The sequence below is a fragment of the Rhipicephalus microplus genome, chromosome X, assembly GCF_043290135.1.
Source record: "Rhipicephalus microplus isolate Deutch F79 chromosome X, USDA_Rmic, whole genome shotgun sequence".
Lineage (NCBI taxonomy): Eukaryota > Metazoa > Arthropoda > Arachnida > Ixodida > Ixodidae > Rhipicephalus > Rhipicephalus microplus.
In genome coordinates, this window is record NC_134710.1 from 46,128,800 (window position 1) to 46,200,888 (window position 72,089).

The following is a 72,089-nucleotide window of genomic DNA, read 5'->3' on the forward strand; positions in this document are numbered from 1 at the left end:
AATTAATTTTTTTAGTTTTGCGTTATTTCATATATGCGGTCTTTTCTGTACCATAATCAGTCGTTTGTTTGTCTTGGTGGGTTTTTTTTTATTATAAAAATGACATTTCAAAACTTTTGCGGTGATCTGCCGCACCCCCATTCTTATGTAGCAAGGGATTCCTTGAAATTGAAGTGTCATAGTCATATGGAGAGCTTATGGTTTGCAAGGTGGAGGGAATTTGGCACATTCAGAGAAGAATGGGCCTAGAACTGCGAAAACAAAAGAAAGCAGAGGCATCAAGCTTTCTGTAAGGAAATCTATATCTGGCTGGGGACATCTTAGTAGTGCCATCATTGGAAAGCACCAAACTAGTATCGTTGGGCCATTAAAAGAAATAGAGCGAGCTTGGGGGACACGCAAAAACCTGTCCCATATTTTCACACGGCATCACAGGATACCAATCCATCCTACAGTCTTCTGTGTAAATTCAACGAAGCCCAGTTGTGTAGTGAACCATTCATTTATAAAGAACAGCCCCGCCACGGTGGTCTAGTGGCCAAAGTACTTGGCTGCTGACCCGCAGGTTGCGGGATCAAATCCCGGCTGCGGCGGTTGCATTTCTGATAGAGGCAGAAATGCTGTAGGCCCATGTGCTCAGATTTGAGTGCACGTTAATGAACTCCAGGTGGTCCGAATTTCTGGAGCCCTCCACTACGGCATCTCTCGTAATCATATGGTGGCTATGGGGCATTGACCCCACATATCAATCAATTTATAAAAAACACCTTCCAGCATTTCTCATTGAGGCTGTTAAGCCAAATTATCCTGACCTAGCTCATCCAGAATTACTTGTCCAATGTCTCTATGGGAAAACAAAACCCTAACAACTCGAATGGTCATGTGGGTGTGCACTCGATTGATTGATATGTAGGGTTTAACGTCTCAAAACCATCGTACGATTATGAGAGACGCCATAGTGGAGGGCTCCGGAAATTTCGGCCTCCTAAGGTTCTTTAACGTGCACCCAAATCTGAGCACACTGGGGTGTGCACTCCAGAAAACGTTTTATTGTGATAGCAATTATATGGACACTCTTGACTGGATTTTCCACCGGCGTTGGTGACCACCGTCATTCACCATATATGTGTATGTATGTATGTATATATATATATATATATATATATAATGAGATATAACAGACAGTAATGCCAAGGAATGTACAGGGGAAGTATTAACAAAAGTCCACTTTTCTTTCCACTTTTCTTTCTTCTTATTTACATTCCATTAATGTTAATAACTTCCCCTGTACATTCCTTGGCATTACTGTCTGTTATATCTCATTATTATTGTGTTAAAAACACGGAAAAACGAGCCCTTAGGTATACACTTCTTTCCCTTATTTCATTGAACGAGGGTCTCGTACTGGCAGACTTGGTGTGTTTAGGTTGTATAAGAGGGACAATTAATCAGCTGCCCGCTCATAATAAGTTCACGTGCTACGTGACGCCAAACATGCGCATAAGAGTGTTTTCACACTCGTTGTTTGGCTTATAGATGGCGCTGACTGTCGCTCCTACTTCTAAATTCACAGATAAACCCAAAAAAGTGGATGGAGGGAGGGCCGCTGTAATAGCTCAGTGGTTAGAGCATCGAACGCGTAATTCGAAGGTCATAGGTTCGATTCCTGCTTACAGTTGGTAATTTTTTCATCCACTTTTCTTTCTTCTTATTTACATTCCATTAATGTTAATAACTTCCCCTGTACATTCCTTGGCATTACTGTCTGTTATATCTCATTATTATTGTGTTAAAAACACGGAAAAACGAGCCCTTAGGTATACACTTCTTTCCCTTATATATATATATATATATATATATATATATATATATATATATATATATATATATATATATATATATGAAGACGCAAGGAAGAAAATAACCCAGAGAAAGACTCCGGCACGCGGAATCGAATATCTGACCTCTCTTGGTTGTGTAGTAACGTTGGTTGCGAGTGCGTGGCGTTGACCACTCAGCCACAAAGGAGCACCTCCTTCAACGTTGAAATGGCAAGCTATTTATATCTACCACTTTCCGCTGGTGATCAAGATCTTGGGGGAGCTATCATGTTTTCAGCATTACCAGTGACATGGCACAATGAGCGCGCATCGCCAGATCGTCACGACGCGGCAATACACTGCACTCGCTGCTCAGTCACCGTTTGGGAAAAGGGTGCGCTTTTCAAACACACCGAAGTAAGAACTGAGACACTAATTCGTGTTCATCTGTACCTGTGAGTACGTTTCATGTGTCATTTGTGCGTGAGAAACACGTGGCACGTTTTGATCTGCTTATCATTCCTCTCGTGACCTTCCAATTTGTTGCCATCGCATTCTTTCGCCTTTGCGGCAAAGCTCTGACTTTTTTTTTTTTTTTTTTCAGACATCAAACGCTGAAAATATGCACTCATCATACTGTTCTCACGTAATGATGGCAATATAGCCTATGTGAATATACTGAACTCCTTTAGAATTTCGTCGGGGCACTGCCCAACGCGTACGCACCCTTGACCTGTGTCGACAGTATTTTGCTGACGGGGCTGCTCAGCAGGCAACAAAGGAGGCTCGCCAGGCTAGACGCTTCAACACAATAAGAACATTTTATTGGTGATAAGTATGTGCCTAGTGCCTACTGAACGAGCCTGTCAATTTGCTGTTATCTCATTGTGCCTTTCTAATTTACATTATTAAATTTCAATGCAATTATCTCAAAACATGCTTTTTTTTACTTATGTTCCTTTATCTTGCCAACCACAGTATCTAGAATCGTAGATTTTGGCCAGTATTTAGATAATGTAATAAGCAATATGCTGGAACAGAATTATTGATGCCTGGTTAAGTGCTCTTTTTCAACATGACATCTAAAAGCTATTACCAAGTGATAAGTAGCTGAAGTAAAACAAAAATTTAATTAGTGTTACAAGTTTCAGCGTTAAATCTGCTTCAATAAAAAGAGCAAAAGCTTATGAATACAATGATAGTAATAAAAAAATTTACTGTAACTCTGATGATTATCGAGAAAATGTACATAAACTTTGCCTAATATACATGGCATAATATAGGGCTTACTCTGTTCCTTTAAACTAATGAAATTCCTTTTTGGTATGTAAAACATGCTGTGTTACAAGATGTGCTTTCAATTGGTATTGAACTTGATTTCGAGTGAATTTTACAGGGGTGCAGCAGTAGCGCCAACTTGATACAATTACCCATTTTTACGCTAAGTTGCACGCCAAAAGCATGAAATTTGCTGAAATTGCGCCATGTTACTCCAAAACAGCCAACCAGTCTCAAAATTTTCTTAGTTGTAGTAAATTCAGCGAAAAATGGGGGCCACATTGCCCGTCTGTATTTCCGTTCCAAGCACGCAGACTCTAACCTTACAGCACGATAACCTAACCACGCAAACCTTAAAAACCTTAAACCACGCTAACCTTAATTCTATTAGGTCAGGGCACTTGTGAGGTGCAATGGACCAGATCAAGTAACAAAGCCGTGCGCCCATTGGTCCGCTGACCACAGCAGATACCTCTCGGTGGGCCAACGCAACTTCAACAAAAAAAATGCTTGCTGTAGCCATCAACGCTTCCCGGGAAATATTAACTCTCTGGGCAACAAAAGCAGCTATGGCATGTTAACAACTAAAGCTGGGAGTGCATATCGTGTTTTCCGTGCGCAAATAGAGTTGTGTTGCGAACGCCGCCATTGCCGGCAACCAGGTTGGTTGCCATAGCAACGGCACATAAACGTGTTTTCTGTCTTGCAGTTGCGTTATTTGCGTGGTCCCAGCGATCCGGCGCTGTTGCCGAACCATCGAGCGTGCGCCGTCCTTACTTTATCAGGTAGAACGCGCCTTGCAAGTGAGCCAAGATATTGTGCCCTAAACCTAACCCCCATCGTAAAAAAAAAGGGGGGGGGGGGGGTGGCATAGTGGTGTTCGAAAATTTCTTGGCCTCGTTTCTAACCCGTGCAGAACGCTGTTTAAGCTACCTTTGCCGCAGTACATTGGCGCCCTGTGGGAAAGCGTATTGAGATTTGGAAGAGCTGTTGCATTACTCACAGGACACAGCACATTTTGTTGAATTACTCATTCCTGTATACTATGGCATAATTGTGAGCGCTAGTATGATCGTTCACATCTAAAAAAGCTCTGGCAATAATGTGGAGCAGTGTACGACACTTATGCCGTCCTAAATAAAAAGAAAAGTGTGCGCCAGTTTTTTTTTTCGCCGCTCCTACTCTTCACTTTCACGAATACCTTGAATTTCAATGTCGCCGACTTGGCAGATCTACATTTGGATTGCAGTAGCACAGATCATTAGGCTAGTTCTAGTGCCCGTGTTTGTGTGCGCGCCCTTTTTCATTTAAAAGATACATTGGAATTCACGGGTTCTCTCAAAAAATTTTGACAGATGTGGCAAAAGCTAATGTGGACTTTATCATTATTTACTCAGTGGGATGGCTCAAAATACTAGTTTTATTAAATTAGCAGTGCTCATGTTTACTCTGCACAATTTAGGTGATGCTGAATGCACGGGTGGTCGAAATTTCCGGAGCCCTCCACTACGGAGTCTCTCATAATCATATGGTGGTTTTGGGACGTTAAACCCTACATATCTATTGAATGGATTGCACATACTTTTTTATTTTCTAAATGTAAGCCTTCTTTTTTTATACTGCTCCAATTTGCATTTTAGTGCTTCAAAAGTAAGATTTTGCTGCTTCGAAAATTGCTCCAAATTCTATTTTGCCTGTTGCACCCCTGATTTTAGAAAACTTTATTACGATGAGCAAGATTTGAATTCAAGCATGATTGAAAAATGTCCATGTGGCAGTACTTAGCATGCTTATGCAGCAAGAGTGTTGCACGCATTGCTTACTGGTTTAGTGCTTGTCAAGCTGTTGGTGAAATAACACTTGCATAAGTAACAGCTGTAATTTCCAAATAGTAGCATTTTTAGGCATTGGAACTTGCAAGGAAATAACATAGTTTCTTCTTTCCTCAGTGGGTGGTTCGGCAACAATGCGACCGTACTGGCCCAACTTTTTTCCTGGTACAAGTGTTCTTGTGTACATGGTGAACTCTGCTGATGGCCAGCGACTACGCTCTTCTGCTCATGAGTTCCACAAAATCTTGGAAGATGAGCGGCTGAAAAATGTGCCCATTCTTGTACTTGCCAATAAACAGGTCTGTATAATGCACCCCATTTGTGCGTTGATCCTGCGCGAATAGTGCTAGGGATTTCGACCAGCCTTTTTACATAAACCATTGAAGCAATGGCTTAAAAGTACAGCACATGATTGAAGGGCTTGAAATTGTTTCTGCTGAGGTGTCATTTTGGAAAATAGCTATGTTTGCATTACTCATGCAATGCATTAATCTTGATATTTTATTACAGTGGTTGTAAGTTGTTAGCGTTTGCAGACTTCCTAACCACTCGGAGGCATTTGAACTCCATAATTATGACATTCCAAAGAAAGAGCGTGCAAAGGAGCTTATTGTGGTGTGCTATGTGAATTACATAAGCATTGTATTAAGTTTTTAGCTTCAGTGATAAAAACAAAGCCAGAGAGTGTTTATTGATAAAAAATAATCAGAATAATTAGGTATATGTAATAAAAGGCCATTATTGCAGCCATCATGGATATATGTTCCCAAAAGTTCAGCAGTAATATGCATAAATCACTCTGCAATGGAATTTCCAAAATGCAGAACACATGATTTGACAAGATATTGCAGAAATGTTCTTTCCATCGCCAGTATAGTCGACTCCTGACAACTCGCACTTTTAGTTAGTTGCTATGTGTGTATTTAAAAGCCACCTAAATTAAACTGTTTCACTGCATGGTTTTGGTTAGTTCATACTTTTTGCTTGTCTGTGCTGAAAATATCTGGTGCTTTCATTGCTTCTAGCTCAATAATTTCTTTATGTTGCAGACAAGTGCAGGTAAAGCGAATTAGCTGCCCACAAAGTGGCCAAACTGCATGCACAATCTCATGTTGGCTAAGAAAGAAGAGAAAAAAAAAGTCTATCTGGCCGATCACATGCTGAATTCGTCTCAGGTTATTTTTTACTCAATACACTGTTCTCATGTTGAAAAGCATGCTATGATTGGGAAAGGGCTACTAACTGTCATGGGTAACAGCATATTCTTTCCCCTTAATTTCACACTGTGCATAACATGTACCATTATGATTGCTTATGTAAGAAAACTTTAGTGGCAATCATGCAGCATTGTATACAAGTTCGATTTGGCTATGAGAAACAAACATTGCAACACAAGTTGGTATGTTGCCCCCGAGTCGTATATGAGAGACCTGAAAATTCAAACTTGGAAAGAAAATCCTGAGGGTCACTCGAGCTTGAATGATTGAGGGCCTGCCATACAAAGTAGGTCTGCCCCTTCTGATTTCCTGCTTTTAACAGAACTATGACAGCTTAATGCATAAGCTAAAAGCATCATGTTAATTGAAACATGTTTATGAGAGGTCTTTTAAACTGAGCATTTCATTTGGTTTTCTTGTTTAAGGAGTTAAAATGGCCATTAGAGCTGTGCGAATAGCAAAATTTTTGGGTGCAAAGTAAACTCGAATATTAATGTGCGAGTGCAAATCAAATAAATATTTTCCCAGTATTTCTTGAATATTTCTAGAATACTTTTTAATAGTTTGAAGTGAAACTGCAGGGGAAAAAAATGTTGGAGAGTATTTCTAAGCATATTTTTATGAGATATAGCAACATGAAACTGTTTATTTTTGCAAGGTTGATGGAGCACTTTCGGGATGGTATTTCATAGTATGATCCAGAATGAAACATCAGGGACCAAATTGTATTACTCGATGATTTGGTTCAAAGTGTCGCCGACAACACTTTACAAGTGAAAGGCAAAGATACTATTTCCTCAGCCTCCCTTCCTCTTTCAACTTCTGTGGAAGCGCAACTGACATGGCGGACGAAGGTGTGCTCGCTTTTAGCAGAGTTCCAAATCTGACTCGTATACGTCAACATGCAAGAACATTTGATATTCCAGATGCTAAAGATCCACGGTGTCCGATTTTTTTGGACTTTCTATGGAAAATTCAGGTCCAAAACACCCTTAATTAGGCCCCTATCTTTGCCACATCTATCATCTCTATGTCGGAACCAGCGTTTTCTAGAGTCAATACATTTGTGAGCGTAGCGAAGCCTGAAAGGCAGCTTTGCTGCAATATGGGAGTGTGACGAGGTTAAGCATCGAAAAATACGAAAAGGCCACTTTCAATTTGGCGTTGACTGTGTTTGTCTTTGGGAAGTTCAAATAGTAAATATTTCGGTGCAAATCTAATCAAATAGCAAACACTATTCGAAAAATATTTGAAATTTGTAATCTAATATTCGCTTAGCTCTACTAGATGTGTTCTATCCTTATTGGGACAGGGGTCAGTTTATTTATATTGAGTTGTGTGCATAGTCAGTGAAGCTTACGACTACTTGTTTTGCAGTTCAGAACATCATCATTGTTCATATTTGTCCATTTAGCTTGCTTGTTTGTTTTTGCTATTAGTTATGTAGCGTCAAAAGGTCTTATGTGGAATGTTCACAGCATTAAAAAAGACTGCACTTGATGCACTACACTGAACTAAAAGACTGCACTTGATGAAATTACAAAATATTATAATCTGCAGAGGCATGTTTACCCACCACCTCACCCTAAATTCAATATGCACAGTCTATTCAATGGAGACAATTATAAACCAGGTCCGATAAGAATCCAGCACTACTACATGTCACGTATCCAGAGATCTGCACGACCAATCGATGCAATAACTGTCAGGCACTAGCTTCTTTTGAACATATCTTATGGGAATGCCAGGGATGAAAACATGGTAATGAGAAAATGGTTTTTACCGACAGCCTCCGTACACATTGTCGAGCTGCGCTGCTTAGTTCAGCCCTGGATGATCAGCTCTGGCAATCCAGCTGGCCGAGGAAGCCGCTAGGAGGCAAGACCTAGCGTACTCCAGGGCTACGTCTTGACTGGTGCAACATTTTCTAGCTCATTGCTGTGGTGAATTAGTAATTAAAGGCATCAACAAACATTACCACTTGCTCTTCTAAAACGGAATATTGAGGCTCTTTTTGCACTTGCAGTCATAATGCTCAACAGCTAAATTACAATAGGGCTGCTCCTATCATCATGGATAACTCTTGTGCAGGTGTAAACCCTTTGCTATACATCGATTGCATGAGACAGGTTTGATACCTTTAGATAGCATACAGGGGCATATAGGCCAGCTTGTCAGTTCGTAAAATATCACATGCTGCACAATGCAATCTGAAAAAAAGACGGTTTGACATCTGGCATAATGGGCGAGTGGCACTCACTAGCACTCCCTGGGTTACAAGTGTTAAAGTAACCAAAAAATTGGTCAGAGGAACGACCATAGCCGTAGCTCAGTTGCTAGAGCATTGCACTGGTATCATGAAGGTCCTGGGTCAATTCCCCACTGGCAGCAAGTTTTCTGTTCACTTTAATTTATTTCCTACTTACCTTGTACTTTTCAAACTTTGAATGAAAGCAAGTAACACCCACTATGCTTTCTTTGGCTTCATGTTTTTGTCTAAAAATATAAACGTGCCCCCGATCCATTTCCTTTGAGGAAAATGCAAAGCATCAAAAAACACCAGCATTAAGAGAGCTGGTGTGTCCAGATTTGACCATGCCGTAGTTTTTAAATTTGTTTCCCAATTTATCAATGACATTACTTTTTTTTCTTTATCAGCACACGTGACAAATAGTGCAGGCTAGGAAAAACTGTGCAGCTAGTTAGGCTTATGTCCATGTTAGAGTGAGGAAATACGAGCTCACACTAACATGTTCTAGACAGGCTGCACTCTAAAACACTTGCACCCTTGTGGAGTCTTTGTACTCATCACACTTGCTTTTGTTTTCTTGAAAACACTGTGCTCACCACTTTGTTATGAAAAATAAAATGTCACGCTGTTGGTGCACAGTTTGGTTGTGGCCTGAAAGTACTGGGCTTGCTGTGTTAAAGCATGGTAATACACTAGGTAGATCACAATTATAGTTGTTGTAAGACAAGACAACACTTCAAAGGGTGCAAGCTATTTTTACGGTGTGACATTACACTCTTCACAATTCTTTAATATCATTTGTAAACCAAAAATACACTGGTTTTCAATGTGAGCACAGAAACACCCACGCATATTTTTCTAATATAAATACGAGAAGCCTCGCAGCCTTATATGTAACTCGGCAGCACTTCATTTGTGAGAAGCCATGTTGCACGTCTAGAATGATAATGCTGATCTTGATTTTTGCTTGCATTGAAAACAGTTTGATTCAGCTTTAAACCCTTTTAAAATTGACCTGAATTGATCTATAGAACTTGACTTCAATGGAGTTCACTGTCTGCTTTGTTGGATGCCACGCAGTGGCAAGCCTCAAGACCTTTTTGGAAATAAACCTTTCGGGGAGAATTCCCATGTATGGTCTATGATTTGAGGAGAATTGGCTTGAATTCTAGTTGGAAAAGTGCTTGTACTTGACGTGGAGCTCACTGCGGTTTGTTGTGCATTTTTCAGGATCTACCGGGAGCTAAAAGTGTCGAAGATATATCCACTGCACTTGGGCTAGATGAATTGAAGCAGCTCAACTTCGATGTTCACATTATGCCTCTGCAGATGCCACCAGACTCAAGTTGCCGAAGCACTGCTGCTGAAGCAAAGCACAAAATTCTTCAGTTGTCACGAGGATGCAGTCGTACCTTGTCACTGTAAATCTTGGCACATGGTAGACAACATAGCCTAACTTATTCCCACTTAATGGTGGCAGAGTGCACAGTACAGCTAGATCTGAAGAGTTTGCAGTCGGCTCTGCTTTTGCCAGCTAAGGACGATACGGTGCAGTCAGGTCACTGGCCACAATGTGATGGTTTAATCTAGAGTACAAATGGTGCAGGCAGCTTCAGCTGAGTAGAGTACTGGTTATACAATCTACTTGCCAGCTGTTGTATGAAGCAGAGACCGTGACTTGCAAAAACATAGCCCCTCAATTTCCCATGTTTATAACCAAGTTCACTGCAATGGGCTTGTGATTAGAAATTCATGTAAGCACCAGCTATGTAGTTGAAATTATTTTTCTATCATTCCACTTTTTGTATGCAAGTAATGTTTGTTTGAACTTGTGTTTACAAATGGCAGCTTTGCAAAGAAACTGAAGGTGCCAGTTAACGTATATTTGGCCCAAGTTTACTTAACTGTGTTGAGTACTTTGTAATAAATATCTTGGGTCTGAAACGTATCCATTGTGTTCATGATTTGGTGCATGGGGTTATGAAACACCAGTATGTTTAGGCCATCAGGATGTCCATGCTGCATGAGCAATGTTAGTCTTCCTTTGTCCAGAGGTTATCTATCAGCTCTGTAAAGCTTGAAGACAATGCAACCAGCAATGTTTATTAAAAGATGGCACACAAGAGGCATTCCGTGTGTAAAGTTGCTACACATTCTATTTTGTATCTGCTACTGTGGCAACACAAACTGTCAGGATGCTAGGTTTCTGCAAGTATTCAGATTGAGAGGTATTGTCTTAGCAATGCCTCCTCTACAAAGGTACCTGCCAGGTGAGCCAAAAACTGCCTGCCCTTCCCTTCTCCTCCATCCTCGTTTCTAACAGAGGTGGTTGCTGGCAAATTTTGCAGTGGCTGCTTGCTACACCCATATGCGCATGCGCACACAACCCTTAACGTGATACTACCATCTTAACCCTATTGAAAAGAATGACTAGAATGTGACGCCATGCTTCGGCAACCGACAACAACTCAAGGCAGCACGACTACAATGGGATAGCAAGCGACACCACAGACATCTTTTTAGAGGATGCATTGGTCTTAGCTACCAACTACATAGTGCAGGGCCTCCAGTGTTTGCAACAAAGTATAATTGCTATGTACCCATTTAAAATGTGTAAATTAGTGCATGGCTTTATTGCACAGTATGTTGGGTGTATGCAGGCATAAAGTTTCCTAATATTAACTAGAGGGGACTCTGGTGCTGCAATCGTTCAGCGACCATGGGAATGATGGGTAGTACACATATTCGCCTAGTCTTCGTACTTGCGGGCGGCAAATCGTACTTGCACCTTCGTTTATTACTATGTTTCGGTTTCGTTTTGAAAAAAGATTCAACCCTTTTGAACCTCGTGACCTGATTTGAGAAGGTGAGTCTAAAAAAAATGAAATGGTGAAGCGCAATCGCTGAACATTTGCGAATATTTGTTTCGTAAAAAAACAGCTCCAAGCCACATGTACACACATGAAGCTAAAAAGAGGCCAAAATGACGAATATTAGACAAATCCATGTACTACCCATCATTCCCATGCTTGCTGAAGCGCCGTGCGTTGCACCTCCCATAGACACTAGCGCCAGAGTTCCCTCTAGTGTATACTGTATTAGGAAACTCTATGTATGCAGGAATTCAGAGTCTCGCCTCAGAACAGATACTCGGCTTTTATTGAGGAAACCAGCCTTAGCGTTGATGCAATGAATGATAATCAAGAACAGGTACTCCACTCTTATTAAAGAAACCGGCTTTGTCAGATTATCATTCATTGCATTAACGCTGAGTATCATTACGGAGTATGCAGTGGAACTGGGAGGTACGGTAGTTAGACAGGACACTAGCAAGCTGCCCCTTGAGACGAATAACCTCGTTAAAGAACGCCAAAGCACGAAAGCCTCAAACACAACATACAAAATGGAACTGGCAGAGATTTCAAAGTTGATTAATAAGCATAAGGTTTCTAATGTAAGAAGGTATAACATGAAGAGAGTTGAACATGTTCCAAAAAAACGGAACAAGTGTCAAAGTGACGAAGAGGAAATTTGGGATAGGCAAAAGCCAGATGTATGCACTAAGGGACAAGGAAGGCAAAGTAACTAACTACCAATATGGATAGAATAGTTAAAATAGCAGAGGAGTTTGTAAGAGATCTGTACAGTAGCCAGCACAACCATGACCATAATGTAAGAAATAGCAGTAACCCAGATGACATCCCACCAGTAATGACAGAAGTTGAGAAAGCCTTGGAAGGAATTTAAAGAGAGAAAGCTGCTGGTAAAGATCAGGCAACATCAGATCTGCTGAAAGCCAAAAGACAGATTGCGTTAGAAAAACTAGCCACCCTGCTCACGAAGTGTCTCCAGATGGGAGAGGCTGTACCAGAATTTCTGAACAATGCTAACACGATCTTAATCGATAAGAAAGGAGAGGACAAGGGCTTGAAGAATCACAGGCAGATCAGCTTGCTAGAAGCTATTTATAAAGGTAATTGCTAACAGAATTAAAACAACATTGGTATTAAATCATTCAAAGGAACAAGCAGGATTTTTAATGGCTACTCAACAATCAACCTCATTAATCATGTGATAGAGAAATGCTCAGAATACATCCAACCACTATGCACAGCCTTCATAGATTACGAGAATGCATTTGATTCGGTAGAGATATCAGTAGACACTGCAGAATCGGGGCGTCGACAAAACATTTGTAAACCTACTAGAAGAAATCTACAGAGGATCAACTGCCACTATAGTGCTCCATAAAGAAAGTGACAGAATACCAATAAAGAAGAGTGTAAGACAAGAGGATACAATCTCCCCAACGCTATTTACCATGTGTTTACAGAAAGTTTTCAAAGGCCTAAAATGGGAAGAGGTAGGGATAAGAGTTAATGAAGAGTACCTTGGCAACCTGTGCTTCGCGGATGACATTGCATTGCTGAGTAACTCTGGGGACGAAGTGCAATTCATGATTACTGAATTAGACAAGGAGAGCAGAAAAGTAGGCCTTAAAATTAATCCGTAGAAAACGAAAGTAATGTACAGCAACCTTGGAAAGGAACAGCACTTCAAGATAGGTAGCAGGGCACTTGAATTTGTAAAAGAGTACGTCTACTTAGAACAGGTAGTAACTGCAAAGCCGAACCGCGAGGCTGAAGTAACTAGAAGGATAACAATGGGGTCAAGCACATTTGGCAAGAATTCTCAAATCATGAATGGTAGATTGCCACTATCCCTCAAGAGGAAGGTATATAACAACTGCATTTTGCCAGTACTTATTAACGAAGGAGAAACGTGGAGGCTTACAGAGAGGGTTCAGCTTAAATTGAAGACGACGCACTGCATTGAGATGTCAGGCTCTAGCATCAGTTGTTTCCAATACTACACCATCGCTTTCTTCATAAAAGTCCTTCTCAACAAATTAAAAGCAGTGCCTCACTTGGTGCCCATTTTTTAGTTGGCGATTTATTGCTCGAGTAAACTGAGGGCTAGCTAATGTATATGTATGCTGCTAGCAAGAAAAGTGTGTGTGTGTGTGTGTGTGTGTGTGTGTGTGTGTGTGTGTGTGTGTGTGTGTGTGTGTGCGTGCGTGTGCATGTGTGTGTGTAAGGGCTCGTTTTTTGGTGTTTGACACAATATTAATGAGACCTAAGAGACAATCATGCCAAGAAAAGTATAGGGGAAAGGAAAGTATATCTCATAGCAGCTTTCAGTGTAAAATTACTAGTATAACTTGTTTCTGCAAACCAGTATTGGTTATGGTACCTAGGAATTCGATGTATCAAGAAGTTGGGACACATAGCTAGCTTTATTTCTGCGATTTCTTCCTCTGGTAGGCAAACAAAATGTGCACAGCACTTGGTTTGCTTTTTCAGTGTTTCCATTTATAGCCATATTGCTGCATGATTTATGCCAAACTTTCCTTTTGCCTGCTGTGATAGCTTAAAGAATAATGATGCAAGCAAGACCTTTATAATCATAATATTACAACATAAATATATGCATTGCAATAAGGTGTCAAGCTGCTAAGCTTGAAGATGTGGGTGCAATGTAAGAACACCCATGTACTTGATACAGGTATATCTTAAAGAACACCAGGTGGTAAAAATGCTTCATAATAGTGTGATTTCGGCATGTAAAACTCCAATATTACAAATGACACTCTTAGAACACCATGATTGAGTGAGGGATACAAGCAACAGCCTTTGTAATCATAATATTACAACATACATATATGCATTGGAATGATTAAGTGCAGCCTTTGAGTATTTCAAGGGGAAGCTGCATTTTGGAAATTAAAATTTAAAAAGAAGTAAGAAATGTTCTGTTTGGATTCTGCCACTGCTGAATCTAAGTGTTGCCAACCAATTTTGGGTAAATACGCTATGCCAAGGCCAGGATTACCCCTACTTTACCCTACACAACTTTTTTATTACCCCTAGTTTTACGCTACTCTTGAAAACAGTGTCATGTAATGATAACGTGCAGACTACACTGCACAACGTGCTGATGTATGGGGATGGTGAAGTCTGTAACTGCATCAGTGGTTTGAATATTAGCTTTGAAGAAAAATTAAGGAGCACGAAATACAGCAGGTGAGAGAAAAAATAGTTCCTGTATTTGTATGAGAAGAGTGTTGACTCAAAGTTGACAAAAAAATGAGAGACTAATGAGCAAGTATTTGGCTGGCAGTGTGACATGGTAACAAGGATCATTAGGCGAAATGTCCTAGATGCAGTAAAAAACAAAGAAGTTCTGTAGGGGTGGCAGCATTGGAAGGTAAACTGTCTGAGTAGGTACATTAAGGTTAAAGAGAAAAAAAATGCCAGGCCTGCGCGGAAGGCACAGTAGAGTCACAGCGAAAGCTAGAAGAGCAGCCTTTCAGAGCCTTTTCAAAACACTCAATGGGTAACTGCTGCAAGCACACTTGCTTGACACCCACTAGGGCAATAATAATAATAATAATAATAATAATAATAATAATAATAATAATAATAAATTTTTTGGGCTAGTAGAACACATTGTACGGTGACTGGTTGTTCTTCTGTTGTTTTAAAATGCTTTATAAGTTGTATTAACGCAATTGCTTTGGCGACATTAAGCCTACCTAAGGCAAGTTTGCCAACAAGCACCAGCATAGCTCAGTGGTAGAATACTGGGCTGGCACCCAGCGGACCTGGGTTGAAGCCCAACTGTGTCGTTGGTGCTTGTTTTTTTTTCTAATTTCGTGCGATGTGGTTACAGGTGGCGGCAATTTCGTGTGATGTGGTTACGGGCGGCGGCGGACAACTGCGCGTGACCAGAGTTGTGATCTCATAACAGCTTTCCCTGTAATAAGCAAGGATACATTTTATGGTAGGGGAAGCACTTTCGTGTTTGAAGGGAGGTTGTGTTGTTTTGGAACATTTAGTTAGAAATCGTGATAAGACGGAGAACAGAAATCTCTCTTCTTTGCTGAATATGTGATAGAAGGTAAGAAAACAACTGAGCATGTTTTAATTGAATGCGGAAATATGCACCCGGGTATATGTTAGGGCACTAGCCTACATGTAGCTTTGGGTTTCAGGGAACACATTGGAAAGGTAAACAGGCCAGCGATAAAAAAAGTAAAAGATTGCAGGATTTAAGGCGGAAAAGTTTGCAGAAATAAATAATGTAAAAACAGGAAAACTAAGGCTAATCTGAGATAAAGCGTAAAAAGTTGGGCTGTAGTTTTTAACATTGCTTTATAAGAAGAGAACATACTTCAGCTAGAAAAGACCAAGCCGTAATGTAATACTGCAACTAGTAGTAGTAATAGTAAAGTTGGCTCTTGTTAATTCCAACTTGAAGGGACCTCTGAATTTTGTGTGAATCATCAAGAAGTTTGAATTATCAGTTCTAAGATATACGACTTTGGGTGAGGTGATACCAAACATTATGATAAGGCATTGATTTTATCACATTTAAGAATTTTTTAAGCATTTTTAAACCATAACAGCACGCAATGAACAAGAAGGTAAGGCATAAGGTCCAGACGTTTATTGGCCGTTTACTGCTGATCAGACCTTTTAAAGAAATTGTGAATTGCCAACTGCTTCTTCACTATATGTGCCTTCAGCACAAAGCTCTCTATACCAATTGAGAAGCATCACAGTTTAACATCCGTGTGCTTAGATTTAAACATTTGTTTACTAGCAGAGCCTTTTTCCTAGAAAGTCTGGGGCACTTATTATTTATTTTTAGACTGTTAGGATTATATAAGCACGCAAATTTTTAAATAGTAGTGAGAAAGCAGCAGATATTCTCTGGTATAGAACCACAAAAAGTATGAATTAACCAAATGATGAAGTTTAATTAAGAGGCTTTTAAATGCATTTAAATAATAGAGGGCCAACCAAAAAAATCTAATTTTGTTTGAATTAACTGAAAGTATAAATTATCAGAGTTTGAATTATCGCGAGTCTACTGTCATAGTAGTAGTCATAGTAGTAGTAGTCGTAGTAGTAGCAGTTGTAGTAGTAGTAGTAGTAGTAGTAGTAGTAGTAGTAGTAATCATGAGCTTGGCACAGCACACACCACAGCCCATTTATAGACGCTATTTCACACATTCTTCTGTCATCAGAAAGCTCGCATGGTCTCTTATGCATTAGCTTAAGATGGCTGGAAAGTAAAAGCCATTTTCTTCTTATGCACCAGTTGACTACACCAACTGACTCAAAAGGTTTCTGCACCTAGTTTGGTTTTGAATTCGCTATGGGATCGGAATATTTTATTATTTAATTTGCATACATACATAAAGGACACAGAAGCGAGGAAAACAGCATGTTGGCACCTGCCACCTGTAGGGGCACACACTATCGGGGGATAGAAGAGATAAAGGAAAAGAACAGAGGAGAGAAGGAGAAACAAAGTGAGGAAAGTAAATAACAAGAAAATTATGAAAACTGACAAGCATAAGGCGTGACAGTTCGGGCTAGTTGGTATGACAGGACAATAGTTATAGCGCGAGAGCAGAACGACGACAAAGGGCGTCCCCTACTTGTCCCTTTGTCGTCATTCTGCTCTCACGCTACAACTATCGTAAAGCATAAGGCATTGCAAGCTTTCAATACCTCCTGTGCCTCCAGCATCTCCTCACCTATGTCCATTCAACGATGACATGTGATTACGTCATAATTTGATGCCAAGCTGTCGTGTCACAGTCAAATCACAATGACTTCATGACGACATCATAAGCACGGCATTGTCCTGAATATAAGGCTTTCTTTCGCCTTACAAACTGAAGTCGACCACTGACGAAGAATTTAGAAGCCTCTCCCCACAATAAACAAATGCGAGACAACAGAAAAGAAAAACCCATCCATGAGGGAAAAAAAACAATCCTAGCACAAAGGTGTGTAACGCATTATCTTTCATCTTTTAAGGGCGAAGCTCCTTAAGGCGTGTGTCTGCACATCCTCCGATGTTTGTAGTAGTAGTAGGTAGCCACCAGTGGCACATACTTGCTCTAGAGCGGGTATGTGCCACAGGGGATGCGAGATGGGAGATGGCGGTACTTGGAGTGTTTGCTAGATGGACGCACGACAGACAGATGGATGCCCGAACGGATGGACGGACTCACGGATGGTCGCATGGACGGGCTGACAGTTGCTTCACCCTACTCTCAGTCACTCCGCACATATGCTGCGATTTTTCCTAGTGCTGGTGACATGTAAATAAAGAAAATTCTAATTTTATACAAGGTAAGATTAAGTTTTTGGATTTCTTTAAAATTGTAACTATTTTACATGTTAACCGAATCTTATACATTTTTGACTGATCAGTGACAATCAAAATGTTATAATTATCCTATGTCTCACAGGAAAGTCGTATTATCACCCAAAAACCCCTTGCTGGCCGTAAAATTTTCATTAAAATTACCCTACGATTGGCAACCCTGTTGGTGATGCATAATCACACCAATTTTCATGCATGCTACATCCTTGACAGTACATGAGCCATGACAGCATTTTCTTAACTTATCAGCGACTGATGGAGTTTTCTTGCTATTTTTTTCAGTTCAATCTATTTGTAACATTACATTTTTCTGAGAAGCTTTTCCCCGCTTTGGCACACTCAGTTTATTTTGTTTTTATTGTGCTAAAAAACTGAATGTCCCACTGTGCGAAATCTCGTTGGCTATTGCTTTGGAAATGTATAAATGTTTAGAAAGGCTAAAATAAGAAAAGTGCCTTTTGCAGTTGTTTAAATGAGAACTAAGAACCTTCATGATGTTCTAGGAAAGCTAGAACCATGATTGATTGATATGTGGGGTTCAACGTCTTAAATCCAGCATACGATTATGAGAAACGCTGTAGTGGAGGCCTCCGGAAAGGAATAACCATAAAATTTCATTTGTTGCAGTCCTTATTTGACATATGATACGTGGAATCCAATGACATTTAAAAAGATTTCTGCAGCCAAAGAGCATGACATTAAATTTATAACTTTAGATGTAGCATTTACTAGACTGCTAGGTATGCGCGAGTTCTTTTAGTGAAATATGAATTGCGTCCATTACCTGAAAGTTATTCTATTTCAAGCACAGAGAGTGTCTAAGGCTCATTGGCACGTTCGCGGCCATGAGACATATCGACAGTATTTTGACATGTTCAGCAAGCTACTAGGTCATGCCTCAGACACCGAGCGACGATGAGCGAGCATCGATGAGGGTGAAAATTTTAGTGTTGTCATCATGGTGTCTCCATGTGGCACCATCTGGCAGTGACGCCTGGCTACCTAGCAACAGCTTCCCTTGCTTTGTTTTGCTTGGTTCATGCAGCACGTTCCTGTGAATCCAGCGTTTTCGTTGTGCCACTTCAGGTGATTTGTCGTGGAGTTGTGAGCATGAATGTAATTATTTGAAGCAACGGTCATCGCAAACAAGTAACACACATGCAGCGTTCATATGTCTCACCAGTCAGCGTGACCCAAGCGTGCGTCTCCAGCTGCCTCATCGCTACACGGCGTCCATTTAAGATTCACTGCTCAGAAGAGGATCACACCGAAGATGATTCGCCATGACACGATTCAATATTCCTCAGTGTTTTCACCATAGCTTGTGAATAGTGATCACAGCGGCGCCGACAATGAGGGTGGCGATGACATGCCTATACACGTGCACGCCGAGTAGACATTTTGAAATGTCAATTGAAACTCGCATCACCATTTCATGTGACCACATGATTAGATAGGGCGGGACTATGGTGGACAGAAACAACTTATTTCGCATTGTTACACATTTACCTCTGTTTATTATCACCTCGATGCATGATATTTAAAATAGAGAACTAACAAGAAGAACTTTGAACTGTGTGTTGCAAGTGCACTACCACTATTTTTACACAGCGAATTCAGTTGGCTTGTATTGCCCCCATAGCAAAGCAATGGAATGGGGGACCTGTAGCCCCACGGCAGACATGACAAAAGAAGAAGAGAGCCGTGTCGCTCGTGATGTGCGAGCCACGTAGAGATCAGAACGCTCTTCGCCTCGCTGGGTGCGTCAGCCACAACTGTTTGGTTTTTCTCTTCGCCCGTGTCCCAATAAAGAGCTGCGACCACAGCATGGCAATGCCACCGTCATTCCTCTACAAATGGTTCCATGGCCATGTACTAGCCAGCAGACAGTTGGAGGCCGCAAATTGACCCGCCACTGCCACCGTTCCGCGTTGCTTGTCTCGAAAGATGGTTCGTGAAATTCGAGGTTGGCCTGGAGCTCAAGAGCATCCAGCTCCAGGAATTTATGTTTGAGGTCCTCGAGTACGTACTCCCACCTGATTTCAAACACTGCCTCACCTACTTCTCGTGTAGCCCTCGCCCTTACGATGATCTGCGAGACGTCGTGCTCTGTTTTTGCGGCAGCAGACACCATGCTTTTCCCAGCACCGACATCGCGGCACCTGGCTCATCACCTTCCGGGACGCATCTCGCATCACAGCCAGTCCACACCACTTTTCTGCCAGCAACAACTGGTCATACAGGTGATAGAGACCACCCTTCCGCGCCCATTGATCGATAATTAGAAAGGCCCGCAGTCCCACGGCTCTTGCATCCAGAGTGCCGGTTTTGCCACCTCTTCCAATTATGAATTCGACGCTGGCCGCTACCCCATGCACCGTTGAATTCACTGCAGAAACCTGCTCCGCTGCACTCTCTGCCCTAGGCAATTCGGCGACTCCAGCCAAGCCAGCTCGTTTGCCTGCAGAATACATGCCTGTACTAACACCTGCGGAAGCCCGCGACACCACTAAGCAGACTCAACCTCACGGTGTCTCTTGAGCGCCTACCATACTACGCCTTGTTGGAAATGCACGTGCCTTTTTGCAGATAGTGAAGAAAAACGACGACGAGGCTGTGAGCCTCACATGTAGTTTGGCCCGTGTGGTGATTAGTAGCCTGTGTAGCATTTGAGTAATCCTGCGTGACATGTGTTTTTTTATGTGAGAGTAAATTATTTATTACGAGGTCTTGAGTACTGCAAGCATGCCCTGTGAAGACAACAGCCTGGTCAACATAATGAGGAAGCCCAAGTTCCTAGATTCAACGACCAGCCCACAAAGAAGCATGGTACTCTGGTGTTCACGCTGACCATTTATGCGTGTTTCCACTCAGCAATGAAAAATGGCAGCTGTGTCACTGCTCCAGACTCCACGGTGGCTACGATTCCACATGCAATGAAATCCCCTGTAGACCATGTCTCGCATGCTGCTCAGCCACCGATTTCGAAGACATCACTATCCAAGGCACCCGACCACCCGCCACATGAAGAGTGGTTGCAAATCTCACGTTCGGGACCTACCATCGGCCGTCAAGACACCAGACTTTTCCCCTGATGCAGCAGTTCAGTGCCGACCTGCCGACGAGGTCAAGGCGCGTCACATGACGCAGACGCAGCGCCTGGACTGTCTCAGAACAAGCCAAGACACTGGTCTCAACAATCGCCTTCATGAGTCGCTTATCAATAAGCTCCTGTCCACGGCCGGACCTGGACACCTGCATTCAACAACAGCAGTTAAAGCAAGCAGTAGTACCGGTTTCTCCGCACCAGCATCAGGGGGCTTCCGACAACTCCATCATTGTCATCTGTGCCGTTAGAGTCCACAGCACTTTCCGTCGACATGCTACAGGCTTGAGCTAGCGCGCCTACATCGAACCCTGTCGCAGAGTTCAGATGCACTGGATATATAAACGCAGGTACCACAGGGCATCGTCCTCAGCATTCTGACCGACATCACCTGCTTGCAAGGTTGCATCCCCAGCAGCCCATTCCTTGTCCTCACGTTGGAAGCGCGCGCCTCGCCTGTTGGGTGGTTCTACGCTGTCGACAGGTTCTGCCTTCCGATTGCCGAGCTTTTCCTGGGGCACCTCGAGCTTCTGGTCCACAACGAGACTCTCAGCCTTGACCCCCGGAGCATTCCACTTGCCCGTTCAGCTGCAATGGACTCTCTCCAGACCTCTCACCAGAAATTATATGGACTGCCGTACATGTATATAATTTTTATTCCTTTGGTGTCTTTCTGTGTCTACATTTTCTTTTCGATCGCACAATGCGCTAGGAGGGGGCCCTATGTAGCACCACGGCAGACGCGACGAAAAAAAAAAAAAAGAGCCACAAGGCTTGCGATGCACGAGCCACGTACAGATCAGAACGGTCTGGCTGTTGGCCCCGCTGGGTGCGTCAGCCGCAACAGCTTGGCGTTTCTCTTCACCCGCGTCCTAATAAAGAGCTGTGACCACGGCATGGCCTCAACTGCCGTCATCCTTTGTTTCTCTACAGTACTAGCTTCAAAAATGTTTTTCTTCACTAAAACAAAAATGACTTTGATTGAACTTTCTGTGAACAAAGTCACCATGATTCTCTATCGTATGCACTTTTTTCTTTATTTTTCTTTGTATCTTTGGACCACCTTCGGGTGCTACAGACGTCTCAACTTAGAACAAAGTGGCATTTTTGCCAAGTTCAGAATTTTATTTAAGAGCCTATGCATCACACTCTGGCAAAACAAAAATATTTGTAAATGGTACATTTTACGGAGAGTTTGATAAAAGTAATTTATGCATTATATTGATGTTTTGTAGAAAAATTCCCGAAAACACTATGCTCGGTTTTGTGTACGCTCTGAAGAGTGAAAATTTTGAAGCTTTGATGAGGAACTGTCTTATAATACGTGCATGTTGCTCTCAAAATGCAAAAAAGTATTAAAATAATGTGCAAAACGGTCAATTTATAGGGAATTTTTTTTCCTACCTCATTTTCCACCATTTCGCGAATTTCAAATGGTGGTAAAGGATGCAAAAAATTTTTGCCGCTCAAAACATTTTGGGAAAGTACTTTAGAACTGATGTCTATACGTGCGTGATTTTCTCAAACTATTTGACAAAAATTGATTTTTGGCGAGTTCCCTGGTTGGGACAGTTGGCGTGGAATGACCCAGCAACAAGGCTTCGTCTATTTATACAGTCATGGCATACTGTGTAAGATGCCACACAGTTTATTGCAATATAAAGCACTTTATAAAAACTTTTGATGTGAACTGTACAGTCTCTTGCACAAAAGTAACAACACTCCTAAAAGTGACACTGGTTCAGTCAAGTTTAAAGAACATAAAACCAGAACACAGTGGTGGCACAGTACCCTTTCATTTCTGTCCATTGGTTATGACAGCACTACTGTCGCTCTAGTCAAAGGGTTGAAACAGGAATGCAAAAATCCTAGTTATGTTCTGAAAAGTACATTGTACACAGTGACCTGAAGTACCCTACATCATGCATTGAAGGCATTAAACATTAGGCACCAGACAAGTTGGGCAAAGCCAGCCAGTCGACTTGCTAAGAAGATTATCTTTTCAGCAAATATGCTTCTCTCCACTACAGATGTGCTCTACACTATATACACTAGTATTATGGCTCAAACACCATTCATCAGACTTCTGCCTCATACACCAATATGCATACACTTGAAACACCTAGTGGCAGCACTCTGTACTTTCATGTTGAAGGGGCCATTGAATAACAGACAACAGCACTTATGCACCAATACAAACAGAAAAGTGGACAGCACTGCTTTATATGCAACAGAGCCTGATTTTTTTTACCACAATACTTCAGCTCAGACTGCAAAGATGATGCAGCTACTGCAAGTGGTTTCAAATGGTTTAGTGTGCATGCCGTCTCCACTCAAGAATACAAATCTGTTTGCACGTGCACACAGGTTCTGATCATGGTTCACTCCAATTGTGCACCTATTTTCATAGTGTGTTTGCACAGCACGCAGTCTCTTTCCATTGTACTGCCATCTTCATTTTCTTGAGCCTTATATGAGTAGTGCTCTTGGAATGAGACTCTTCAATTTAAGGTGAAGTAATGCAAATACTGTCATTTTCAACCTTCAGCTCATGTCTTGTTGGGATAATATTGGCTTGTACGCTTATATCAGAGCCAATGTCGCAGTCAGAGCCCGGATGCACAGCAACATGACGTCGTTTTCTTGACCAATTGTGCACACCAGGTGCTTAGATGTGTTTCAATCTGTGAGCACTGTACCTTGCAGGTAGCATGCTTGCAGAATAAGTATTGTTGGACCCTGAACTTGAAAACAGTTTAGTGCCTTTCACATAATGTTAAAGCTCATACTTGTCAGACTATAGGTCGAACACAGTTACCTAAAATCAGTTTCCTCTTTTTGAACTAAGGACAAGTTAAAACCTTTCTAAACACAAATTTGCCAATGTGACAAATGGTCAAACATAAACGCAAGTACAGGATGTGGAAAAGAATACATCCATGCACAAAAAAATTGAAAGAAAAAAAGGCAAATACAGTGTCTTCTTCTTGTGATTACTTCATTATCTTTCTGTGGTCCTTTAAGGGCTCAGCTGTCTGTAACTGTTATCACCGGGGTTCGACATTCAATGACAAGTAAAAAAAAAGAAAAACGAAACGTCTTCAAAAAGCAGCATAAATGTAATAGCAAACAAGATTGCCCATGGTAGTCTTAATTGGCTTGCTGCTACCACTGCTACATGTAGCCGTATTTCTGGTAGCCCAACAGTGCTTTACTGCAATTGGTTTTAAATGTGCAATAAAATTTGGGCTACAATGTCTACAAAAGTACTGGAATCATTATTCACTTATATTTGGTGAAGAACTGCTTTGTTAGGCTTATTGTTGTTACTGCGTTGTACAGTTTAAAAAAAAAGAGAGAAATTCCAGTAAATCACAAGTCATTTGCTAAAAAAAAAAACTTGAAGAATTACAACTGCAGATTGTTGGCCAGCCAACTTAGCAGATTTTGTGCAAATAATATGGAAATGCAAATAAGTGGGCAGGCTGCAAGCATATGGCTGATGTCAGGCCGGCTGAGCATAGCTGTTGTTGCGTGCACACACATACAACACGCACACACACACTTTATCAAAATGTAGAAAAAGTTTCTTTGGGGACACAGTAGATGTAGATTTGCATTCTAGCATATTTTCTCTCCCTATTGGCTAACCCTTAAACAGCCATGTTCCTTACTTCTTGCAAATAACTTGAGCACAAGACAATACCTCAATATGAAATCAAATCAAACTCGTTTATATTAAACATGAATGTTTATTGCTCAAGTAATAAACTCTATAGAATATTTCTTTAAAAAATATATTTTCTAATAGCCTTATGGTCATGCAGTTGGGGTCTCAATCTCAGTCTTTAAGTTCAATATAACCATGTCTGACTGTTACACAAGTTGTACCAAAGTTTGCTCTGAAAAACAAGCTTTCCTTAAGTTTAATTAGAGATAGCGAGGAGAAGGGGGACAACAAGTGGTGTACGAAGAGAGGGAGCATCGCTATGCCATGCTTGCTCTTGGAAACCAGTTTTAATTGCACGTTTTTTGTCTGTGCAATCTGTTGCTTGCATTTGAACTTCAACTTAGAAATAAGTATTGAGAAAATGTATAAGAAAACGTAATCAATTTGAAAATAAAAGCATTGGGGGTAGAGATTTTCAAAACAGACGTTCAATTTCGAACTGGGCTTGCGTTTTTAAGTGAACTTTATTGCTTTGCATTCCTAACACAATAGAAACGCTCATAGGTGTCTTCAATTCTTTTTTGTCTATAGTCTGATCATGGAAACTTTTTTTTGTCTATTTTACAGAAAAATCGGTAAATGTCATGTTACTATCACGGGAGAAAAGCAAGCAGACAGATTGGCATTTTCGAATCAACAGCTTTACACATGCAGTCATGGACGAAGGAAAAGGAAAGAAGGAAGTATTATGCTACGCAGCCACTGTTGGCAAGTCGACCCGTTTTGAAGCCAGCTGTATCAGCATAACACATGGGCTTTCGTGCCAAGATCACATAAGAAATGAGATTCACTGAGACACGATTGTATGGCGCCTGGTAGCTTTTAACCGAAGCATACTTGTTTGGCGCACACCGGCAGGCTCACCGAAGAGGTTCAAGAACGGAATGTCACACTGGGAATATTAAGAGCTAACGCACGCTCTTGGCGTTTTGATCATGTATAGGGCCAACCTGATGGGCTTTAATCGTGTGACTTAGTGTTTTCTCCTTTCTTCTTTTCTTCCTCCATGCATTCAGTAACCTTTTCCCAAATAGTTCTTTCCCACAGGTGCCAGCATACAGTGACTAAATTCCGTGCGAATGCTGGCTTTGATGCAGGTAGTTTTAGAGTGTAGCTCTCAGGTGCCCAATTCTTGTGTTGAGCATTGGCAAGCCTCATCCGTCATAACGAAGAAAAGGAACATGGCAAAAGGTTATCAGTGAAAGGGCGAAAAGAGAAAAAGTGCCGCATGAGACTGAGCTGGCCCCAGAGTAGCGCACGTCATCTGGGAGGTCTGTCTGTCAGTCGGCGCCAGCGGCTGTGAATGGTGTCCATGCACTAGCACTCGTGACCTCTGGATAGAAAAGGCAGTCATGCCACCATCATCATCGTCATCAGCCCGACTACGCCCACTACAGGACAAACGCCTCTGCCATGTTTCACCAATCAACGCAGTCCTGTGCTAGCTGCTGCCACATTACACCTGCAAACTTCCTAATCTCATCTCCCCACTTAACTTTCGGCCTCCACTACGCATGTTTGCCTTCTCTTAGAATCCAATCAGTTACCCTAAATGCCCAGCATTAATCTTGCCTATGCGCTACATGCCCTGTCCATGTCCATTTCTTCTCCCTCCTCATTTCAGCTAAACTGTTCCCTGGCCCACTCTGCTATCTTTTTGTCTCTTAAGGTTACACCTATCAACTTCAATTTAAGTTGAACCCACTGTGCCTCCAGCTTTCAGTCATTCTACACTTCTATTAGCAACATGCCACATGAGACAGATTATTCATACCAGCCAATAGTAAAATGAAAACATACATACAGCTGTGCTGAAATTTCACATTAGAAAGTGTCATAATTTCTTATAGGTGAATGCAAGTTCACATTTTTTTTGTTTTGAAAACTAGACAAATAAATGCCGAGTTTCACATTGAAATATAGCAACAATAAAATGTGTATGTGCTTTATGCACAATTCGAGCAAGAGCAAAGCAACAGTGAAATCTCTTTTGAGAAGATTTCAAAGCAAATGTGTATGGCTCTATACATGGATGTAGAAGCGGCAAAGTGTAATGCACAGCTTGATACTTCAACTGAACAGTGCAAAATTACAGGCCTTTCATGACGAAGTAAGATTAACACAAAATACTGGAGTTTCATAACAGCAAAGCCAGCATGCAGGCAGAAAGAAGTGTGAAGGAAGTATCAGTCTCCTGCAGAATAACAGTTTGCACTCCTTTCATGCATAATAAAGCTTTGCAAGATCTGTAAAAAAATGATGAATTAGAGTAAAAATGTTATTTCACTACAGTCGGCACTTTTCCTTAACCCTGTATTGCATGCATTAGGAAAAAATCATTTTAAAAATTTTCTTCAGCTTTTATTACTGATTGATTGAACCTAAATGTGTACAAAAAGTTTCAGAGTTATAATTGATTGATTGATTTGTGGGGTTTAACGTCCCAAAACCACTATATGATTATGAGAGATGCCGTAGTGGAGGGCTCCGAAAATTTTGACCACCTGGGGTTCTTTAACGTGCACCCAAATCTGAGCACACGGGCTTCAGAGTTATAATGGCTGTATTAATAAAGATATAGCAGGGTGCCAAATATGGCACACCATGAAGATGGCAGAGCGGTCTTGCTGCCATGGGCTAAAAATATAGCACCTTGGAAGGTCTTCGTTTTAGAGTGATGTGTGGAATCAAACAAAATGGTTGTTTGCAGTGTTCAGTCACAGATAATTATTGCACTTCTTGCATCTTATTAACGACTATTTAGTGCAAGATGGCCGCTTACATTACTGTCTCTTTTCATCAAATTCTGGCCAGTGGCCGGCTTGGCGAGATCGGGCGCCTTTGGCGGTAATTGGTGCAGCCGGTCACCGTGCTTTTTTGGCTTGAGCCTGGAATTCGATGTCTTCTCTAGAAGGCTTTTCTGGTTGCTTTTTAAGTAGGCACTCGTGACAAGTAAGGGATTCTGCAGTTTCTGCTTTGAATTGAGCCAGCGGTAGCACTTATTTTTTCCCCAAGCTGCTCCTGCACCCCCTGCACAGTAGTCATGCTGCTACAACGGATAAGTCTAGCATATGTGTGAAAACTCGAAAGTGCCACTTCTTCGACCTGATATGCATGCAGCAATGTCTAAGCAGTGAGTCGAGCTGGTCGACTCCACCTATGTGTCTGTTGTAGACCTTTACTACGCTGGGGCAATCATCCTAACAAAACTCCTTGGCTAAAGTAAACCAACGTGTAGCCTTTTGGACTGGATCCCTCCCAACAAAGCTTGACAAAAATGTCATGGCGCAGTTATCATACCATTGCACACACGATAACTCTACCAAATCCTGTGCTACATACCAGTTTATGATGTTAATAGCGTTATGACAGGATCATCTATAGTGGTTGTGAGTTCCTCTGAAGCACCACGTCCTTTACATTTCAGTTCCTTTTCCCTTTTCGGGCGGCAGCTTGGTAGAAGATTCTTTCTCACCATACTGAGCAACAAAATTTCATCTTATGATAGAGTGACCTGTGATAATGTGGACGCATTCATTGCCCAGCTGTGCACACCTTCACCACATAACACCTGTATCCCCTCCCGCGCAATTTCCTACTATCTGCAACATTCTAAATGCTAGCCGCAGTCGCGGAGGAAACTGAAAAACGGAAGCTCGAAGGCTACACATTACATACATTTGGTTTGCGTTTTACTGGACATGGCACCACGATACCAATTTTGTCTTTCAAGTTCATACTGTGCCGAATTTGGCACACAGCGATGTTGGGTTCTCTGGTGTAGTTAAAGAGCAACTTCTGAAAACTAATAATGTGCTTGGGTTTTAGGCACGCCACAATATTTTTTCTATGCTTGTGAGGTGAAAACGTTCGTAGAAAAAAAATATCAATTTCTTGTGTTTGCCTCCTCAGAGTTGCACGTCACATCTAAAAATGCACTTGCCTCTACTTTGCTTATTGTTCAAGAGATATGAAATTACTTGCCCGACTATGAGAATTACTCCGATGGTATAACATTCTCAAATGGGCTGCCCATACCCACAAAAAAAAAAGTAAATGGTATGTGCCAAATATGGAACGCCATGCAATAGAGGGTTCACCAACAAATGGCTCCCACAGCTCAAAGTGATGCACTGCTGTACACGTTTCATCGTGTGCCACTGACCATCTATGCACACCACAGAGTTTGGCATTATGTTACCAACAAGGCAAACTAAAGCTGCATTGCTGTTCAGTACATGAAAATGGCAGAATATGGTGGCATCGTACTGGCATTGTTCTCCAAGGGCCACGCCACCTTAAAAGCGTCCATGGCTCATGCAGTTCCATCTGCCACGATGGTTCCTTTCCTACAAAAACGACAGATAAAGACAGCTCCCCCCCCCGCATCCCTAAAGTTGCTACAGCTTAAGTTGTTAGGCTGCTGAAGTTGAATAGAACAAAAAAAGCTTGCATTTGCTAAATACAGTTTGTCAGCTATTCTTGCTTTTTATTGTTTATTAGGTACTGCAGGACAGTAAACGTTATTGAACTATCCAATACTAGCGAATGAAAATCTTCAATGAAAAAAAATTTGTTAGGCTTTTTGTTTCACTGGTTTCCATGAACAGCAAAAGGTGGGTATGTACCTAGCAGCTACTAGCAAGTATAGCCATGGATAGCATAGTAAAGCAAGGAGGTGGGAAAGGAAAGTGAGGGTGAAGATAAAAGAAAGGAGGAGGTCAGAGGGCATAACCAGGAGAAAGAAAAAAGAGACTGCAATATGAAAAAAAAATAGAGATGAAAGAAAAAAAAAACACTGAACAAGTGAGAAGATCAACAAAGTTTAAAAACAATCTGCATTGACCAGGTGGTGGCACTTATTTACCAGCTTCACTACAATTTTACACAAACAAATAATTGGCTTTTTTTTTAAGCAAGGGTGATTGGCACAGCCATATCCACAATTCTGGGTAAGCCTTGCTAAAAACAAGTCTTGCACACCCGCATGTACTATCAATGACACAGAACTGATTAGAATACTCACTTAAATGGTGGTGCAAGACTTCCCTATAAAACACATTAAAGGCAGCAACATTGCTACCATTTGTACCTTTGATTTAACAGCCAACACAAGTTCAAGCACTTAAATCAGTCAAACATAATGTTTTGTTTCTAGAAAGCAAATGAAATGCAACAGAGACAAGTGTGGCTCATCTTTGGCAAAACTTGTATAAACTGCATAGAAAGTACACATTTCAAACATGGGTGTTAAAGGGTTAACAAATGACCTTGCATGCACAGCTTGCAGCAGGGTTAATAGTTGTGGAGTGAATCACCGGTAAGACCAAATACGTTTAAAAGGCACAACTCTAAGGTGAGTAGTATGATTACGACAAAAAAAAAAAAAAAAATCTAGCCCACCAGACACCTTTACTGTACCTAAAAGACATGGCAATCTTATTTTCCAGGTGGCCTAAATAGTAATCACTTGTGTTCACAAAAATCGGTCTAGCAAAATATGCTACCACAGCTTCTTTAGCTAATAGAACAAGTTTCTTTGAAGGGCCAGTAAGCAGCCCCGAGGTCCAAAAATTTTTAAGAAGAGATGTATGTGCAGTTTTTCTGTGCGAACATGCTGCCGCAAGAATTTTGCGAATACATGCTATATTAAGGAAATTACAGGGGTTAGAATATCGGTCTAAGCTGGTTTCAAATTTTCGCGCGGCCTCGCCCCCCTTCTCTCTTACATGAAGGGGAAGGCGTAGCCCATCGTCGTGACTCCGCCCACTTCAGCAACGTGACACCACGTCAGCGATTGACGCCATCGGTGAACTTGATCAGTCGCAACGTACTTCTGCTTGCTGCGAACCATGGTTGTTTGTTTACCGTTTGCCACGCCAGCCGCGGGTCAACCGAGTAAGCATCAGGTGCGAAGTGTCAACTACAAATGATCAGGTCCCCGACGCACATCGCTGGATGGCCGATTCACTTCAGCCATGCAGCGCGCAGGGCCCCATCATAAGGCACTCAGTGCCGATGCTTCTTCGCTGCCCATTCGCTCGATTTGCAGCCGACGACAGAGCAATGCTTTTTAACCAGGCTGCTAATGTCAAGGGCAAAGTACGTTCGTACGTGCGCACATGCGCTGTAGTTGAGTGAGGAGTGTACACGTGCACGCGACAACTGCGAGGCTGGTCTTGGGCTGGTTCTCTCACTGCAGTGCCAAGAAACAAGGGGCAGTTTCGTAGCTGTGGGTGGGAACAGGAACCGACGTTGACTTCACTACTGTTTTCACACCTGATTTAGACCAATCAGCAAGCTGCTTCGGCGAGCTGCGCGCTATGTCCTCGCAGAGTTGACGTCACTGCGCGTGCAAGGGGGTCGTCGGTCAGGCGTAGGAAAGATGCGTGGGATTTGTTTTTCAAAATATAGGCTCTGCGCGGCACGCAGCGCTGTAATATTCAGAAAGCGTGATCGCTGCGGTCTAATCTACGAATTGCCGAGCTTGTATGGGGGGTGTAAAAAATAAGTCCGAGCGTGTTTACTGGCCCTTTAACAGCACTTACTACTAATGTGTGACTACTGGCCCAGCAAAATATGCTACCATAGCTTTGTTTACTGGTCTGACTTTGCCGCACAACTTTATTCAGGTGAGACATTTCATCACTGCATACACCAGACAGCCTTTCACACTTCGGGTTCAACACATAAGCGACTTCACAGCTCAAAAGACTGTCTCGCAAAGAACTGCACACAAAAGAATTTCAACACTGGCTTATTCAAAGCCTTGCCAGTCGCTGTGTTCTGAATCTTCATCCATTTCAATCCCAATGCAGTGGATTCCCGTTTTGAGAAATGGTGTGCCTTTTCCCTTTCCTGCAATGAATAATGATAATAAAGATGCAATAACAAATACAATAAGGATAATGTGAATAATAAAATAAGGATGAAGTCAATATGACTAATGAGACCAAAAAAGTAGAGCTATGTGAATGGGAGACCAGCTCTAGATAGGTGGCGTGCCAAAAAAGAGCACCTAGTGTAGAGTCGCCACACAACTCGGCCGCTTGCGCCCAGCCACCCGCCCGCATGTACCGCTGTGAAAGCATGTGCGTGCACCAGTGCTGTGCTGTGCTTCATTTTGAAACGAACAGCTCGAAAAGTCATTATGCCAGTAACACTGCACTGTGGTTTAGAAAAATAACTTTCTCCGAAGGCTACTCTTACATAAAAAGCACTAAAATACGAAGAGAAACCCTGCAAAGCAGACTGCACCAGCATATGGCATCGAAGGTAGAGTGCTGTGCTGTGATGGCAACTCCCTCGTCCTTATTTTTCTGGTTGCGTGCTGGGTTTGTGTGGAAAGGCCACTCACCAGGCCCCATAACAAATTTTAGTAAGACCATTAGAGTAGTTGTGTGTCCGATAAGAAGCATTTCGCCACAAATTTTTTTTCGATCAGTTCATTACGAGCTCAGAAAACTGTCTTCATGAAGCATGGCGAAACGAGGATGAGAGGAGGCGAGCTCGAAACCCTTGCCGCTCCTCCACGTAGCCTCCGCAAGCCAAACCTCTTCCCTACCCTCTCCGGCATCAGACCAAGAGGTCACGTGTGCATGGCTTGCCCTAACAAGCCCAACCATCGAGCACACGAGCATCATTTCTTTTTGTTTGTTGTTGACCAGCATTAATTTGCGGTCTACTACCTGTTTCTGCAGGATGGTTTGGAAACGCTGGCTTAGACAGGGTAGAATAGATTAGCACAATGAGTGAGCGAACCCGTAGAAGCGTTACTTTCGCCTCCACAGCTGTCGTCTGCTCGATGCACTGACCGCGGGGACACGACCGCATGCGAAACGCCGGCACATTAGCCCCGCATTTCGTTGCCATTTATGGAAAAAAATGAAAAAAAAAGATGCGCACATTCCCTTATTGCTTATCATTATTTATTTAGAGTTTTATTAATCTCTTCAAGCAACAAAATTACATAAACTACACATATCACGTTAAGAAATTTTCACCATGTCACGTGCCACTGTTTGCAACGTCGGAGCACAGTCGTCTACATAGAGGACCAACGTCACTGCACCGCTGTGTACATAGGGCCATTCATACAAGAACGTCATGCCCTCATTCCCTGGGTGCACGCCCGCAAATGGAAGGAGGAGCAGCATTCATCTTGAAAATTTGGCGCATTGTCGCGGCGCGCAGCGTTGCAAATTTTGGCAGACGTGATCGTGAATGCCCCATCTACGCATTGCGCTTGTCAGCTCAAAGCTGGTCAAATCTGGTGAGTGGCCTTCAAACTAGTGCAGGCTGATATGCCCCCATTGACAAGTTCGTGCTGTGACGATACCACGCTGCTCACATTTGTAGTAAAAAAAAAACAGAGGTAGCTGCATCAATTTCTTTATCTGGGCATCGTATGTACGCCCTTTCCGTGGTATGTATGCACGGGGATGTTGATCAAGCGCAAACCACCGTTGTAGCATAGCGCGTGTGGTATCCCGCTACTATGCAGGGTGTGGGATAGATTCCCGACCACAGTGGCCGCACTTCAATGGGGTTGAATTACAAAGAACACCAGAGAGCCAAGATACATATATGCACACTGGGGAACCCCAAGTTGTCACAATTAATCCTGATACCCACACTACGGCATGCCACAAAATGATATCTTGTTTGCCACATGAAAGCCTAGGAATTATCAATGTCAAACATTGATAATTGGCGACACAGGCAAATGGAAAAAGAGAAACTGTGCGTTAGGCAAACTAAACGTTGAGTAAAGTTAGAAGACATAGGATAATTTTCTAGCAAGGCATAAATTTCGATGTTACTAAGCCACGGCAGCCACTGAAAAAAAAGCTTACCACATCGGCTGACTCAGGAAAGCTAAGCTTCAAGTAGTCTGTTGCTTTGTCCATAACAAGAACCCCACCTTTAGCACAAATTAAGTTATACAGAGGCATTTTAGCATCGGGTATTTACCCTGAGAGTACCTTCTATAACAGCTCAGTGGCATAGGCAAACGTGTCCTCGCACAAATCTTGTGGGCATGGCAGCTTTCCTTTATATACGTAACTGTTTACAAATAATGTAGACTACTTGCCTTGTATAATTCATTTGACGCGGTGGCATCTGATGGAGTTTAGTGATGGTGCTAAAATGCATGTGTTTGTCCTGAGGTGCACGGCTCAACGCTCAGCAGGCCAGATAAAATATATTACATATGCCGTATGCTGCATAAGACGCTCGTTTTATTTCCAGCAGAATGACATTTAATTTAGACTGTTTGGCCCTTGTTTGCACAGGTGGCTTTCTTCACTATCGAAAAAACACCACTAAACAGAAAAATGAGAGCAGAACGTACTTTGCTCGCCTGACCGATTCTATGCAATGCCGCCTCCTCTTTTATTGATATGATTAAGAAGGAAAAACGTACAAAAGTATGTCCTCCCTCATTTTTTACATATTGTGGCACTTGAATATCAGCACTACCACCAGTGCACTTTGGTTTTGTTACAGCGATGCCCGCCCGCACAACCTTTGCCAGCCGCCACTCCTGTTTGTGGGAGCGGCTGAGAAGTGCGCACTTTGACCGCCAGGGTGGTCGTGGAAACTCCAGCGCTGGTTCCCTATAGCAAAATTTTCCTTGCAAAGTTAATTTGTATATTTTCTTATATTTCTCTAATGCCTAAAATTGTTTTGAACACTATGAAGTAAAATTACAGAAAAAAAAGTTGGAGAAAATTCCTAAGCATATTGTTATGTTATGAGACAACAACACGAAAGTGTTTATTCTGGCTAGGTTACTGAAGCGCTCGCGAGGTGGTGTTTCATAGTTGCCTTATCAAGAATGAGGCAACGCAGAGGCCAAATTGTATTTATGTATTTGCTTTGGTGCAACCGAAGTGTTGCCGACAACATTTTACATGTGAAGGGCAAATATACTATTTCCTAAGCCTCTCATCCTCTTTCAACTTCTGTGGAAGATGAACAAATGTGCCGGACAAGGGTGTGCTCGCTTACAGTCCAGAGTTCGAATTTGCTTCGTAGACGTTACCGTAATTACTCGAATCTAACGCGCACCTTTTTTCCGGTTAAGCGAGTTCATAAATCGCATGCGCGTTAGAATCGAGTACGAACAAAGAAATTACGGTCAATCTATTGCCATCGGCAAATCCAAAATGGCCGCCCCCTACATGCGTCGGCATGGCGCGTCCGCCGTTTCTGCCTATGTGTTTCCCATGTGCGGCACTTCGTACGTGTGCTGAGGAGTTCGTCATCTAGTAGTGCATTAGCATCGGCGTGGAAGGGCCGACTCCAAAAACTCGAGTGCACCACGATGCCGCTTTTAAAAGAAAAGTCATCGCGTGTGCAGAAACGGACGGAAATCGGGCCGCATCGCGGTCGTTCAGAGTTCTCGAAACGTGCGTGCGGGACCGGCAGAAACAAAAGCAGAAGATTGTCGACAGCAAAGCTTCACGCAAAGGCTTCAGTGGACCACAGCAGGGTCAGTTTCCGCAAATTAAAGAGCTGCTTGGCGAGTATGTGCTTGAGCAGCGAGCGGCACAGCGGCCCATGACGACAGAACTGCTCCAAGTGCGGGCTATGCAATTAGTCTTAGAAAAAGGTCTAATGTGGAGCCAGTTTAAAGCGAGCAGGTGCTGGCTAACGAACTTTATGAAAAGGAAAGGCTTTTCCCTCCGAAGAAGAACATGCATATGTGAAAAGTTTTGCGGAGGAGTACGATGAAAAGCTTCACAGTTTTCAGAGGTTCGTCCTAAACTTGCGGCGCAACAACGGCTACCTGCTTGGGCAAATCGGGAATGTCGAACAGACGCCTCTTTACTTCGACATGCCTGGCACCACAACCGTCGAGAAGAAGGGGGCGAAGCAAGTTTGCGTGCTGACATCGGTCCACGGTAAAACTACAGTGACGGCAATGCTCTGTTACACGTCAGATGGGCACAAGCTTCGCCCGTACCTTATATTTAAATGGAAGACGCTCCCGAAAGGAGTCGTTTTTTCGAGTGGCGTGATCGTGCGGGCAAGTGAGAAAAATGGGTGCGCGTTGCAATTAATGTCTTACTTTTTTTTTTTTTTTTCGCGGTGGAAATCAGGTGCGCGTTACAATCGAGGGCGCGGTAGAATCAAGTAAATACGGGAACATACAAAAAAATTTCAAACTTTGGATGCTAAATTTCTTGCCCTGTAACTTTTCGGACTTCCTGCTGAAATTTAAGGTCCAAAATAACATCAACTGGGCCTCAAATCTGCCACATCTATTACCTCCGTCTTGGAACTAGTGTTTTCTTGAGTCAGTACATTTGCGACCGTAGTGAGCCTGAAAAGCAGCTTTGCCGCAATACGAGAGTAATGAGGTGAAGCATATTAGAAATCTGAAAGAGCTATTGTCAATTTGACGACTGTTTTTTTTTTTTTATTTGGAAGTTCACCAGTAGAATAGCCTAAAAGGCAGCTTTGATGCAATACGGGATTGTAATGAGGTAAAGCATATTAAAAATTTAAAGAGATAACTTCTGATTAGACATTTACCGTATTTGTCATTGGGAAGTTCGAATAGTAAAATTCCAGTGTGGATTGAACCGAACAGCAAGAACTTTTAGAAAAATATTCAAAATTTCGAATATTCACATACCCCTAAAAAATTACTAATTCTTGCTTAAAGGTACACTAAAGGCAACTATTAAGTCGACAATGATTGTTGATATGGCGGTCAAGAAACCTGGAGTGTTACTTTTGTGCCAAGGAAGGGCCTATTTTGAAACAAAATCATGTTTTAGTGGTCCGCATTGGGTTAGCACACTTCAAATTACCCACCTCTAGAAGCGGACCGACCTGACCGGCTCACGTCACTGTTGCTGTGCACAGCCTTGCCCGGCTTTACTGTGCTAGTAGCAGCAGACCAAAAGCAGCGGGAGCCACAGCAGCAACAACGGCCATTGCCGCCATTAGCTTTGAAATTGCAGATGTTTTTGTTTCAACTGTGCCATGCTAGATAGCACCACCAGTTCCGTATAACCACGCGAAAATTGAATTTTTGAACCACTCGCGCCAATCCCTATAGTAACGTCCCGGCGATTCTTTTTTCCATGAATCAAACAAAAACGAACAAGCAGCATTTTATTGTGTCTTTTGATGCATGGAAGGTTCTTTATTTGTGCAGTTAGATAGATTACTAGTTATTAATTGTAGGCGGTCCGTCTGATGCCATCGGGATCATTTCGGAAATGTCCTACGGCGGTGCTTGTGCATTTACCTTACCGTATTTTCGCGCGTATAACCCGCACCAAAAACCCAAAAGTTTCAGTGGCAAAGTGGACGTGCGAATAATACGCAGGGTTTTCTCTATAGTGCTGCTTCACAGCAATGCGTGTTGTGCTGTGAAGCCCCTTAACAGTGTAGCGAAGGCTACGGAGGCGGTTTCCGCAAATTCGTGTTGCTCCGCAAGTAGCACGGCAGCTTGCGGCCAATTTTTGTTTCGCTTGCTTGCATCGTTGAAGCGTTTAGAAAAACATTTGGGGAGAGACAATCAGATTGTTCAGTGTAAAATCTTACTGTCACACTACAAGTATATCTTTTGAACGTTCGCGGCCGCTCAGTGACCCTCCACATGTCCCTACGTCACGGACGCCATGTTTACTTTTGGAAAGGGCTTGCCGAAAAGGTGTTGCTGTCTAAGAAAGTTCCATAATGAATAAAGTAAGTTCCATTATAAATAAATCAGCATTTATTTCAGCAAGGCAAATGAGATATTATAGTGCCCATAGAGATATTATCAGTACATTAATGTACTACTTTTTGACGTGGTAGCAGGCATGCATTTCTGTTCTGTTGTTTCCAGGGTGCTGTTACAGTGTACTAGAAGGGGTAGTGCTGTCAAGTTGTCGCCGAGTGTGACCGCTCTTTACCTCGCTGATATCGCTAGTTCTCCACATCCCGACCCGTTCACCAAGCCTAAGTCGATCTGTTCTGTCACCATGAGTAGCATACGGCGGCAGGCCTTCACGGCACAGTAAAAGCTTAAGATCAACGCCGTCGCCGAGAAATTCGGAAATCGCGAAGCGGGAAGACTGCACGATGTGTACGAGTCCTGCATGCGACTGCGGAGAAAAAAGAAAGAGAGCCTACAAGCCGTGCACCGCGACCGTAGGTCATTTCGTGGCCCCAAGACCGGTGCCTACCCTGAGAGATGTGAGAAGCAGGGGTCACACCGTATCGACCGAGATGGCCCAAGTGGAAGCGCGTCGATTTTCGAGGGAGCTAGGCCTACCTCATGAGTTCCGTGCGAGCCACGGATGGCTGCATCGCTTTATGAAGCGGCAAAGGCTCTCACAATCAGATGGCGGACTACAATATGTCAACGCTTGCCGGCTTCTTATGAGGAGAAGCTGCTCAAGTACCAGAGATATGTAATTGGCCTGCGAAAGCAGCAGAATTAAATTTTCTCGCAAATCGGCAATGCGGATAAAACTCCTGTTTATTTTGAAATGCCGTTGGACACAACGATTGAGAAGACGGGCAGCAGTTCGGTGAGTGTGCTGACCGGCGGGAACACAAAACTGCGCATCACAGTCTTGCTTTGTGCCCTCGCCGACGGCACACAACTGCGACCGTACGTCATCTTGAAAAGGAAAACTCTACCAAAGTTTCATTTGCCTGCCGATATGGTGGTGCGCGCACACGAGAACGCGTGGATGAACAGTGACTTGTTCGTAGACTAGATCAAGACAGTATGGAAGAAGAGGCCCGGTGCGATGCCCGCAAAGAGGTCCATGCTCGTTCTTGACTCGTTCCGCGGCCACACAACTGAGGAAGTGAAGGACCACCTTTCACGCAACGGCACCGACTTAGTTGTTATACCCGGTGGAATGGCGTCAATGTTGCAGCCTCTAGATGTGTCGCTTAACAAGCCCTTCAAAGCGCATGTCAAGCGCTATTACGCCGAGTGGATGGCCGAAGGCTGCTACGACTTGACGCCGACAGGACGAGTCCGAAGGCCTGATATTGCCCTATTCTGCAAGTGGATTGTCGAGGCATGGAAGGCCATTCCAGGTGAGATGGTGCGAAAAAGCTTCAAGAAATGCTGCATCACAAACAACATGAATAGAACCGAAGATGACCTTGTGCATACTAGTGAGGACTGCGGCTCAAGTGATAGCTCTAGCGAGAGCAGCGACAGTGAGTGAATTGTGACTGGCCTTGCAGACAGCGTATTCTGCTAGCTAAATAAAGCTTTTTCTGTCTACATATGTGCTATGTGGCTTGAGCAGTAGCTTTTGTACAGCCTTTCCTGTATAACAAATGTGCGGGCAATGTGTGAGGATTTTTTTTTTTCTTTCTCGGTGAGCTGAAAGTGGGGGTGCGCATTATATGCAGGGGCGGGTTATACGCGCAAAAATACGGTAATTTCTCGGTAAGTAGAGCACTGCTGTTGATAATATTGTCGTTTTAGATGTCATACTTTCAGCTTTCACTCTGACGTAAATTGTTATTTGACTTTAGTGTCCCTTTAAGCTGAATAACACGGGAACGTTTGGTTCCCCCAAACTGAATGCAAAAAAAAAAAACTTAAGACGAACCACGTATGGCTTTTTAGATTATAGGGGCCCTGAAACACTGATTCAAGTAACTATTAAATGGATTCACTTAAAGAGCTTATTGCCTCACAAATTCAATGCTGCGAAAAGTTTAGAAATTCGTCCACTACGAGTAGAGTTACAAAGAATTGTTGCACGCTGCAATCACGCTCTCTCTTGTCCCGGCGAAAGCGCTGGAGGCTAAGCAGGGGCAAAGAAAGTATGTCACATGCGCCTTGTGACCTTGAACACTTTTTTTTTTCTTTGAGTATGCAACTTCCTCCGTGTGATCGCGTGCGCACGCATGGACAAGTTGCAGCCTCCCGCGGCGATCGCTGTAACGACCGACCACGCCATGTCATCAATCAGTCAATGGCTGATAGATGGCCTTCTACATGCGATCTTTGAGCGTCTTCTGCCATTGCTTAAGAGAAGAGAAAGCAATTTTTAGCCGACTTTGATAATTTATTGTGAATTCCGGTCCACGTGCGGCGCTATAATTTTGGCTCGCGTGTTCTCGGGAGCCTCTATTACCGATCGGCAGCGTTTTCTGACCATGCTCAAAAAGTGTTGCAGGGACCCTTTAAGGCGAACTCTTGCAGCGAGAGACGACGGCGATTCTGTGCAACTAACATTGTAGTCTTAGTGGGAATGAGAGAACGCAAAACTGGAAAACTCCCTGGCGCAAAGACTCAAAGCAAATCGTGACGTGGAGGGAGGAAGCGAAATAAGTGGGAAAAAAAAAAGGTCAGCCCATAAACCTGGTATATCCATCACCCCTAGTCTGTAGGTGAAGAAAGGGCCGTGATTATCATCAAAGAAGGCAACAAAAAGCACTCAGGAGTTTCTCATAGACTTAAAAAAATACTTTGTAGCAAGATAAGCTTTTCTGCTTATCTCTCTACAGGGATCCTCAAACCATTGCGTCCTTTTGTATTCTCCTCGTGTTCTTCAGTTTCCCAACAAGAGTACAATGAACAGCATAAGAACACAAGAGCTTGGATGCGAGGGGGGAGGGTGGCAAAAATAAAACCCAAACGAAAATGAAAAGGAGAACAAAATTGTCTATGCGTTATAATCGCATATGAAACTGTAACCACAGTTGCGGTGCTAGCACTCCTATCAGAGGGGTCAAATGCATCACCATCGCGGTCACATAATGGCACCTGAGTATATGTTTTGTGGTCAGTTTGTATTGTTTCGCATAGGGCCTGCGCACATAACATCTGTTCCCAAAGAAGTGCAAACTGTGACACGTCATTTTCATTACAAAAGTGCACAACAAAGAAATTAATTTTTCACACTAAATATAGGTGTGTAGTGTTTTTTTGTGCGCCTAAGACTTGTGACTGGGAGTGGTGCCAAGAGGCCTTTAGCTGCACGTCAATCAGGATAAGTTACTTCGGGCTGAAAATAAGAAAATATCTGAATCTCGAAGAAAATCTTGCACACTTGCTTAAGCAACTCGCCGTATACTGTATTTGTAAAGGTAACAGCATACAATAGAGGCATATCCAAAAGTGACATCAAAGCCAGTAAAACAGCATCACGAAAGGTGAACAGCCAAAAGCTAGAGCAACCAGACCTCTTGCTATTTTGTGAAGAGCTGAGAATTAAGCTGGGGAGAGATGACAGAGTCACAGCTAGTTAAGGCTATTCAGGAATGCGGGACAGAGGATGATGAAATTGCGTAGTGCTGGGAGGAAGTTCAAAAGAACACAAGATGGCCTTGAGAAAAGACCATTGGCTTTAGCAATTTATGAGGTGACAAGCCACCCGATTAATGGAAGAACACCCTCCGATATGAAAAAGAGAGGCAGAGAGAGAGGGCTGCTCAGAAGATGCTCAGAAGATGAAGAGAAACAAAAATTATGTAAGGCTAGAAAGCCAGTCATCTGCCACCACTGGAAAAAGCATTGAAACATGGCGATTGGCTGCCGAAAGCCTAGGAGTCTTTTTGGTGGACAGCTGAGACAGTAATCTGGAGCAATTGAAACCCCACATTCAGGAATCAGTTGAGGGTAATGTACCGCGGGACTCGGCAGCAACATTGATTGATTGATTGATTGATTGATTTGTGGGGTTTAACATCCCAAAACAACCATATGATTATGAGAGACGCCGTAGTGGAGGGCTGCGGAAATTTCGACCACCTGGGGTTCTTTAACGTGCACCCAAATCTGAGTACACGGGCCTGAAGGCAGCAACATTTGATACGGTGTATCCCTACTCCGTGACAAACGAGGTGACTACAGGGGAATGCGCGTGCACACGACAAGTAGCTGAGAAGAAAAATGCATGTTTGCCATTAGCCCGTGTTGAGAGTGAGGGAGCATTCTGACTACTCGCAACGGAAACTGTGGTGTCCCAAAACCTGAACGAGCATTATCCCTCTCAGAATGACACGGATATGCTTTTGAAAGGCCTCTGTTTTGGTGACGAATTGGCAACAGCTCTGACGCATACGATGGCCTGTGAGTCCGCTCCCGAGATTCAGGCAGCAAAAAGCGCTAATGAGAGGCAAGTAGGCAATAAAAGTCTAGATGATGAGGCGGTTAGCTTATCACGAGAGGGAGAGGCGCTTAACATAGCGCGAGATGGTGAAGCACTCAGATTGGCACGAGGTGATGACTCTCATCAAGGAGAAACATCTGATGGCGAGCCCGCTGGTTTAGAAAGCGTCGATTGTAGCATTGGTTAAAAAGCATACAGCTAGAAATAATGCCGAAAATAAATCAGTTGAGCTGCCTGGAGCTTTGAGCAGTGTACTTCCGAATATTATTGCCGAGTTGGTGAGCGTTTTGTGCCACCCCGAAAGAAAAAAGCGCCGGCGAAAACGTAGAGGGAACGCGAAAGGTCAAGGCTGTCTCGAGTGGGGGCCGGAAGTCCCGAGAAAAAGCGCTGGCAGTCAAAAGGTGAGGGTCTGGCTGGAATCGAGATTAGGCGTAAGTGTGTAGCAAAGGTCAAGAAATTGAAACGCCGAATGGGCCGCCGGGTCTCAACGCCCTCAGTGCAGGTTAGACGAAGAAGCAAAGCGAAATGGCGCGTACGCGACCCTAACGACAAAAGTCATCCCCCACCTTTGCGAAGGGCTGACCACTGTTCTGAGAAGCCCACAACGAGGAAGCTAAAGCGTCCGTGTGCTTCTTTGTCCAAGTTTGGAGCCTCAGAACAAAGGTCACCGCCACTGAGTGTTTCGGTGGTTTTGGGCAGGTCTTTGTCTCTCCCTCAAAAATTGGCACCTCGAAAACTGTGGTATGCGCGTTTTCTGAGAGCACATCTAAAAGGGTGCCGCATAAAGTGAAGCCCAGTAAGAAAGAATACAAAGGATTCCTCTTGTGTCCAGTTTTTTTTTTTTTCGAATGGTTTTAATTTCTAATGTTTTGCCGTGTCGATCAGCAAGGCCTACGTTGATTTTTTTAAAGTTTAATTTTCCTCCTCATCTTAACAGCAGACATTGAAATATTTGTTGGTTGGCTTGCATTCAGCAATACCTAATGCTCGAGAAGAGGCTTTTGCGCGGAGTTTGACAGAGAAAAAGGTTGACTAAAAGCCTCTGTTTAAAAATTGTTTTTTGCAGCATACTTGTTAGTAGAACTGTGCACTACCGCTGCCGCCGCTCGTTCTTGCTCAAGCCGTTCGCGCCGCCGCCACAGTTCCGAGAGAGACCATGCCGCCGCTACACAATATTTTGCGCCGCGCTGCCGTTTGTCTTATTTTTACCCGGGTGCGGAATCTTGGCATAAAATACATCAGTTCACCTGCTTTTCTGCAGAAAGAATGGTACACATGGTTCACCTGCAGAGGGAATGGTACACAGAACCATTCCCTCTGCAGTGCTTGTTTTCAGGCTTGTATTCTGCACCCATGTTCACCTCTCAGTAAACAGAACTCCTGTTAAATGAAACATTATTTCCCGGTCCCTTCAGGTCTTGTTTAATGAAGGTATACTGTATGCTGTAGATAGAAAATCTCAGCACCAGTAAGAGCAATTGAAAGCTGGCTCACGCACCTGTCTCTTGCTTTTATGATTTCATACGCTTCCGCTATTTCACCCATGCGCTGGTCTCTATGCTTCATCACAACAGCAGTTTTGTTTAAGTTGCGCAGCCGCACTGCCGACAATGGAGGGCAAGATGCGTAGGTGGTGTACCTTTTAGGGAGCTAGCGTGCTCCCTTAGACGGACATTAAGGCAACGTCTCGTCTGCTCAATGTACGTGCCCCCGCATGACAAAAGCATGGAGTACACCACTCCACTCGCACAGTCAGTGAAACACCTAAGAGTGCTTTCTAGAGCAACCTTCAGCGCTGACAGTGGCCTGCCCTTGTGTTTTTTGTGCTTTTTTTGTGCACTGATCGTGATGAGTATGTTCCAACTAGCCCAATTTGCTACTTTACTTCAGTGTACTATTAGGACATCTCTTACATAAATAAATATGATAGTTTACGATTAAAAGCAACAGTAGAACACAAAGTAGTACATGAGCCAAAAGAAAGTAAGAGAACAACGTATAGAATTGGTTTTAAATAATGTGGTTCTAGCTTACATGATGGTAGGAGCAGGGGTGCAAGAGCTGCGCCAATCGCACCAGTTTCTGCGGTGATTATCAGTGGCCGCCTTTCCAAAATTTCAAAGTGGCTGTGGACTATTCGTAGAAAGTATTTCAATTCGCCCATTGGACTCGATCGCCTATTTCCACTGGTTAAAAAGGTCATTGTCTTAATTTCTGTAATTACTGCCATAATTAATGTTCGTACACATCTGAAGATGCCTTGTACCAAAGTAAAGAAAACACCCCAGGTAGCCCCGCAGGTGCCTCATTTTTGTGATTTTCAAATAATATTGGACACATTTCTTGAAACACCTTGTAGTTTTTCTCGCAATAAAGAAAATATACAAAAACCGTCAAAGCGGGCTGGCCCTCGTTAGGGAAAGCTGGGTTGTCTTCGCTGTGAATAATTCATCCTTTGGGAGAACGACATAATTCGGAGCCTTTCCGTTTGGTTTCGTTTTCGATTACACTGCACTACACTCTCTCTACTACAATTCTTACAGGCTCTTCGTCATTTATGTCTTCATAATCATGTGCGCAATGTGTGCGCTAAGCATTGAGCCTATCAGGATTTTGAACTTCTTGGTTACACTCTTCCTATTTCCACTTGTACAATCGAAAACTCGCAAAACGCACCGAAATCACAAGTTCATTGCGCATAATAATCCCGCGAGGGGCGAGGAAGAACGGGGGTGGCAGGTGGAGAATGCACAGCAAAGCAGGGTAGAAAACAATTTACAACTCATATTTTTTGTATATGGACCACTCTAGAGTATGTGCCCTAATTATGTCACGCGAATCCCTGTTCTGGCATCACCAAGGGCGCTCAAAGAACTAGAAATGCCAAGAGAGAATAATACCCTCGACTGTGTATCTTCAGGAGCTGTTTTAGAGCCTTACATAGACAGCACATGCAAACACTGAAACAAGAGAGCAGCCACGACCCCGCCAATGCCGCTCTGAGAAATTTTAAGCAGTAGTTCCATTTAACAAATTTCCGTTTACTGAAAGCCTACTGTACTTGATTACGAGCTTGGTGGGGACACGACACAAGCAGCGCACGACAAAAGCAGCGCTTGTGTCGTGCACTACTTGTGTTTTATGTACACTGATCGTGGTGGGTCCTAATACAGTCTGACTTTGGGACCTCCTTCTATACACTAAATACTAGTAATGGGAAAGACAGAACTTTTAATGAGGAATTCTGATTCTTGAAGAAACAATAATAGGTCAAAAGTAGTATATATAACAAATGAATTTTGGCTGTTTCAAGAAACAAAGCTTTATATGCAGCCCCCTCTCACACGTCTTTATATTTGTTATATCAAAATTCTAGAGTGCGATCACTAAAACGTTAACGAGAAACGACTGCAATTTTCTCATTTGGCCTATTGGCCTAACCACCTGTCTCTGCTTAAAATTAGTGTTTTTTTAATAACTGCTCTAAGTGATGTCTCCAGTCATCTTATTATGTCTGCCATGCCAAAAAAAGCAATTATGATGACAGTGAGCAAATATTCAAACTCCCTTATTTCTGAGTATTTTAAGACATCTTTTTTGAAATATCATGTGTGTGTATGCAAGTGTGTGTACATTACACATCAGTCTAAAATTCTAATTAATACTCTTTTTCCAAGTAACAATACCAATAACCTGACAGGATGGAGTGCCCTCTAAGCATTGGGGAAAAGTTTTCTTTGATGACTTGCCTTTTAAGATTATTTGAAGGCTTCTTTGCACTTATGTGAATATATCACATCATGAACATTGCTGCACATTATAAGTTGATGCATTCCACGGGCTTATAGAAATAAAAGCAAAAAAAAAAAACGATTGCTACCTGCACATCTATAGGGCTGAGATAACAAAATGTGCCCAAGTGGCAAAAATTGAGTTTATAGCAGAGTGTGTTTACACTGCATTAAAGACATTCATATCTCAAAGCTCACTAGTAACAGTCAAAAGAAGCATTGATTCAGTAATAGAAGTTCCAAGTTCTACCACTTAAAGGGACACTAATGTCGACTATGAAGTAGATGTTGATTGTTGAAATGGCAGCCCAGAAACCTTGTAGTGTTACTTTTGTGCCAAGGAAGGGCCTATTCTGAAATAAAATCATGTTTTAGTGGTTCGCATCGGGTTAGCGCACTTCAAATTACCCCCCTCAAGAAGCGGACTGACCGGTCCGTCTTACGTCACTGTTACCATGCACAAGTTGCCCAGCTTTACTGCGCTAGTAACAGCTGACCGAAAGCAGCGGGAGCCACAGCAGCTCTAACGGCCATTGATCAATTTCCCGCCATTGGCTTTGAGATTGCAGACGCCTTTATTTGAACTGTGCCCCGCTGGATGGCACCACCTGTCCCATGTAACCATGCGAAAGTAGAATTTTTGAACCATTCGCGCCATTCCCCATAGTAATGTCTGGCAGTTCTTTTTTCTATGAATCAACAGAAAGGAACAAACAGCATTTTATTGCATCTCTTAATGCACGGAACATTCTTTATATAGTGTAGTTAGATCGATTACTATTGTATGCGGTTTGTCTGATGTCATCGGTATCATTTTAAAAATGTCCTACTGCGGCGCTTGTGTTCTTGTGCATTTGCTTTAATTTCTCGATAATTGGGGCACTGTTGTTGGTAATATTGTCGTTTTAGATGTTGTCATACATTGAGCTTTCACTCTGACGTAAATTGTTATTTGACTTTAGTGTCCCTTTAACTCTAGATAGCAGCTTAGTGAGGACTGTATGTGCAGACCCACTCTATGCATATTCCCCCCTCACGTAATGGCAGATGACAAGCCAGATGTAAAGAAAGGCAACTCTACATGGCCCCTAATTACCACAAGAACCACTAAATTTCAACACATGAAACAATTGATTTTGATAATCTTCGACAAAATGATGAACGCTTGGGGATGAGAATGAAGCCCCTACCTCGTTTTTCTTTTTCTCCCCATCTCTCTCTCTCTTTTCAAATAGCCAGAAATTAGGTCCACCCAGCGCTGGTCTTGTGTTAATGTGTGTGGTGCCGCCTGTTTATGATGTATTCCGTGCAGCTCTGACGCACAAAACTGCATTGGATGCTTCCAAGAATAAAGTCACTTACCAAGAACCCTGGCATTGAGCATGAGCGTCAGTGTGAGCTGTGGGTTGTTGCAGGACTGCAGCAGAAGCTGTTCTCGAAGAAGTTTCTCTTTATAGGCGAAGAATTCCAGAACGACTTCATACCTGGACCCTGCATGGAAGATTAAACAAAGAAAAAAAAATGCTGCAACTTTGATAATAAAAGACTTTTTAAAAAAGCCTTTCAAAACATTAGGTTTTAGCTAAAGGCAATCATACAAGTCAATAAGTTGGTGGTGGCTTCTTGGCCCGTTGCCAGCTAGTTAGTGTGCCTAATAGTACAAGTAGTAGTGAGCGCGGGCCAACAAACCACCAGCAACTTATCAGCCTACAGCTGCAACGAAGTTGGTGACTCGTGGCTGCAGCTGATTTCGTTCGCTCGAACCACGGTTGTGAGCTGTACAATTGTGACGTGCGCATGCACTATTCATGTCTTTTAAAGACGACAGTCTTTCTTGGTGACCTTTCTTTTCTTTGTATTTCGCAGGCTTTCTTTGCAGCTTGAAAAAAAAAAGTACACATGAGACTTTTTTTTTTACCGCATATAATGGAATGGGGGTATCTGAAGACGCTCTAGAACTTTGCAAATTCCATTTCTTGCTTAAAATCGATGTTTTGCGATTCACTTAAATATTCCTAAGGAACAAATTAAGTACAATACAAAAAACTGTGAGTAGTGTGCCCAATTTTGGTATTTATTAACCCTTGGTTAAAGATTCCTGAGTGGCCTGTTATATATTTTTGTGTCTGTGTAGGAAAGTGTAAATTTAAGGGCTTGTTTACTTTATTAGACACAATATTCATGAAAACAGACAATACTGCCAGGGAAAGTATAGGGGATGGTATTAAAATAACTGTAATGGAAATGTGAAGAAAGAAAAACGAACAAAAAGATAACCTGCCTGTTATCTTTTCGTCTACTTTTATTGCTTCACATTTACATTGCAATTACTTCCAATACCATCCTCTATACTTTCCCTGGCATTATTGTCTGTGTATGAGTGTGCGAGAGAGAAAGAGTGTGTGCGCATGCGTGTGTGTGCATGTGTGTGAGAGAGGGAGGGCCCGCTATGTTGGCCTAGTGGTTATGATGCTCCACTGCTGAACCAAAGGTCGCAGGATCAAATTTCCGCCGTCTTGCAACTTCATTCCAAAGGAGGCAGAATTCTAAAAGCCTGTGTGCTTAGATTTAGGTGCCCATTAAAAACCACCCGATTGTTCATTTCCGGAGCTCTCCAGTACGGCATCTCTCATAATCATACCATGGTATTAGGACTTAAAACCTTAACAATTTTGATCAGTATGTATTTCCTAGTAATAAATTCATAGTTGTATTCAAGTGCCAGACTAATCTCTATGTATTTTGTTCTTGTGCTTCAAATGCACTGTTATCACCCATCATGACAAAACAACTAGCCCACATCTGTAAGCCATAAGCATGCACCGACAGCACATCACTTCTCAGAAGCTCTAAGGGAGCCACATTTACTTCAAGAGTTCTTTCATATGTTTCTTTAGAGTTTTCGTGTTTAGAAAATTTGCTAGAGACATGACACATTCTGCATGCACACCAGCTACTTATTAAAACAGTGCACTCGCTACAGTCCTGCAAATCCTGCACAAGTGGTGCAGAATTCGCTTCACTCAACTTTCCTTTCCCCTATCACCTACAAATAGTGAATAACCAGCACGACAGCAAGACAGTACTGCACCAGAGGGGCTACAAACCTCTCAAAGAATCCGCAAGCCCAGTGGGACTACAGAGCTCTATATGTGCTCGATGAATGACAGAAACATTACAGTATACACTAACAGAACACCAATAAATAATGTTTTATGGAAATTTATGAAGTTTTATGGAAATTCATTGGATTTTACAAGGCAAAACCACAATATAGTCATAAGACATGTGAGATTACAATGACATATTTATTCAGTAGCTCTTCAGGTACCATAATGCAGTGTCATTTCGGTTTTCTTCTGCTTATGTCAGCAGAGAAGTTTATATTTTGAAAGATGGTGTTCAAATACTGCTCAGGAGCCACCTTTCACGGTGAGAGAATCAAGGTGACCTTGCAATTGTTTGGCATGCTACAGTGACTTACAGAACAATCAGGCATGTTAACATGTGCACATGAGATGAACGCAATAGCAAATTTTCTTCGTCTGCAGCAAAAACATTCTGGAAATCATGCTTATAAGCTGGAAAACTGCTAGAGAATCTTGATAAGCATTTTAAAGGGGCACTGACACAAAAATTTTGGCCTCGTGTTTTTTGCTGTAATGTGTTCCTGGCGGTCTGTTAATCATAACATGACACATCGTGTTCTGCAGCACATGACTTATAGTTAATTACAGACTCGTTATTAACAACCAGTGTCGGTTTTGGTTCTAAAAACGACAAGCCACCGGGTGCAACTATCCCCACCTAGCGGGTGCAATGCTCGGCCATGTGAGCACACCGAACTATGATGCACTTCTATGCAGCTCGCATCAAGATTTTTCTAACAGGAAACGAGACAGCAATGTTATAAAACACAAAATTTTCTACTTATGCGCCGCAGCCACGGATTTGCGAGCAGTGTAGTCTGCTGTAGCAAACGTGACCAAAGAAAAATGGCTATCATGTTGCCATAACTTGTTGCAGCAAGGTCATGTAAGGGAATTGTTGGGGTCCTCAAGGGTTCCCTTTGAAGGTGTCAATGGCAAAATGGAGTTAATCGCTCATGCAAACTTCAAAATTGATTTAAAATACCTTCCAAGCTACATTTACTGTTGATATTTTGCAGATAATATATGCATGTTCATGGGAATCAATCCCGCAGGCTATCTCGGCCACAAAATTTTGTGTCAGTGCCCCTTCAAAGGGATACTGAACAAAAATTGGAAAAACTGATGAAACTTCGTAATTCTCCTCGGAAAATACAACTGTTCTGGTAAACAGAGTTGAATATTCTTGAACTGTTGGCTGTATTTTTGATTGTTTGTCAGCGTGCGGCGGCCTTACGCTAATGGGAGTTGTGACGTCAGATCCGCCAAGGTGCACGAGTTCCTGTGCTCAATTAATCCACCCCTCCTTTTATTTCACTCTCCCCCTTCCACAAAAGCACTGATGCTTTGCCTCAGCCGGGAGCATTGTTTGCAACCAGTGCTGTTCACAATGGTTCTGGGAACTAGAGGGAGAAATTAGCGAGTCGAGAGACGCAAGCAAAGGATGGTATTGTTGGCTTGCCCGTTTTGGGTGAGTTTGATGCCACCAAACGTCACCTCCTGTAGTTCCTGAAGCGGCTGCTAGAAGCGGCAGTGTGTGAAAAACGCATTAATTTAATCATTTTCCTGTAGTTTCTACCTGGAATGAGAGTTGTCGCTATAGATTTCAGGACCCAATCTTTCAATTTGGTTGAAAATCTTGGCCGCGAAAATTTTGTTCAGTATACCTTCAACTCTTTCCTTACCACGAGAAAATAGTAATTTTTCATGAGTCGAAAACAAAGTTTTTGCCAGTTTAAAAAGCACTCCAGCACACAGTTCTACATACCAAATTACTAATAATGAAATGCTTTTTTCAAAAATTATAATTTGTAAAGCAACAAAAATAATGTGGACTGTATAAAAATTTGAAAGGGTGTAATATTGCTGCGAGCTAATAAACAGAGCAATAAAAAATTTCATGTACGCAAAACCATTCAGAAAAAAGAAAATTCAGAATATACATTTTGGAGATACATGACTCAGGAATAGCAGAAAAAGTACCTCTTCTACACAATGTTCCTATCAATGCATACTAAAGAATCTGAATCGAGGTACCGCTTCATAGCACATGCCATGCGGCAAAGCTTTTCCTGGTTTCCACAAGACACTGGTTGACTCGTGGAGTATTTGCAGAATTTTTTTTTTTTACGACGAGAGCTTGCCAATGTTGCACTATAATTCTATGCTCGCAATGTAAACAATCCCTACATAAACCAGATGTTGAAAGAACTTTACCAGTTTGTCCGGTGTCACCTCTTTTAATCAGTTACCTCTATCCACTTAGGTTGGCGTCCGAATATATGCATGTAAGCATTTATATACAATTATATTTTTGCAGATGGTATCAAAAAAATGAAAATAAAAGCAGCCCAAAAATGTCTCATGCTGCTATGTAGTATAAGCCGAGATGTGCTTCAGCGGCCTTTTTGTTGTGAAGAGAAGCCTTAGAGCCGGCACCAGCACATTGCGCCCCAGGGTCGTGTAAATCTCACACATAAACAGAGTCACTCTAAAATTTTGCACAAATGTCAGCAGCTATGCAAGCGCAGCAGAGGAGACCTTTTACTTAAAGGAGCACTGACATCAAATTTCAAGATCGAGATGTGCACATCATTCGATCACTTGGTATGCATAGGTCTTCTTGGCCAAATTTCAATAGCGTCTGTCGCGTCAAAGTTATTATATTTCAACGTCAAACAGCGTATAAAAGCTAAGAAGAAAAAACAAAAAATAGACTGCCCTGCGACATCGACACTAGTGCTACGTGTTCAGTGTGATGCATTCCACAAATACCATCCTGAGTGACGATACGGTAGTAAGGATGACGTCGACGATCTTTGAGTGTATTTGGAGCTAACTCCCGGTCATGCTCTCACTAGTGGCTCTCCTTGCTGAGTTGAAGCGTGCGTGCGATTCATCGGGTCGCATCGACTTATTTGCGTTGTGCTCCACGGCGTGCGAGTACAATCATTCAGAGCGACAACACGCGCCAGAATGTCGAGGAACCGCAGCGTAGTGAGAACCTGCACGTCGAGGCGCGGAAAAAGCGGAAAGTGCGTGGCGTTTCATGCCTTTTCAAGCCACGAACCTCAACGCAGCCACGTGGGTTGACTTCATACGCGCCGCGCCAATGGACAGAGGGACTGGACGACTGTGAAGAACAGCCGCATTTGCTCCCTTCACTTTGCAGCGAGCTGGCGAGCTGCTACAGGGTAAATTCTATGTTGGCGAACCAGTTGGGTTTCACTGGCAGTACGAGGCCTCTTCTCGAGGCTGGGGCTATTCTTACCATGCGCCTTGCTGCAGCTGAAAGCAGCAATTCACTCGCCAAATGTCCGGGACGTCAGGTGTGCAGTTGGTGTTCCTGAGCTCCGACAGCACGGCCGGGGCTGATAAATACATTGCATTTAACGCGAAGCTTGTCAAGCAAGGATCGTCGCGAATCGCAGCGATTCCAGGTCACTGTCATCATCACTTGCCGATGTTGACCGTCCCAACAGCGAGGAAGACGATGCTGGCAACAGAGGCATGTCTACGCCTTCAGAGACACAGCTGGACTGACTGTATGTGCGCTCCTAGCATACGAAATGCCAGTGTGACGTCACCATTTTTTGCGGAAGTGGCATCAGTACCGCGCGGCCTCAACGTGGCAGCGCTGCCAGCCCTACAATTTGTCAGGCTTTCCACCCATTTTGAATCGCGTTCGATAGCAAATACATTAATAAATATTACAGATACTCATTCGTCACTCAGATGTGTTACAGGTCGGGAATTGCTACTAGGGGGTCCATAGCTACTCGTTGACACAAAAATCTTGACATAAGTAAATTTGATGTCAGTGCTCCTTTAAGGCCATAAACAAAATCAACCCCTGAATGGAATGGCAGCAGATGTTCCAAGCGGACAAAAACATCGTCGCCATCACAGCTTCAAGCTGAGGTGACGCCACTTTCAAACTCAAAGCTTGTCATCACCCGATTTAGAAGTGGTAAAAAGATTGTTTTGAGCAGTGCACATTCAAACACATACGCACGTGATGACACCATGGGAGCAACTAGCGACACTGAATTGGGCCTTCTGTCTAATATAGAAGTGAAACTGAAGCTGCTGGAAACTGGTTGAAAAGGCCACCTCCACACATTGTACATGCAGCGGGTATTCAGAAATAATTTTTGGGAGAACAAAACTTTCCCGACTACCCAAAGCAGCCCTCTAGTGAATAGCTGGCACAATTTCAGGCAATTATTACCGTGCAACACTGTCACATTGCGAAGCTGATACCAATATTTGATATTTGACTTGCAAGGATTATTTTTATTACACAACTTTGGTGTTACTGAAGCATAACCACGACTGGCACGCATTTCTCTAAAGTTGGTCAGCCAAGCACATTTTCCCAGCAACACAAAACACATTGGTTCGAGCAAAGGCCCATCAAAAAACACTATATATTGCCAAAACAGGCAAATTAAAATAGATTCCAAAAATTTAATTGGCTGTATTAACTGCTAAGAGGTGCTAGGTGCCTGAGAAACAAGTTCAACATACCGAATTTGACAATTTAAAGCATCGATCACCTGTGATCGATTTCAATTTTAACAAGCAAATGCTCAATGACAAATGACACTCCACACACTTGAGTGTAATGCATAAACTATTAAGTTAGCTCACCTGAAGAGATTACGGGCTTCAGCTCGAGCACCCTAAGGTTGAGGTTTGGGGGCTCCTGTGTCCTTACTGAAAGACTACCAAGATGTGGAGGGCTGTCAAACTGGAATCGCACTTCATATCTGTGATTCACCTGAAAAATTTCAACCCACAGCTGTGGAGGTGACAACTAACCAAAGTTCAACGAACATTCCTAGCCATTTTAAGCACTGCAGCAGTAAATGACTTTCCCTCTAGCAGGAACCAGGTATAAATTTGCGACTTAACACAGCAATATATGAATGGAACACCATTAATAAAACAGCCAGCCTGAACATAAACAGCCACAAATATGTTGAGGACTAAGTGTTTGAAATAGTGCAATAATGGATCAAATATTCCAGTTCAGTCCTCCAATGATGAAATGATATGACAGTAAAGATAATAAATATTTGTTCTGATAGTTACTGACTGATCAAATTGATGTATAAATTGAAAAGTAAATGTTAAACACACGTGTGATGAATTGCAGAAGTGGTAGACAGAAGATAAACATGCACGAAGGTTCAAAATGGTATTTTTGCTTAGCATCTCTGTGAATTAGTTTCAGGGCAACTGGGTGCACCTGTTACTTTAGTTCTCAATTTCTAGGCACAGAAAAATGTGACATGTTCAAATTGCACTGTACTACAAAGTCAGCAATGTGATAGCTGGGTCAACTGCACCAAACTGCAGCAAGAGGTGAAACCTGCTACATACTGCTACATTTTCATAAAAGCTCATAATTTGCTCTAAGCTCGCACCAAGATATGGGCCTCACAGTATTTCAGAGAAGAAGACAGTCGGTGTTCAACATAAATAACTGTGTTGCTACTTTTAAGTTAATGTAGGGAACATTTACTCCAGCAGTCTACAACTAAAAAGGCAAAACAGGCCCAGTCCAGATGATAGAAGTGTGCAAGCTGATCGCCCTTGTAACTAAAGAAATAGCCCCACTCATGTTCTCAGCCATCTTGTAATAGAGATTTATCATCAATGCTTTAATACCCAACAATTAAATCAATTATGCTGGTAATTATGGATCTTAAGGTTTCTGGCAATGTGCACACCCCTGCACAACAAGGCCAACTAGACCATACTGCGTAAGTAAAGACTCCTGCTACTATTAATAGTCCACACTAAGGTATTACATTATTGTTGAATAAAAGTCATACATGGTACTGTTACAAGTTTTTGTAAGATGACAGTCTTTCACTTGATTGATTGCATTATGTTGAAGGCAAGCAGTTTGTGTATGCTTGAACAGACCACTAAGCTATAGTTTACAGTGATGGGAATGGGCAAAAGTGTTCTATATCAGGTTCTGTAGCAGAAAAAAATTATGGATTTATAGCAGCTGCCCTCAGTTTTGTAGCAGGTTGCAAAAATGACAAATATATGTACGATAGTATTTTAATGCCTTTATTATACAATAAAATAAAGCATCAAATTCAGTGTATGCATGCGTTCACTTAAGGTACAACCCATACAAGCTTTAATGAAAGGATCACAGGCAGCGGGGCACGGCAAAAACTGCAAATTAATCGCGACTTCACTTAGCTCAAATGACACTGCCACTAGGTACCAAGTACTACTGACACTACACAGTGACAAAGCCTCGCACAACTACAGCCACAAGTGGGCACATGGGCTAGCATAACCCAAGCACTGGATTGGCTCTGCCTACGAATGCACGAGAAATCAAAGCAGCAGCCTATCTGTCAGCTGATGTTGTTGAAAAATCCCTTGGCGGTAGCCTCCGAGATTAAGCAGTGCATTGCCAGGTAATCTCGCACACTATGCGCAGCAGCTTTGGAGCAATGCTGCTGATTAGTAGCATGAGTATATCAGCGTCAACAAAATGTAGCAGGTTGGAGCAATTGTAGGCAGCTTTCCCATCCCGGAGTTTTTATTATTACAAAAAAAAAAATGAATTTACTCCCAGAGGAGCTCAGACAGAGCAGTTAAACATTAATATCATACAACCATCACAATTTATCAACTATCAACCAGTTGCAGTGGTCTACAGCAATCAGATGAGAAAGATTAAAGTCATGGCATGTAAACAATGAGGTCTGGCTTCTCCACTGTGGAGAACATTCATGCTAAAGCACTTGAAATACAGAGCTTTCCATTACCGTAATTTTGTTTTGTGGAACACAAAACACTGTGGGCACAAAGGACCAACAAATCACTAAACTCTGTAGCTTGTTAATTTCCCACAATACAGGGGCTTAATTATCCTATCAATGAAGTAGAAAAGCAGGTACTTCAACACACAACAAAAACCTGGCATGTAGCGAAAGAACGAATGTCGTCAGAATAGTACATCCCCATCGAAAAAGCAACAACAATATCATGGAAATTTACGGAGCATGCATTCCCACTACTGTAACGAAACCATCAGGCACCAGGGAAAGCATAATTCAATCACAAACATGAAGTGTATAGTGGGGAAATGCTAGATGACCTGCGGTCACGTTAACAAAGTTAGGCACTGTCCGCAAGAAAACAAAAGCAGCGGGTTTAATTTCTGTTTCTGGGAAGTTATATATAAACATGCACGCATGTTTTCATATATTAATTTCGTAAAACATAATACGACTGCTCCAGCTTAGAGAAAAAAATTTTGTGTTCGAAAATGTGGGACCGGTAATTGCTCCGACTTAAGGTTATAGCTGCTCCAAAAATTGCATCAAAATGGCTTTGATCAATTGCATTGCCGCAACATAGAAGTAAAGAACTGTCAGTCATAGATAAAAAATGATTCTATATTCACGACTGGCAAAAATAAAATGCCTATACATAACACAGACTATTGTTATAGTGCGCCACTGACTGGCCACAGTATGGAGTGGCATAGCATTTTGCAAAAAGCTGGAACAAGAGCCATATGCAGCTTGAAGCTCGTAGAGTGCAATTGTTTAAGATGAAATGAAAATCAATCAAGTATTTCCACTTGCTAGCTTAGTAAGTAGGAAATCTATCGTGTGTTGGATTCACCTTGTCTATACATCTATCCATAGAAAAATGGTTTCAGTGTTGGGCTTTATATGCAGCTTGAAGCTGGTAGAGTGCAATTGTTTAAGATGAAATGAAAATCAATCAAGTATTTCCACTTGCTAGCTTAGTAAGTAGGAAATCTATCGTGTGTTGGATTCACCTTGTCTATACATCTATCCATAGAAAAATGGTTTCAGTGTTGGGCTTTATGCTACAGAAGACATGTGCAACTTCTATTAGATACACTTTTTTGTAATTATGGTTAACCATTTTTTACTTTGTGTCTACTGTGTACCTGTGTGCTTTTTTGTTATATTTTGTTTCTTATTTTATTATAGGCGCTACTATAACTCTCTCACACTTTTTCTACAATTTTCACTAAAGTGAGGCTTTGAATGTTTAGGAATTAAAATCTTAAGTCACTGCAACAAACTCCAGCAAATAATAGATGCTAATAGCTAGCACATGCAGGAAACTACCTGTTTTACAGCCACATTGCAACATATTAATGAAGCCTGTTTCAACTACACGTTAGTCAGCAAAATATAAGGCCAAAAATTAACATTTATCATAAATAAGTCACAGAAGCTTGTTTGGTACTGCACTGCAACACAAGAGAAATACCATCCATACTTGCATATAACTTTTGTATTTAGATGACAAAACACAGAAAGCTTGGCTTTGTTAGGTCTGGCTATCCCAAAATGAAATCAATGTATAACTAACAAATAGCAAAGAAAAAATGCAATAACAAAAATTATGCATGCATAACATCGTAAGTGTACACAGAATGTCTCTATGAGCAGAGACTAAAACATAATGGGTGGTCAATAATAATGTGATTATGCTCATAGTCCTTTTCACATCTTCAGTCAGTGACATAAAATTCTATAGAACATTCTTAACAACTGAAGACACTGCATGCTATAAAGATGGCAAACACATTTAAAATGCTGGAGAATAAAAAAGAAATTTGTATATGTAGCATCATCATTTCAGCAAGATGGAGCACTTTTTTAAAATGATTCAATTGCTTATATCTACATGATAAAAATAGCTAGAAATTTGTTTCCCATTTTGCACACATTAGCAACAGATTTTGCAACAGATATTTGATGTGATGGGTATCATCAAGTAAGGGGTCACCTGATGAAAGTAATACTAGTATCAATAGGTGAACAAGAACAAGAACTAGAGTAGTGATAGGAGGAGCAACATGTTAAACATCACTTCAAGCCTGATTATGTACCACGTCAGCTTCACTTATGGTCTACGTGATAAAGTGCCTTACATTGTTCTTAATTAGAAAAACCCTTCCACGTACAGCCAACATGTTATACAGAAAATTTATTTAGCCACGACTGATCAGAAATAGTAAAAAAGTTAATAACATCTATACACGGAAACAGCGTTTGCGATCGCCTTTTCAGCACTGTTCTACAAATGCACACACAACTTTGATGAATACGAACAGTTGTTCTTACTTGAATAAAGCCGAGGTGAACGTTGATGTGAACATCGTTAAGTGGCTGAACCAGTATGCTGGAGTCGTGCCCGAACGTATCCAAGGATTCCGGAAAGCGCACCTTGTGAACTGGAATATGCACACTTCAACATTTTTGGGAGTTCGCACGAACGTAGTTCCCATCAGTTAAACAGTTGCAAAGGCGCGCCTGTGACTGCAGCTACGTCAGTTTGTCTGCGTCTCGAAACGAAGCATCTAAAGTGAGAACTAACGAACGAGTTACCGATGACTACTATGGTTGAGAGGCACAAAATTAAGCATACTGATTCGCCTCACCTGTAGTGGTGCTATCGATTTCCATTGCAGTTTCCTGAAACCAGACGGAGAAATGCGGCATCAAAGTAGGAAATTATTGCAGCGGCACAGGTTATCTGCAAGTACTGGCAGCCAAGGCAGCAAAAAACTGCGTAATTACGTTATTGCTCTAAGCTGCGCCGCCTCAACGGCTCTCTTTTATATTTTTTTCCCCTGTTTGCTCTTCAGCTTTATATCTTTTTGACGAACCTAATTACAAGGCCGCACTTGCTGCTTCAAGCATCGTTCAGTTGTAACAGCCATCAGAAAGGAAAACATGAAAGAAGGCCGCAACATTTTTGTAGCGTTGGCCAGCTGCGTTAAATGTTAACGGGTTGTTTACCGGTGAAGTTGCTCGAGCTGCACTCACTTGGTTGGGCTTACAGCACTAAACAGCTGGCGATGGATATTTTCGCACTAGTCATCTTCAACTAGGACATTACACGTTGTACCACAGTGACCACAGCAGACTGTGGTAAATAAGAGACTCTGCGACCCTTGCTTGCTTGTTCTCGTTGCGACGTTGCCCTGCACCGTGCCAGCCAGATAACCGCGCGCGGACCGTTCCCTTTTTTTTCCTCGTCTGCCGTTTGGATTTGTTTATTAGAACCTCAAACGCGTCATCGTACTTATTTTCGTAAGACATGCAAACGGCTGCCGTACCCCAAACACTTGTGTAAATTTATGAACAATAAAAATCTAACATGTTACTGTAACGGTTCGTTAACGCGCGGTGATCTCGGTTTTCTAGTGTTTGTTAACAAAGATGGCACTGCGACACAGCGCTTGAAGTTGTTGGCGCGCGGCAACTGGCGCGATTTCTAGGGACTTTAAACCACACTGCAGCGTTGGCCACGTTCAGAATTCTCGGCGTATCGCAGCGATTTAGAGCACTAAGAGCTCGGAGGATTCTATTTAAGTCATAGATGGGAAATAGCGAAGATCAGCGCATAAAACCGACAAAACTGGGACCGAGATTAAGCCTCGCGACATGCCGGCGCTGCAAATCAGAACGCTTAAAACTATGTTTAGTTTTATAAACATTACGCCTAAACGCACGTCCTGTGCTGTTTCCCATCCTTTGGATCCCATGCTTTCGTTGGCCTATCGGCTGGGCAAGTTGAGACACCTCGTTCGGACGCATTGACTGACCCTGTGAGAGAGAGTCAGCTGCGCCCTCTTTGTGCCGTACAACCTGTGGTTCCGCGGTGGAACTTTTGGGAGCTCGATTTGACAAAGCATCATTATAGTCATCGTCAGCCTGATTACGCCCACTGCGCAAGGCAAAGGGCAAAGCTGTGCTTTGTGCTGTCTTCATCTACCATCTTCTCTTAGAATGTAGACACTGCAGTTACCCTCAATGACCAGCGGTTATCCTGCCTACGAGCTACGTGTCACGCTCATGACCATTTATTCTTGATTTCAACCACGGAGGAAGGAAAGGTAGGAGAGGCCCTGACATCACTCGTTATGAAGCAGCGATGAAGCCGGAAGTCGGCCATATTGACTGGGCAAATTCTCCTCTCTTGTTTACATCCGAATGTAAAGCAGAAGGCACGACTTTCTCTCCGGCTCGGAAAGCACGTGAGCTGCGCAGCAAGCGTGTCGTGGCGATCCGAAACTAATGGAACGGGGCTCAACATTCTGAGCTAGCGCGACACCTTCGGCGAAATCATTTCGTCCAAGTATTAACAGCGAGTAACAGCTCACCGACAACGAAGCAAGTACAAGAGAACGCGCGCTAGATGCACTGACAGTGGCAAGTGTTTTCACGTGATTAATTCAGCCACTGTACATACAACATGATCGGTCGTGCGCCTCCTACGGTTGCATTCCGCCACGCGGCCGACGCAGCGTACGCCCACTGTGTCCGTGTTCCGCGTGAAACTCACCGGCGTCAGCATTCTGCGACCATGGTGACTTTGAGCGTGGTCCAAGTGACACTTGAACGCGATTGCTGTTACTTTGAGATGACGTGCAATGCTGGGGGAGAGTATACGAAGCGGAACAGAAAAGTTGTTTTAATACGTACATGCAAGTTGTTACTGTACACACGCCACACGAAACTACGTATGTGCACATGGTCCTCATTGCGTCTTGCCGGGCTCAACAGCCTCGTCCGTTGTCACAAGCAGGAGCACTGCCCAACCGTCACTGACCTCAAGGCGTTCGTCGTCGTTCAGCTTCGTCATGGTGCCCAACGCAATTTCTCTGAACACTAACTGCTTCATCCACGTCATCTGCCGCACGTCACATGGATATGCACTCGTTCTATGCACTGTTGAAACCCAGTGATGGACAAAGGGATTTGTAAACGTTGCTAAGAGTACAGTAACTGCCAGGAGAACACTGCGTAACCAATAACGTGGCGTAGAGCACGGATATTGTCCGCCACGGTTCAGCACGAGACCTCGGGAGGCACACATGCCGCCGCCAGCCGTGGCCGCTCACTGCTAGACCAGCTCCACTGCGCAACACGTAACCATAGCAACGCCGCCATTGTGCCCAGTGAATATGGCCGCCATGAAGTCATTTTCGCCACACTTTTCACGCAGCGCGCCGGCTGGGCATGCCCTCTCTTAACTTTCCTTCCTCCGTAATTTCAACAATGATGACCTTAACGTCCCCGTTGAACTGGCTCGCTCTATTCTCTTGTCTCATACATAAGACTACCCTTCTCATTTTTCGTTCAATCGCTTGCTGAGTCGCCCTCAACTTAAGATGGACCCTCTTAGCCTCCAGGTTTCTGTTCCATACCGGTAAGATATGTACAGTGTCAATTTTTATGAAAGGGAACACGAGAGCGCGTGGCCTGCATGCTCCGGCGGCTGCTGGCAGCGTGCTCAAACGGGAGCGATTGCAACCATAGTCTCTTCTCGCGTCATCTCGGGGCGAGCAAAATAAGCCGTCATTGCTGATATGGAACCGCTGGCAAGATTGCAACCCCCTTCCCCATAAAGGCGATTACGCAAGAGCCGGTAATCACCTTGAAGGGTGTAATCTTCAAAAAAGGCTGCGGTTGCTATCGCTCCCGCTTGAACACGCTGCCAGCAGCCGCCAGAGCGAGCATGCAGGTCACGTGCTCCCGTGTTCCCTCTCATAAAAACTGACGCTGTAAATCCCTTATGAGAGATGAAAAATTAATGCTTGCCAAATGTATTGTTCTATAAAGTTATTGTTCGGCAACATGGTTGCGACCTGCATGTGATATATTTAATTTCATTTTATTTCCTTAAAGACCCGCGAGGGGGTATAGCATAAGGGGTGGGTAATTATAAACACAAAACATAGAAGCCAAAGATTTAACATAAAAAGTGATTATTGATATTTTCTATGAACGATGATGGGCAGAGAATGGCTACTTATAACATATTCTTTAACAACTTCGTTTCGCCACCTATCGCAAAGCTCTGTTCTCTGCCGAAACCATGGCCGATCCTGTTGCACATTAGTTTAGGCTGTTGCAACCGTCACTTTTATTCTACTCGCCTGCTTTCCGTCCAGTTCACTACGAAGTCTCTCATAATCATATGGTGGTTTTGGGACGTTAAACCCCACAATCAATCAGTCCAGTTCAGTAATCATGAGCTGTCAGGGGTGTAGCCAAATTTTTTTTTTTCAGAAAGGGGGGGGGGGGGGGGGGGGGGGCACAGACATTAGCTTTTTCTGTGACGCGACTATTGGCGGTAATTCGAGCAAACTCTGTACAGGCTGTTTCACACTTAGGGAAAATCTCGAAGTGCGTGGCACCATGATGCTACTCTAGCCATTGTAGTGATGCGGCCAACGCTGCAACTACACGCTATCAGCAGCTCGCGCGTGCGCAGATAATTCAAGATGTAGTTTTTAACCCCGTCGTTTGTTACGGCGGCTCTTGCTTGCCGCATTGCTGCCCAGCGCGCGGATATTGTTGTTAGTGCAGGAACTGGGCCGATAATCTGCATTACACGTCGTGCCACACTAACCCCTAAGCCTTCATTTGAGAACCACAATTTGACAGCATACCCCGTTTGCTCCCTCAAAACGCCGTGGTGCTGTGTGCGTTCATAAATATTTCTGTGTGTGTGCACCACAGTACCCTTGGACGAGTAAGACGTGACAATTAGTACGCAAAGTGCGTTCACTTGATTTGACTTCAATAAAAAAAAACACTCAACAGTAAGAGTTGCGCTGCAGCAATGGCTTAACACAATAAAACAAATAAGGACAAACTCAGTAATATTTTAGTTGAGGAAAAAGCCGGAACGTGTCTCATTACGAGCACATTTGATTACCACAAGACTCGCTAGCCAGCTTCTAAATATATATATATTTTTTTACAAGAGAGTTCAAGTCGCTCTTTTCTTGGTATACGGGGCATGGTAAACCAGGCAAACACAGCACTGCTGTTTTCCGAAAAAAAGACTGAAAAACGTAAGGCAGACAAGCCACCGTTTTATTCAGCTCAATCCGGATCTTGTACGCCCGTATTGTCAACGAAGGCGACGTGCTGCGGCCGAACACACCATATATTGATTGATATGTGGGGTTTAACGTCCCGAAACCATCATATGTTTATTTGAGACGCCGTAGTGGAGGGCTCCGGAAATTTCGACCACCTGGGGTTCTTTGACGTGCACCAAAATCTGAGCACACGGGCCTACAACATTTTCGCCACCATCGGAAATGCAGCCGCGGCAGCCGGGATTCAAACCCGCGACCTGGGGGTTAGCAGCCGAGTACCTTAGCCACTAGACCACCGCGGCGGGTTGACACCATACATTTACTGCCGTCTAGAATGAGCGTTATCGTCGCTACCGCTGGGGTCATGCACTTGGAAGCGTCACGAGTGCATTTTGGCACCGCGAGTCCCTTCGGTGGCGATCAAATATCGTCGAGAATAAGCACGTCCAGGTGGTTGTTCTATCCTAAATCATTCATGAATGCATTCGTTTTTGTGTCGTTAAACACGCTCAACTGCTCAGTAGTCACCACTGCAGGTGCTTTGTTTTATATAAAGTGACATGCAAAGACCGCGCATGGTGCATGCTCATTATTGCGTCTTCCTCATAATGAAGAAACATTCGTGAACGCACACAGTACCATAATGTTTCGATAGAGAAAACAAGTTTTGCTGTTAAATACTGTTTCTAGTGCCCCATTAACACGAATAAGGGCTGGGAGGTGGCATTGCAGAATGTTTAGTGTCGACAAGCGTTGAAAGCTGGGCAAGTTAACGGTACGGGAACATCTGAAAAAAAGCCATGCCGCAAGACGGGACACGAAAAAAGAAAGCCCGCGCGAGTTTGTCGTTCTTTGTTTCTTCGTATCCCATCTTGCGGTGCAGATTATCTCCTGAAAATGATTAGTGCTGAGTATTGGTCCAGCTCCCGCTTGTGCGCTGACTGACAATGCGGACGGCGCGGTTCAGCTCTACACCCTTGAAGTGTCTGCGCACGCGTAAGCTGTGGCCGGCGCGCGATGCCAGCTGGGCGCTCCGTGATTTCCCCCAGGTATGAAACAGCCTGTTCAGTCGCGGCCACGTCTGTGTAGAGCACGCGAACAGCCGGTTTTTGCTCTGCGGGGCGAAACTTTGGGGCAGTATCAGGCTGCGACGTGGTCAGCCTGACAACTAGGCCGCACATGCTCCTGATACACCACTTCACAGCCCGAAACTGCCTCAGGATTTCGGCCCGCAGAGCGAAAATCGGCTGCTCGAACACTCTACACAGACATGGCCGTGGCTGTACATGTATATCTAAGTCGTACATGTATATCTAAGCCCCCCCCCCCCCCCCAACATCCCCATGCGTATGCTTTTGAAGAGAGTCAGTAAAGTAAAGGCATCGCAGTAAAATGCAGTAAACGAGAAAAGTGTCGTGGCCATTTGGAGCAACGGCCTCCTCTCGTCGCACTATTCAATGAACTAGCCTTTGAAAACGCATCATTGCGGCGACCCGCCCGATCGGAGAAGGCACATTGTGAATCGTTAAGCCTGTTTAGTGTAGATGGCATAGTCTTCGTCGGGGCGGAGTGCCTTTCACAATTAAGTCAAGGACGGCTCCGCTTAGAACGGGGAATCAGAGGTATATACATTAGCGCACCAAGGATTTTATGGACAAGACCGCATTGCCGAACTCCAAATTGGAGACTATCATCATCATTAGCCGCAGCCCGACTACGTCCACTGCAGGATAAAGGCCTCTCCCGTGTTCGACCCCTCAACCCGATCCTGTGCTTTCTGCTGCCACTTTATACCCGCAAACTTCCTAATTTCATATGCCCACATAAATTTTTGTGTCCCTGCAACCCGCTTTCCTTATCTGGGAATCCAGTCAGTTACCTTTAATGACCAGCGGTAATCATTTTATCTTCTTGATTTGAACTATCATATCCTTAACACCGATATTTTTTCCTTGAACAAATAACTGCTGGGCCAGTAGCCAGAAGCTAGTGTAGGCCCATAATCAATATACATATAGCAGCTACAACATCATGCGCTTATTTAATTCTCAGGCACAACATCCTAATGGGGAGGTAATATACAAAAACTCAACATCAAATAAAAGCATAGAGTGCATTCTATAATAACTCCGAAAAAAAAACATAATTTGGCGCAATACGAGACACCACAGAAGTAAATTGAAGAAAATCAGGTAATTTTTGAGAGGTACAATTTGTTCACAGCAGGCGTGAAACGATTAGCTCTTTTTATTTCATGGGGTACTGCGTTCCAAATTTTGGTGCCATGAAACTCGAGCAGTCGTTGGCCGTACGCGTTCCCAGAAACTGGCAGGTTGAAATTAATATTTGTTGCGTTCCTTGGGTTGATATTAGGTGTAACGAACACAATTGTTGATAACGAGTAATTCCCACGTAAAATATTAATTATCAGAACGGCCGCTTTTATTTCACCAGTCATGGAGAATGGTAGCATACCGAGCTGATTGTAAAGCAAGTTATTATCATTGGGTGGTCGTGTGTATGTCATAATAGGTAAGGCCCTTTTCTGCAAGTGAATCATAGAATCTGAGTATGTTTTTTTTAATGTACCAGACCATGATTCAGAATAATCTATGGTGACGCAGTGAAATATCGAAAAGTAAACAATTTTAAGTATACTAAGATTTTAAAAATTCTCTGCATTTGATTACCGGAAGCAAGCAGAAGCTAATTGGGCGCATATACTAGATATGTGTGGTCTCCAGTTCAAGTTGCAGTCCAATAATACCCCTAAATATTTTATGTTCCCTAGTTGTTCTATTGTTCTACCTACTAGCTGAATTTGCAAGCCTGTTGTGTCACACTTGGTATTACGAGAACGGAATACTATACATATTTTGTCTTGTCTTGGTTCAGTGTTAATTTATTACATACAAACCATGCTGATATGTTATATAACTCGCTATTTAATGTATTCTAAAATTCGCTGAGGAGTTTTCCTGACAATGATAGCGTGGTACCATCGGTATAAATAACAGATTTTGATTACTTTTGTGCTGATGGGAGGTCATTAACGTATAGCGAGATTAGCATGGTCCCTTACACTGATATTTGCGAAACTACCACAACAGCAGTGAAATATTGGGAAGCAAATGAACCAATTCTGACAAATTGTTTTCGACCATTAGGATAGCTTGAAAAAAGCTTCATTGTATACGTTCGCAATTTTTTCAGAAGTATAGAACGACAGACCGTGTCGAATGCTTTTTTTTTTTTAATCTAAAAATATCCCGACGGCTCGTTCTTGTCTAAAACTGTGTATATACTCTGGTTTAATTCTAACACTGCTGATGACGTTGATGTATTAGTTCTGAAACCATGTTGAAAGTCTGTTAGAAGCTTGTTTTCGTTTCGGTACGGCTTCAGCTGAGCCACGATGACCCTCTCAAATACAGTATTTAGGATGCTAATGAGAGAGATAAGCCGATAGCTTCAGGGCTCATTGATATCGCCACTTTTGTACATAGGAGAGGCTCTTGCGATTGTTAAAATGTGAGGGTGTATGCCTCGGCTTATTGAGTCGATAAGTATTTTCGTGAGTACTGGTACCAGAGCATCCATATTGTCTTTCAATGCTTTCGCGGTAATTCCATCATGGCCAATAGCTTTGTAACAAAGCATACCTGATATAATAGAGGTTACTGTATGTTCGTCAACTTCATTCAAGAAAAACGCCGTACGAGTGACCCGGCAATCGACATTGCTTTCAGTCGCTGGAATATGGTCAGCTAACTTGGGACCGATGCTAGTAAAGTAAGCATAGAAAGTATCGGTGCACTTGGTGTGAACATGTTCATGGGTGATCGGCTTTTGATTTGGGATATTCATTATTCCTTTTAAAACCTCTCAAATCTTTTTTTAATTACCCTGTGCTTGTTGTGTTATAGTAAGTCCTTGTATTCTTTTTTCCACCTCTGCGTAAGAGCTACTACTCGATTACAAGATATCCGAAAATTTCGCAAATAATAAGTGTTGTCTTTCTGCTTATGCCATTTTCGGTACTACCAATCCTTTTCTTTGATAGCAGTGAGTATATTTGCTTCGTTTATATGTTGTGTAATCAGATACTATCTGTGGGGAAGTAGTTGCAAAGCTTGCGCATTCGATAAGAGTGTCACTGTTAAACACATATTGGAAATCTTTTTCTTTAATTGTGTGATGAAGTTTTTCATAATTATTTCTCCGATTTGCTGAGTACTTATTTTTAGCAAAAGTATTTTTTGCATACCGTAACAGTGCAAAAACATGGCAGTGGCTCGTCTTATATACGCCAGAAAATATGTCACCATTGTTGCACAAAACATGGTTTGTAGTCTTATATGCACTGGTTAAAAATCTAGTATAGGTTCACGGATTGTATTCTTAAAGCCATTAGGTTGCAGCTGGTGTATATATTCAGAATATAGGTATTTGCCGACGTCAATATTAATATCGCCAACAACATAGCCCTTAGTACTAAGGGTGCAAAGGATAGATTCCAACGATCGATAAAAAGTGGGCGGACTCGAGCTTGGCGGTCGGTATATTATACCAACACCCACACTTGAATATAAACAAATAAAGAGAAATTCAACTGAACTGTTACTGATTTCAATACCTGGGAGTACCTTCTAAGAGAACGCCTACTTCATTAGTAAAACCACTCCACCACCACGTGATTTATCATCCCTAAAATCGCTTATAAGACTGTATCCGGGGATTAAGATGTACTTACCTTCTCTAAGCCAAGTTTTTGTTAAACCGATAACATCAAAAGCAAAACTATGCTGTGCAAAAAATGCACACAGCATATCTTTGCTTCTACGAAAACTTCGAATGTCGCAATGAAGTTCGAATATGCACTGTGTGTCGCGAAATTTGCGTTCGACTTCACGAATTGAAAACGCCATAATTGGTGGGGTGATCCGAAATTCGAGAGTCCGCTAAACTACCTTTCGGAAATCATCCACAAAGGTGATGTGAAGTACAGTGGAAATTCGGGTTTCCACATTAGAATTTTGGCCTGTGATACCCAAACATACTTCAAATTTCTCTATTCTCTTCTGGCATGCATTTGCTAGAAGATTCTTATTCTCTTGGCAGAGATGTTCTTTGATGAATATAGGCTCATTGTTTTGAAAGCCAAGTTTGGATGTAGATAATCTCTTTTTCTTGGCATTCCTGATCATTTTCTCTCGGACTGCAATAGAGGTAAATGTTACCACAATGTACTGTTCAGCTTTATTTTTATTCGGAACACGGAGCACCACATCGATGTCTTCAGCCCAAAGTTCCATTTTCAAGGAAGTTGCTAATTTATGCATCATGTCTGGTAATGATTCATTTGCTAACATAGGAACATTTCTACTTTCAAGTTGTTCCGACGACTGTATTGTTTGAGCTCGATTATTTCTATAGTCGCATTCCTTTTACTTCCCCCTGTAGCTGGCAAACATCCCCATTAATGCTAGCCTGCTGCTGTTTCACTTCTGATAGTTCATGGTGCGCATTGAGTACATTAGTCCTCAATGTTTCAAATGTCGTGTTCATGACATCCATGCAACTCTTGATCTCCTGCATGTCTATCTGAGACTGTTTGTTGTCTTCTACTGAGCACTGAATGTGTGATCTGATGATTGTTGTTATACTTTCTAGCTTCGAAGTCATGTAGACCAAAACTTTGGCTAGGTCCCCAACGGTGCTTGGTGGTTTGTCGCCAAGACCCAGTCCAAGTAATTTCATTGGGTTTCCACGTACTCATTGCGAAATTCATTCAACAATGTAATAATGTAACATTGCAGAACGATCCACGAGCTATAAGTTGACGTCACTATAAACGTAAAAACGCTTACGTACCTGCAATCACACAAGAGGTGGCGTTAGTACCTAAGCTGATGCTATGTGCTGCCTGGATCGCTCTGGGGCGATTATGGCTCTGAATAAACCGGGCTTTTATAGCATGAACGAGATGTGTCGTTTGCCAGAACAGCCATTTGATGCAAGAGCTGTTGGAGCTTGATCATTCGTATATGAGCTGTAGTTCTACCTAAGTACACCGGTTGATCGAGTCCCGCACCTGGTTATCCCGCCCTTTACACTCAGCCTTTTGTAGATAAGCCGCTTCGTTGCGCCGTCAGAAGCTCAATGGGAAGGAGCCTGCAATCGCACAAGAAGCAGGTTTAGTACATAACTGATGGTATGTACTGCCTGGATCGCTCTAAAGTCCTCTGATCTACTCTGCTGTTTTTATTTTTTGTCTCTTAAGCTTACACCTATCATTTTCCTTTCCATCGCTCGCTGCATCGTACTCAGTTTAAGCCGAACCCTCTATATAAGCCTCCAGGCTTCTGCTTAGTAAGTATCGGCAAGATGCAGCTGCGATATACCTTCCTCTTGGGGGATAGTGGCAATCTACCAGTCATGATTTGACAGTGCTTGCCGAATGTGCTCCACGCCATTCTTATTATTCTAGTTACTTCAATATGATGGTTTGGGTCCGCGGTTGTTGCCTGTCCTAAGTAGACGTATTCTTTTACAACTTCAACTGCACTATTACCTATCTCGCAGCGCTGTTCTCTTCCGGTGTGTTGTGCTGTACTTTCGTTTACTACAAATGAATTTGAAGGCCTACCTTTCTGCTCTCCTCGTATAAATCAGTAATCATGAGTTGCAATTTGTTCCCTTAGTTACTAAGACATGCTGAGTAATCGTTGAAGCGCAGGTTACTAATGTAGTCACCAATAACACTTATCCCTAACTCCCCCCAATCGAAGCCTCGAAAAACCTCCCGTAAGCACACGGTACACAGCATATGGGAGATTGTATCCCCTTGCCATACACCCTTCTTGATTAATATTCTGTAGCTTTCTTTATGGAGCACCATGGTGGCAGTTGAATCTCTATGGACGTCTTCCAGGATGTTTATACATGCTTAGTCGACGCCCTGATTCCGCAATGTCTTCATGACTGCTGATATTTCTACTGAATCAAATGCCTCCTCGTAATATATCAAGGTTATGTAAAGTGGTGGCAGGCAGAACTGCTGGTGAGGATCAGGTAACACCACATATTCTGAAAGACGGAGGACAGATTATGTTAGAAAAACTAGCCACCCTGTTTACGAAGTGTCTGCTGACAAGGGAAGGTACCACAATCTTGGAACAATGCTAACATCATCTTAATACATAAGAAAGAAGGTGACACGAACTTCAAGAATTACAGGCGGATATCTGCATGCTCTCCGTCGCATACAAGCTATTTACAAAGGTTATTGCTAACAGAATAAAGAAATGATTAGAATTCAATCAACCAGATAACAAATAGGATTTCGAACTGGCTACTCCACAATCGACCTGGGATCGTCACGCTTTTCGTAATCCCTCGCACAACGTCACACCTATTGTAGTTCCACAGTGCCGCCTTTTTTTTTCATTACAGCTGCATTTCTGGTGTCATTAGTCATTACGTATCTTAGGTACTCAGCCACGTTGTTTATCCATATGCCATGATATTTGTATTTATCCACTATCTCTAGCCTGACTTCCTGTATCTTATGCTCACTGCCTTTGTTTTCCTTGAAAATCATCATTGCCAATTTTTTAGTATGGAACTTTATGTTTAACCTATCCCCCTCATTACCGCAGATGTCAATTATACCTGCTGAGCTTCCTTGTTGTCAGCTATTAATACTACATCATCTGCACACATTAGAGCTAGTAATGACTGTTCAACGTGTTTTCCTTCTTTAGCAAAAGAGGGGCTGAAGCCGAGCAATAGCACGCAATCTAGCTGTTGGTCAGAGCCTTTCTTGCTCGGCCGCGAAAAGGCTCAAGCGGCCACTCTATACGAAAGTACATTTCTCTATACTAAGACCACGCTAGTTTGTTTACTCCTTATCATTACCCAGGTCACTGAACGATAGTGGTGCCAGAGTGCCCTCTAGACACCGCCTTGACAGACGGTACATAAAACAAGCCCGCCTGGTGTCGAGAAAGCTGACAGAGATGAGATGTCAGTTCGGCTTGTGCCGGGACAGGTCAAACATCTTGTACTCGGATAGAGGCGGGGTTATGAGGCTGACTAAATCCTGGAGTCGCACCTCGACTACGTCACACTCTGGATCGACACGCTGAATCTCCGCGAGTGTTTTAGCCGCACTCGCCTAAAAAGCTGACGGGGTTCCCGCACGGGGCACGCAGTGAGAGAGGGCGCCCGTCGAGAACAGCCGCAAGCGCGTGCTAAGGAAGAACGACGCGAAGCTTCGAGTGAGTGTCATCTCCAAGTCTAAAGCTACACGGGTCCATCTTGCGTGAAGCGCTCTGGCCATGAGCCTCAGGTCGGGGACTCTAGTCCCATCCGATCTCTGGGCAACTTCAGCACCGGCTCCCCACGTAAATAAATACATGAACCGCTCCATAGAAACTGGAAGAGAGTCTGTTCCTAGCGATTCTTTGTTCGACTCGCCACCGGCGTAACACTAGCCACATTAGTTAAAACCGTGAAGAGGAATGATATTTCGATCGTTACTCTTCCAGTCAGCGGACAAGGGAATCTGTCGTAGTCCTGAATTGTGAAGGCCTTGCCAGCCCCACTGAACTCTAACTTTATGCATTAACTAACACAGCTACAGCTGTGCGTTATAAAAGTGTAACGATTAAGAGTACGTCGTACCCTACTATGGGAGAGCAAGAAGCCGTCCCACTTTCATAGCGCGTGTAAAGATACGGAATACTGCTTTCGCAGACGTCCACCACAATCCGCATGGATGGATGGATGGATGGATGCTATGAGCGTCCCCTTTATAACGGGGTGGTGACAAGTATGCCACCAGGCTCGACAAAAAAAAAAACCCTTTTTTCTTTTTTTTTATGTTGGCCTAATGCCTCTACTTCGATAAATTCTATCTTAATGGAAAAAAGGTAAATTTTCAGCTTAAGTTCTCTGCCATTTACGGCACACTGTCCATATTTTATTTTTCCAATATTTATTTTTGTCCTTTCTCTCTAATTTTCTGCCACCAATACTCTAACCGTCTCTTACTTATTTCAATCGCGGGTGTGTTCAGCTTTCCATTGTTGTCCCTAAAACCCAAGGCTTCCTGTAGGCTCGTGCCCAAACGTACACCTGGGTGGATATCTCCACATTCAATCAGAACATGCTCCGCCGTTTCCTTATCTTTCCCGCAGCATGTGCATTGTTCTTCTTCTTTACTGAATCTTGCTTTATAACTACGCGTTCTAAGGCAACCCGATCTCGCTTCAAACAGTAAAGCGCTTCCCCTTGAATTATCGTAAAATGCCTCCCTCCTTATTTCATTTTTGCCCTTTCGGTAGTTACTCAAAGCCGGTTTTTTCTCCATAGCTGCCATCCAGTAAATCCTCTCCGCCTCCCTGACTTTTCCCTTAACGCTCTTTGTTGACATATGGCTCACAATACCAGCCGTATATTTACTAGTGAGTCTTGTAGTTCTTTTTCTCCACTGTGTGTCCACGCTCTTCCTATACAAATAACGGAACACCTTCTCTGCCCATCTACTCTCCTTCATATTTCTTAGCCTTTCTTCGAACCTTATTTTGCTCTGCGCTTCCCTCGCCTCAAAACCTGCCCACCCCATATC

At 42.8% G+C, this 72,089-nt stretch overlaps 2 protein-coding genes across 4 annotated transcripts in view; one reads left to right on the top strand and one right to left on the bottom strand.

Annotated features, from left to right (window-relative positions):
• Window positions 1-10,346, top strand: part of LOC119175888 (uncharacterized) — a 13,465-nt gene extending 3,119 nt beyond the window's left edge. Inside the window, exons 3-4 of the mRNA XM_037426913.2 lie at window positions 5,048-5,229; window positions 9,629-10,346. Coding sequence (XP_037282810.1) covers window positions 5,048-5,229; window positions 9,629-9,823 — 377 coding nt within the window. The 3' untranslated portion in view covers window positions 9,824-10,346. The remainder of the gene's footprint in view (window positions 1-5,047; window positions 5,230-9,628) is intronic.
• Window positions 10,347-22,354: 12,008 nt separating this feature from the next.
• Window positions 22,355-59,181, bottom strand: LOC119175889 (adipose-secreted signaling protein). 3 transcript variants are annotated; one of them, XM_037426914.2, is made up of 6 exons: window positions 59,072-59,181; window positions 57,995-58,028; window positions 57,678-57,787; window positions 53,176-53,305; window positions 46,736-46,864; window positions 22,355-31,338 (listed from the first exon to the last, which is right to left on the bottom strand). In XM_037426914.2, the coding sequence occupies exons 1-6, from the start codon at window positions 59,102-59,104 to the stop codon at window positions 31,238-31,240; spliced, it is 537 nt and encodes a 178-aa protein (XP_037282811.1). In that variant the 5' UTR covers window positions 59,105-59,181; the 3' UTR covers window positions 22,355-31,237. The 3 variants fall into 3 exon arrangements, with proteins under 3 accessions (XP_037282811.1, XP_037282813.1, XP_037282812.1); XM_037426916.2 differs by lacking the exon at window positions 59,072-59,181 and adding an exon at window positions 58,356-58,621; XM_037426915.2 differs by lacking the exon at window positions 59,072-59,181 and adding an exon at window positions 58,383-58,610.
• Between the last annotated feature and the right edge of the window lie 12,908 nt (window positions 59,182-72,089).

Bases quoted from the DNA above. Each gene is read 5' to 3' on its own strand.
- LOC119175889 (XM_037426914.2), bottom strand. From the start codon at position 59,104: ATGGGATCCAAAGGATGGGAAACAGCACAGGAC. The intron at 53,306-57,677 runs GTAAGAACAACT...GAAATTTTTCAG, and splicing joins TTCACCTCGGCTTTATTCAA to GTGAATCACAGATATGAAGT. The intron at 46,865-53,175 runs GTGAGCTAACTT...TCTTCCATGCAG, and splicing joins GAAGCCCGTAATCTCTTCAG to GGTCCAGGTATGAAGTCGTT.